Below are 61025 nucleotides of genomic sequence, written 5' to 3' on the forward strand. Positions count from 1 at the left end.
GTTCACGATCTTAAGATTGCAGCTGATGGTGATTTTCAGGCCGAGTTTCTGAAACGTTGCCGTCATGCTCTTCCTAATGCGGTCAGCCTCACTGCCGGAGATATTTTTGAAGACTGCCAAACCATCATCTCTGTAGAGGCCAATATTCCCTCGGCCGTACTCATTGGACAGACTGTTGAGGATGTATAGGCCCACAAGCTCACAGACTTCAGCTCCGTCAAAGCTCCCCGGAATCCAAATGCATTTCTGGGATGTATTTAATCATTGCCTGATGATTGCCCCTAAATGAAGGTGGCATGAAACTCCTATATATATATATATATATATATATATATAAACGAGAGTAAGGAAGAGGCGGTAGACGTTGCTTTTGAATCCTCACAATTTGATTTTATACTTCGAGCTTTCTGGCTCTGCCCTTTATCAAGACTGAGGACAAATCGGACAAAATACAAAACATGGTTATCATATACAAAAAATAATGATGATCAAGGTGAAAATAGTGAAAATAATAACGACAATGATAGAGGTAGAGAAATAAATACACTAATGGGAGTGTATAATATGCTTCAATCATATACATAATATAACATGTACATACAATCACAAACAAGCATACATAAAGCACTTACAAATGCGTATGACTAAACATCTGCGCACACACATGTACATAATAGATACGAATATGTACGCACAAACACACTTGTAAATCTTCTTTTATATGTCAAGACAGGCAACAATATAAACAATAACGGCGATTAATGGTATCATAATGGTAATTAAATCAAGGAGTGTAGGTGTAAATAAGCGGAACATAGGCACAAAAAAAGAAGAACAGAGCACATCATAAGTTCTTAACCAGAAATAAGTGTACAGGAAGGGAAGAACAAAATCTATAAATACGTACGATGTGAGATGCACAGTTCACATTTGGCCTGGTTTCATGCCGGCAGTCAATTGGCAGCCGGTTGTGGGGAACCGAAACATTCTGGTGGTATTGGAGAAGATAAAAACGGGGGTTTTTATCTTCTCTTATGAAAATCCACATTTACGTAAACCTTGTTTGTTTTTATTTATTATTTCCGAATCATATAAAACACAATCATGCAAAAATAGTCAAAATATCAGGATGGTCCAATTTCAGTGACATTATTAGAATACCACTGTTCTTCCTTGGGGTCCTTCGATAAGTTCATTTTAACAATAACAAAAATACACACTCCTACTTTAGCAGAAAACAGAAAGCAGAAGGAGAAACATGAACAGAAACAAAAACAACAAATAAAAAACGAATTAAAATAGACAATATTCCAAAGATATATTCATGGGTTGAATGCAATCATATTCACAGTGAATGGCAAGACAATTTATTCATGGGTATATTCGTTCAAAATGATAATTAAGTAATATTCTAAAGGATCTTAAAGTCATAACATTTCGTATTTTGAGAGGTAATTTATAATAACATAAAACAGCCCTGTAAAAACAAAATGCTCTTTTACAGCTATTTGTTTTTGGTCTTAAATAGGCAGATTCAAGTTTTGATTAGAACGTGGTGTATAATCGGATGTTTTGAACGTGATGTTTCCAGTCAAATAATTTGGAGTAAGATTATTCAATATTTTGCATACCATAGTCCATAAATGTTTTCTATAGCAGCATTCAAAAGATTTCCACATCATTTTTTTTGGTGAAAATGTTGATTGGAAACATGAGGAAATGGACTAAACTTCTAATTCTGCCACCTCTATTTTTTGAGGTTTGCAAGGAAACAACACAACTTTCGGAAGCTGACTGCCATACAACATCACCGTAATCAAAATGAGGGAGGATGACAGTTTTATAAATCGTAATAAAAAAAAAATCGATACATATAAAACGTGTAATTGTCCGAGAAACCCGATAAGCCCACTCATTTTCTGACACATATTTTCCATGTGAGCATCCCATGTCAATTCATTATCTATGTCGATTCCAAAATAAATTGTATTTTTACTTTTTTTATTCTGATATCACTTAATTGAAGGTTAAGAGCGTCATATTTTGATAACATGATGTCGTGTGGCAAAGAGCATACTACTTACGGTCTTGATAATTGAAAAATAACTCGTTTTGAGGCATCCATTTATCTAAAGCTTGTAATTTAGTGTTCAAAACTGATTCAAAAACATTTTCATCTTTATCAGAGTAATATGTTAGTGTGCCATCTGCATAGAGATGCACTTGACACTAGATAAATCATTCATGAATGTAACGAACAACAATGAGCTACCAATATTTGATTATGATAAAACAGTAACACGGCAGAAAATGTTGAATCTGCAAAGCATATAAAATTGTCAAAGAAGGACACCATTATGTAAACCTAGAAACAAACCGACAAAATCAACCTGCTTTAAGTATTTTTTTTTTTTTGTAGTGGCGGTGATAGAGAGTAGTAGTCCCTTTCTTTTTTTTGTGGAGAAAAAAGTAGAATATGATGTTTCTGTCATTTATATTGTAGGTCAACAAAGGCGTTGCTCGTGTGACAAATACTACTACTTCCTCGTATGAGATTATTCTGAGGAATAAATCCTTCGTGGTTGGCGACAGAATTCGAGTCGTCATCACGGCCAGGGATGAAAAGGGGCGATCACGGCAGGTAGGGGGCGACTTCTTTCGCGCCAAGATCGTCTCCAAAGAAGTCAAGGCATCTTCGCGAACGGACGGCGAGATCGTGGATCTCGGCAACGGGACATACCACGCCGACTTCACGCTGCGGTGGCCGGGGAGGGTAGACGTCTACGTAATGCTGGTCCTAGGTGGACATGCCGCGTTCATAATGGACAGAATGCAGGCTGAATTTCCCTCACGAGCTCGATATCTGGCTAAATTCAAGAAAGGGGAAGTCCTCGAGGTCACCGGTTGCGATATTGACCACGTGACAAATAAGGTAATCATTCAGAAAAGGGATATACTCATTGCCTTATAAACTACGTCCGGTCACTCTGCTTTTATGTCTTTTTAACTTTGATGAAAAAGGGCTTCAAACTCGGGAGTGTTAAATCGAAATTTTTCAAAGCATTATGTTCAGACATGTTCATTACATGCATGTTCGTAGAAATATCGCCGCATTTCATCTATTATACGTAATCATGTAACCAACCATGAACTGTAACTGTTCACCTGTACCTCGGTGAGAAATATTTTGTCATGCCTTACTGGTCAGGGTTTCAGGTGAACTAACTTTGTGTAAGCCTTTAGTGAAAGCAGACAGACCTCTCCTTTCCCTTTCCCCTTTCTACTATCCTATATATCTCTAGGCAAGTCATCCCTCCCTTCTATTTTGTCTATGTGTATTATGCACGAGGGCTGCACGCAAATCAAGCCCTACTGTATTATTCATTGTACGGTTGTATTGCTGATACGTTTCTGCTGTACATTGTGTAAAGGCAATGAAGAAAAAAAAATATTTTGTTAACAACTGATGTTTATGTATATGTATGGCTCCAACAATGTATGTATATATACATGTACATGTACGTTCATGTAAAATGATAAAACAGGAATCAATAAATCAAATCAAAAATCAAAATATTCGTTCAGTGGCACCAAGCCAGAGGAACCGTATTGACCATTGTTATCATGAGCAACTGCTCCGGCACAGAATTATGTGTCCCAGATTTATATATATTATTTTACATTATTACCTATATGAGGTAGTTTTGCGAGGCAATTGCAGTTGGTATTTTGCAGGGTCAAAAGGTCAGCAGTCAATATTCATTGGTATTTTGCTTCTTCCGGGTTTCGCCATTCACTTTACACAGGGAGGTGGGAAGAGAAGGAGTGGAATCTCTCTTCCCACCTCCCTGCTTTACATGTAAACATTCCGATCGACCACGAAGAGAACACATTCAAGGAGGTCGCTGCGTGTCGATTACACGCACCGCAGAAGAACGCCGATAAATCAACTCATGAGGTCGACCACTTCCAGCAGCACTACGCGTCAAACAATGACTAGTCCATTTGTGCTCAATAACTGCACAGTGACTATCACTTATTGCAACTCTCCAAATTGAAACAGAAGCAAAAATAAAGTGTAAAAGCGTTCAGATGTTTGAAGTTCGCCTGTTACAACTACATATGTATCTTTGAAGTTGGAGTTGAATGATATACATTGATGAACAATTTTTCAATTATTCGACATGTTGGTGATGATCTACAAGTAGTCAAATGTGGCTTGTTCTATATCATAGTGTATAGCCGTATTCACATATTTTCCTAATTTACCTAGGGGATAGGTAATAATTATGATATTGACTGGCCTTGAGGGAGATACCAGACAAATATTGCCCGCACTGAAAGAATATTTCTGGTATCTCCCTCGAGGCCAGTCAATATCATATAAATATATATAATGATATATATAATAACATATATCTCTTTAATATCATTTGGCCATCTCTCAGGGACAATATGCATGTTTCGTCTTCATTGAATTATTCCTTTTCTTCGCAGCCACTGTATTCCTCCGAGACAGTATTGTCCATTAACATTTTGCTCCCTCGAAATGCCTATGTTGTTTTATCGAGGTAGTCAAAGGCAGCAGAGGTTTACCATCACATCAAATAAGACCTTTGGTACTGATCTCTAAAAATTTACCTGCGGTAACTTCAGAAACTTTTAAAGAGATATATACCGAAAATTGATTTTCGTCATTAAAAAAAAATTAAAGATGCATGTCAGTCCTGAAGGTTTGTAGATTGCACTTAATCAATGCATTTGATAGGATGATGCCAATTGAATTTCTGGGATCACCCATGCATGTCCTTTAAAGTAAAACCCAATTTCGTTTTGATAGCAGAGAAGTATTTATCTCATAATCTGCAATTTGAAACGGCACACAGATTTGGGATTCACTGTACACGCTATCAACTATCAACTCTAGTAATATGATATATATTTTATGGAAAACAATTATTTAAGTGACGTCAATTATGTATGACACGTTTAAAATGGGCCTCATATAATGTTATCTTTCGGTAGACATTACTTCAGAACACATTACGCACCCTAAATCTGTAGCTGCAAAAGGATGTTCATTCATTTGAAAACTGAGAAGAAAAAAAAAACAGGAAAAAGCCCAACAATTCTAGTTTTTCTCTTTGAGGAAAAAGAAATCTGACAAACTTAGGGCAGAATCTCGAGCTCCATCGGACCTGATATTTTTATCCATGAACGTGTAGTTTAATTGAAGAAAGTTTCATGCTTTTCCCAGCAAATGACGGAATTTGAGTAACTTTTGCTTCCAATTCTCTGCCTCACACGTTGTCATGTCACAATGGCTTATGATTTCGTGTTCAAAATATGTCATGACTTTTCTTTTTCCCTCTGGTGTTTTCCATACATTGTGATGCCACGTTTTGTGGGGGTCAAACAAAAGGTATATAATCATATGAAATTATTGATGACACAAACTGACCACACACTGTCCATTAAAATGAATTGAATTGAATTGAATTGATTGCTTTATTGTCCACAATGCGAAAGTGGAAATGCGCCTTCCACCAGCGTTACACACAAGAGATACAAACAGATAACAATTGTTCATTGAACACGTACGTCACAGATTACTAATAAGATAAACCATAAATGTTTTGCATTACTTGTTGCAGAAAAATAAAATAATAACCATTATATTCATAGTACATATTACATATATCTCATTCAATTCATTCATTTAAATAAATTCTATAATTATTATACTTATTATCAAAAATTCAACTTTCAACAAATCTTTCACTTCTCATCAATTTTTTTTTTCACATATGCCTCAAAACCATAATACCTACCAAATATAATTTCAATTACTTCAAAACTGAGAAAAAATCTAACATAACTACACCTATAAATCATCATAAATACCAATTTCAATAATTACTGAAATACTATAAAAATTATTCAATCCACAAAATTATGATGAAATTATGATTACCATGGCAATGCTTTATCCGACAAACACCCGGCAAAAATGATGTGGTCCATATCTATACCTCAAAACCATAATGCCTACCAAACTTAATTTCAATTGCTTCAAAACTGTGGAAGTTGTTCACTCCACAAAATGCGGTTACCATGGCAACGCTTTGGCAAATACAAACACAAAGAGTGTCTTACATGACTACACCTATGAATCATCATAAATACCAATTTTAAAAATTAATTACTTAAATACTATGAGAGTTATTCAATCCACGAACGAAAAACAAACGAACAAACCTGGAATATTCATTCATGAACGGAATTCCCTGATGGCATGGCGATTAAACGTGTGTATGGAATTTGGCACGAATGACTGGCGAGAACGTGCACGATTGGTGCGAGGCACGCGCAGTCTGATTCCGGAGCGATTGTACACATAGTGCACATTGAGAGGGTGCGTTTTGTCCCCAACGATCTTTTTGATTTTTGACAAAAGCCTTTGTTCAAAAATGTCTTTCATTGCAGGCAGTTCCCTGCCTATTACCCTTTGTGCCACCCGTCTTATGCGATCAATGCGATTCTGGTTCTTTTGTGTTGTGTTTCCATAGTAACAGATCAAATTGTAAATAAGTACACTCTGGATGAGGGCCTGGTAAAATGATTTCAGGATTGATCGGTCAACATGCAGATTATTTAACATTCTCAGAAAGTAAAGCCTCTGATTTCCCTTTTTACACGATGTTGTGACATTATCAGACCAATCAAGGGTGCCCGTGAGTTTTGTTCCTAAGTATGTGTATTCCTCCACTTGTTCAATCTCCCTACCATTTATAACGAGAGGCGTATGTTGTCCCCTTTTCTTTCGAAAGTCGAACACCACTTCCTTGGTTTTTGACGTGTTTAGACGTAGGAAGTGTGAGTCGCACCATTCAGAGAAAACCCTGACGGCTGACACGTACTCATGGGAGTTCTCATCTGTCAAAAATCCTGTGATTGCAGTATCATCAGCATATTTGATTATGGTACAGTTTTCATTGTTGCTTACACATTTGCTAATGTACAAAGAAAACAATGCGGGGGATAACACACACCCTTGTGGTGCGCCTGTGCTACTTATTCTCGTGCTTGACTCAGTGACTCCCATCTTGACGGACTGTGGTCTGTTTAACAAAAAGTTATGCGTCCACAGCACAATTTGTGGGGGTACATTCATTTCTACGAGTTGAGTTGCAAGGAGGTGCGGTTTGATTGTATCAAATGCGCTTGAAAAATCTACAAACAGAGTTCTCACAAAATTCTTATTAATGTCCAGATGCTGATATATACCATGAAGAAAAACTAAAACGGCATCATCTACTCCTCTGTTTTGGCGGTAGGCAAATTGCAGATTATCAAGATGACTGCCAGCGTGGTTCATGAGGAGTTTTAACATGAGTCTTTCTAGACATTTCATAACACTGCATGTAAGGGATATCGGCCTGTAATCCATGAACTCAGCATGTTTGCTACTTTTAGGAATAGGCACAATTGTGGAGGTTTTCCACAGGGTTGGCACCGACACCTGGTCAACAGAATTTTGGAATAGTTTTGTATAAACGTATGAGAGCTGGTCCTTATAACATTTCAACACTTTGTTACACACTCTGTCCGGGCCTGGGGCTTTATGTGGTGATAAGCTACCGAACAATCTCCTCACTTCATGTTCTTCGATAGTCAGTTTTGACACACCTCGAGAATCATGTAACATGGTTTGTATCATGTCTACGGCTTTCTCATTCTCATAACTGAAGTCATCATCAAACCTGCAATAATACTCATTGAGACCTTCCACAAATTCACTTGTTTGGTCATGTATTGGCGTTTTCCTATGGTTTCTGTACCCAGTCAAATCTTGCAATGTTTTCCAGGCTAACTTTGGATCATTGTTTTGGAAACCCTTTTCAATTCTTAATCTTTGATCTTTTTTGCATTCTACAATTTTCTTATCAATCTGCTTTTGCAACTTTTCTTTTGCAATTTCGTTGCCTTGAACCACTGCGATTTTCTTTTGATTAATAAGATTCTTCAACTCTATCGTGAACCAGGGTTTATTGTTGGGAAACACTCTCAGTGCTCTCCGTGGGATATTCAATTCAACACAAAAATTTATGTACTCTGATATAACATCTGCTTGCTCATCTAGTGACAGTCCGTTGTCCAGAAATAGATTCCAATCTGTACAATCGAGACACGCGCGCAACTTCTCTGTGTTGTCATTCGTCCAAGCGTAGCGTTCTTTAATGACAGGCTTGCTTCGTTTTAGCTTCTGCCTATATTTCGGGATGAGGTGAACATTCTTGTGATCCGATTTACCAAGCTGATAACAGGTTTTACTGACGTAGGCATTGTGAATGTTCCCGTAACACAAGTCCAAGGTTGAATGACCCCTTGTTGATACGTCAATGTATTGTTCATAGTTAGGTAATTCCTCATTCAGCCGGCATTGATTGAAGTCCCCCATTATGAAGATCGGAGCATCTGGTGAGGAGTTCTCAATAGCGTGTACATGGTTGGCAAGGTGACGACTCGCCGTTGTTACGTCGGCTGTCGGATGAATGTAGCACACTGTGATGAATATTTGCGGAAACTCACGAGGAAGGTAAAATGGCCGCAAACCTACGGTTATGTATTCCACATCCGGCAGACACGTTACATCTTTCACGGACCAGTTATTACACCATTTCCTATTGATGTAAAGACACACTCCACCTCCTCTTGATTTGCCTGAATTCGATGTGCGATCTCCTCTAACAACATCAAAATTAGGGATTTCTATCACATCATCTGAAATGTTTTGATTTAACCAAGTTTCGGTGAATCCCATCACACAAGCATCTCTGTACTCATTCATGTAGCGGGTCAGTGTATGCAATTCATCAATCTTATTTGGCAGTGATCTCACATTTCCCAAAATGGCGGTTGGTAGAGGTGGTTTAGTACCTCTTCTTCTGGCACGAACTTTGACACCTCCCCTCTTACCTCGTTTCCGCGGCTTTACGTCGCTAGGGAAGTTATCATACCCTTCTGGTTTTACCGACGGGGTGCAGTGGCGTAGGGCATGGAGATCGACAGAGGTGTAGACAAGGCTACTTGAGTTGCCTTCACTTTCCAGTGCGAAAGTTGCAGAAAATGTAGTCCAAACCGTCACAAGCAACAACAACATGATAGTTGCAGTGGTTTTCTTGGTCATGATGAACATAGTCAAATAAAATCCACTGCCACTTGAAGAAATTTCAACAAAAATACCACAAAAGTGAAGAGACGAAAAAGCTGGTGGTGGTCGCCCGCTGAGCAGCGCCCTCAAATTGTGTATTTACAGCATTTGCTGGGGTGTTATCCAACGCTTCCTTCCATAAATCAATGCCATTTCCATATATATGTTACACCTTCATTAGTACATTTCATGTGGTACTATTTTCGGTACAATACATGTACATACTAAACATTAGGTATCAATTTGAATAAATAAATGAATAAATATGAATAAGAGAAAAGAGAAATGCGTAGGGAAAACTGACAGAAAAGGAAAAACTAAGAACGAGCATGTTAAAAATAAAACAAATGTTTGTGCTTCGATTTCAAAAGCGATTGGTATTCTTAGTAGGTTGGAACGCATTTTCACATAGAACGAAGAACGTTCTTTTAATCTTGTATGATTCTTTGGTTTTACCACAGTCATATTATCAATTAATGTAATATTGTATGGGGTAACTGTAATAAATCCAAAATTAATTCATTATTCATTTGCAGAATAAAGCCATCCGAATTTGCACACATTCAGCTTAATAGTCCATACCAATCATTTAAACAACTGAAAATATTAAAAGTATATTATTGTCATACCTATCAATCCGCTATTTTTATGTTCAAATCCATCAACAAATTACTACTGCTATGACACTGTACGTATGTTACTTGTATGTATCTGTATGTATGTTACTTGTCGCCCATAGATCTATCTGAAACCATGACCTTAGACTGGGTATGGAATTCTCTGCCGGAACGAATTAAATCATGTATATCACTTTTTTTCTTTCAAAGAAAACATGAAAAAGCATATCATATCAAATTATGGGGATTACTCTATATCTAACTATTGTAAACCAAAAAGGGCTACAAGACCCCCACCACCATTGATGACCACCACAACGAAAATTCCAAAGTTACCCGTCGGCATTTGAGTTAACTTAATTAAGGCATATTATTATAAACTTTCAATGGCACCATAAACTATTATCACATGCAAATCCACACAAAACATGAAATGATATTGTGTGTCATTAGTTGGAAGAAACACAAGCATTCTCTGAAAAAATGATAAGTAAATAAAAAAAACTCGCATTATAGATGTATAGCTTTCCATGTAGGGTAATTTCAGTTTGCAATCAGCCTTGTAATGCACACAAAAACATGACAGCCTTGGGTTGGTTTGTATACACACGTCATAGACGAAATATGTCTCTACTTCAGCAGGTCAAAAGTCATCGAGTGTGTTTCCTCCGTTGATAAACGAAAGAATGATAGTCAAGACATAATAACATATTTCACGGTATCCATAATAATAATAATAATAATAATAACTATTTCTTATTGAGCGCTTTTACAGGACCTGATCAAAGCGCTGTACATACATCAACAAACAACATTCACAAAGCATAGGAACATACTTAGTAGTTACAATTGAAATAGTTCAGTCTTGAGTTTCCTTCTAAACATTTCCTCTGAATCACATAGACGGAGTTGTTTTGGTAGAGTGTTCCAGACAACAGATCCAGCATGTGAAAATGTACGTTCGAAAGCGTTGGTTTTTGCTTGTGGGATTTGTGGGACTGTCTTATCATTTTGTGACCGGAGTTGATATCTGGTGGCTGTAGGGGTGGTTAGTAGGTTGGATAGGTATTGAGGAGCGGTATTCATCATGCATTTATAGACAAGGAGGGCTAGTTTGAAATCGATACGCTCTTTGATGGGGAGCCAGTGTAACTGCTTCAGTAAAGGAGCACTCGGGGATCTTCTCGGCGAGCCGCTCGATTTTGGACTTTTTGGAGTCTTTTCACATCACTGACATTCATATTTGCCAGCAGAGAATTTCCATAATCAAGCCTGCTCAGAACTAGAGAGCGCACTGCATGGTTACATGCATCTTCTGTAAGATACTTTCGAACATGAGATATGTTTCTCAGATGGAGGTTTGCTGTCTGGCACACTCTACTGACATGATCTGTCATCGACAGTATCTGGTCAAAATGAACACCTAGATTTTTTACAGTGTGTGATACATTGACAGTAGTGTTTCCAAGCCGAATGCTTGTATCTCCCGTAGGGCGTAGTCTACTAGATGAGAGAACAATGCTTTGAGTTTTGTCCTCATTTAACTTCAACATATTACTCGCCATCCAGTGCCTTAACTCATGGATGCATTCCTCCAGTTTAATCCGGGCTTCGTTCAGACTGGCAGGATTGCGTGGATCGAAAGTACAGTAAATTTGTGTATCGTCAGCGTACAGATGATATCGTAGGCCATGTCGTCTGATGATATCAGCGACAGGTCTGATGTACATTGTGAAGAGTTGAGGCCCAAGCACCGAGCCTGAGGGACTCCGTATCTTACAGTATGAGGCTCAGAGAACTTTCCCTAGTGACGACACGTAGAGAGCGTCCTGTAAGGTACGATGTAAACCATTGTAGTGTTCTACTAATATTGTTGCATTCTCTCAATCCTTATGTTTATGAAGGTGAACTTGTCCTTTAAGAACAATACACTTGACACCCTCCATTACCTTCCATTGGTGATATTGATCTGGAATGATCTTCCTTGCATGGGAGTTACTCGGACCATGCATGAGGTTGCATTGCGACATGAGTTTGAGGAAGTAACCCTCCGTTCAATTTTCGTGATCTTTTGATAGCAATGGCAATTTCGAAGGAACTCGTAGCATTGAAAACATTACTTACGACATGCTCCACTGCCTCAACGTGAGACGCTTTCAGTGTTTTCAAAGCATTTGTTGAATATATTCTGACAAAGCACACTCCATTCTCACACATCCGTCTCAAGAATCTTATTGCATGAGTGGAAGAACCGTGAGAGAGTGGATAAGGCTATAGTTCAGTTCATCTGCTCAAGAGGGGCCATGTTAATAAGACTAGGTCTATGCCATTCCCAGGTCGAAAAACCAGCACAAAGCAGTAGAAACCAGTAACCGTTTTTGACTAGTCTCTACTGGTTTTCAACTGGCCTGAACTGGCCTTGAAACTAGAAGGCAACTCCAACTTTCCAGTAAAGAAATAAACACTTCTCATTGAAACCAGTTGATATCAGTTGAAGTCACACTTGTACCAGCTTATATCTGTTGAAGTCACCTTGGTTACCAGTTGATACCAGTAAAAGTATACTGGTACCAGTTTATACCAGTAAAAGTCTACTGGTACCAGTTGATACCAGTAAAAGTCTACTGGTACCAGTTGATACTAGTTCAAGTAAGTCTATTGGTACCAGTTGATACTAGTTCAAGTTAAGTCTGATTGAAGTATTACTGGTACCAGTTAACAACAGTTCAAGTCTGACTGTGTACCACTTGATACCAGTTGAATTCTACTGGTATAAGTTGATATCAGTTGAAGTCACACTTGTACCAGCTTATATCTGTTGAAGTCACCTTGGTTACCAGTTGATACCAGTAAAAGTCTACTGGTACCAGTTGATGGCAGTAAAAGTCTACTGGTACGAGTTGATACTAGTTCAAGTTAAGTCTGACTGTGCAATAGTTGCTAACAATTAATGCCAGTTGAAGTATTACTGGTACCAGTTAACAACAGTTCAAGTCTGACTGTGTACCACTTGATACCAGTTGAATTCTACTGGTATAAGATGATATTAGTTGAAGTTTTACTGGTTTCCCAGTTGAAACCAGTTCAAGTCTCACTGGTACCAGTTAATACCAATTGCAGTCTACTGGTATAAGTTGACATCAGTTGCAGGCTTACTGGTACCAGTTAATAAAGTCAAAATCTTACTGTCTACCAGTTGATACCAGTTGAGGTCTTAGCATGGTACCAGCTGATGCCAGTTCCAATTGATCCCAGTTGAATTCTACTTTTTGAATTCAGTTGACTAAACTGGTGTATTATTTGCCAGTTTCCCTCTAGTTGACTCAAGTTGAAACAAGTGGAATAAACCGGCACGCTGCCCTAAAAACATACCACACTGTAATTGACTCCAGTTGAAACAATTTGGAACAAGCTGGACCAAGCTGGACCAAGCTTGGTCAAAAACACAAAACAAGTGGATTCAACTGGCACCAATTGAAGTCAGTTGACATTTCAACTGGCAAACTGCATGTAGACCATTGTGTGTGTGTGTGTGTGTGTGTGTGTGTGCAGTGTGTGGGTGTGTGTGTGGGGGGGGGTGTTTATGTGTAAATAGTGAGTTGACACTTGAATACCTGACTGGACTTGCTTATCAGTTCATCCACGATCAAGACCCATTAACCAGCATTGAAATTTTGATACCAGTTGATTCCAGTTGATTTCTATTGGTTTTACTGGTTCTACTGGGCATGGATATTCATATAAAGCTATTTAAATTCTATTCGTGGAAATAGATAAAAACCGGTAACATTTAATGTTTTTTATACACTTTGAGCTGTATTAGAAAATCTATCTAATTTCATTCACAATTTCAACTTGTGTTATAAAGAGATAATTTCATTGTTTTATGATAAAAGTGTAGTCTACTTGGTTACCATACCTTAAAGCATTACAACTAAATGCCCCTATAGGGCTTTTTACACTTGTGTTTCTTAACCCCGGACTTTCTCTGACCCAGGACTATCGTTAGTCCCGTACCAATTTTTTCAGCTTTTTACACTGGCCAATTAGTCCCGTACTATCTCTTGTCCGGGGCTAAGGAGAAAACTGACCTTTTTACACTCGTATTTCTTAGCCCCGGACTTTCCAAACCACATGAATATTCATGATTACGCTGTGTACTGTACACGTAAACGCACGCATCGGCAGCACTTAATTGCCTCGTTTCTGATTGGTCAGTGAGGGTCGGACTTCGTCTCCGTCGCTTAGCCCAGGATTATTTTTTCGTTCTGTTTATACTCACTTGCTTGGCACCGCAATTGCGGTGCTAACCCCTGCTATTTTGCAGGGCCAGATAGTACCATACTATCGGTGGGGCTAGCCCACTTTGGCAAAAACGAGTGTAAACAGAAAGTGGGCTAAGGATAGTCCCGTACCAACGGTGGGGCTAAGGCCCCCCCCCCCCCTTAGCCCCACCGTTGGTCCGGGGCTAAGCAAAAATTTACAAGTGTAAAAAGCCCTTATGTAAATAAATGTAATATTCCTGGTACTAGCTAGGTAGAGGGTGTAGCTGTACCTTTATGTATAGGTTTTAACGCTAGCTGATTCATTTGTTCTGGTAAACACCAATACCTCAAAAATAACTCAACACATAATCAAATTTGTCAACTGGATGCCAGTTGCTTCCAGTTGCCTCCAGTTGATACCAGTTGATTCCAGTTGAATGGATACCAGTTGATACCAATTGATTATATTAACAATTTCCACATCCAACCGGTACCATTTGGCTGAACGGGCAGCCAACTGGATTTTCGACTCAAGGGCTTTTTACACTTGCAAATTTTTGGTTAGTCCCGTACCAACGGTGGGGCTGGGGGGGGGGGGGCTTAGCCCCACCGTTGGTACCGCACTTTCCTTAGCCCACTTTCTGTTTACACTTGTTTTTGCCAAAGTGGGCTAGCCCCACCAATAATCCCGTACTATCTGGCCCTGCAAAATAGCAGGGTTAGCACCGCAATTGCGGTGCCAAGCAAGCGAGTGTAAACAGAACGAAAAATAATCCGGGGCTAAGCGACGGAGACGAAGTCCGACCCCCACTGACCAATCAGAAACGAGGTAATCAAGTGCTGCCGGTGCGTGCGTGTACTTGTACAGTGCACAGCGTAATCATGAATATTCATGTGGTTTGGAAAGTACGGGACTAAGAAATACGAGTGTAAAAAGGTCAATTTTCTCCTTAGCCCAGGACATGAGCTTAGTACGGGATTTATTGGCAAGTGTAAAAAGCTGAAAAAAATTGGTACGGGACTAACGATAGTCCTAGGTCAGAGAAAGTACGGGGTTAAGAAACACAAGTGTAAAAAGGGCTTCAGTGAAATATGAGAATAAACGGAAGCTCACTGAACTAACAACTAAAATGCTTCATTGTCATTCAGATTTCATAATACCGACTATTTGTCATCTTTTGACTTCTTCTGAGGGTGTTCGAGACCTCGAGGTCACTCTCGACAATATAGGATACGTGACTCTCAATCATCAGATTACAAATGTGCTGTCGATCTGCCTCATACGGTGTTTGTAAAATTGGAAAGATAAGGTGATGTTATTATCTCGATAAGTCATCTACCGACCGATTAGTGCATGTATTTACCTCTTCACACTTGGATTACTGCAATGGTCTTCTTGCTGGTCTCCCGAACTCCCACATAGCACCCCTTCACTGAATACAAAACACTGCAGCTGGACTTATCACGCGAACTAAAAAGTCGGATCATCGTTATCATCCCAATCTTACGGTTCCTTCACTGGCTTCAGATCCAAGACAGAATCATCTTCAAAATTCTCCTTCTCATCTTCAAAATCAATCACAACCTTGCTCCATCCTATCTTCAAGATTTCGTTTCTCTGCGCTCTTCATCATCGTCCTCCACAACCAGACGTCTTCTTTCCACCACCACTGCCAATCTCCAATTATCCCCCGGACCTTGTACCAGTATAAACACTTTATGGGGATCGTGTTTTTTTCCTATCTTGCCACTTCACTATGGAACAATCTCCCTATCAGTATCCAAGAGACCAATACCTTAGAATCATTTAAGTCACTCCCTGAAGAGTGTCTTTTCAGGCAGTCTTTAAAATGCTTGCAGTAGTAGTAGTAGTAGTTGTAAGTTTTGTCGATATATATTGTCTCATGTAGTTATATGCAAATGTATTTGAAGAGTTTGGTTCCAAAAGGTGCTGAATCCATCATTTTTCAATTGATTTAGCGCCTTTTGGTTAAAAGGTCTTCATTTGTTAATTTCATTTTCTACTTCCCTTGTTTTTTCTCTGTTTTCACTTTCATAGCGCTTAAAATACGATGTTAAGCGCTTAATGATATACAATGTATACTATTACTTTTATTATCATCTATAAACATAAGGTTTGGGTTCAAATCTTGCCTGGTGTATTCATCCGTGATCGAGGTGTATTGTCCGCAATGTCCCTCTTGACCCAGGCGTATAAATTAATGGGTACTTGACAATACTGGGGTTTATTTCAAGATGACAGGGCCTGTGGTAGAGCTGTATTAGCTCCGAAGAGGCTAGCCGTGTAGCATTCAAGACCATCAGATCAGGGTGCGGTAAGCGGGCTAAAATCAACCTGCATCATCATGATCATGTGGGTCATAAGGTATCTCTCGAGGATCTTCTTCAAGTGCCTATTCTGCTGGGATGAGAGCTGTCAGGCAGTTGGAGGATGCTTCATTATCACGTCAGGCTAGATGTAGGCAGCGGAAGGATCATCTTGCAAGAGGCTGTACGAAATCAAGTTGCATCCTGCAACAGATCGGACTACCTGGGCAGCTATGAGATCTCCCAGCATTACATCGGGCTTTTCGGAGCTGGATTACATCCTGCACGAGATTATTCTGTTGAGTAGCTGAAGACTCTTTCAGAATTGCCAGACCAAGGCAGCTGGAGGTTTGTCCTTCAATAGATGAAGTATAGCTAGTCAGCTGGAGGATCATCCTGCGTCAGGCTCTAAAGGCCCCGTCACACTACAGCGAATGCCCAACGAATTCGAAAAATTGGAAGATGACGTTCTTTGTATTCATTGGCTATGGGATTCGGAGAGATACGCTGGAGATTTTTCACACGTTAAAAAAAAAAATGGCTCCAGCGTAAAATAGTGGAGGACTATACTGAAGTGGTGGATACTTGGAAGGTGCATGGCGTTGGTGCACGGCGTCAAACGTGCGTCTTCATACCCCAAAATTTCATAATATCAACAATAATGAAAGACTCAAGGCCCTCTTGTTGCCTTGACCATTACTTCTGTGACGATGACAATTGTAATGTTAATAATGGGTTGTTTATCTTAATCATCAGTGTATATTTATTGTATAACATTGTATCTATATTGTATCATTGTATTGTAGTTATTGTAATATTGTATGGGGAACTTGCGGCTCTACAAAATAAATTCTATTTTCAAATTATAAAAGAAAGTCATACGTATTTGTACTGGATCGCATTTCTTGGCTTATACTGATTCTTTATTTCATGAACTTAAAACATTAAAGGTTTTTGATTTGAATATTATTCAAGTAGCAGTAATTATGTTTAAATATATTCATGATCAACTTCCATCATCGTTCAATGACATGTTTAGGTTTAATACTTCTGTCCATTCGTACCCTACTCGTATATGTAGAAATTTCCATCTTTTGAATCCTAAATTATTAGTGACACACAAATCTATCAGACATTCGGGTCCGGACATTTGGAATAATCTCCCGGACAACATAAAGTCTTGCTCAAGTATTTATTCTTTGAAAGCTTCACTAAAGCGGTATTTGACACAATCATATTCTCCCACTCATTACGTTATTGAATTAAATCAAGTTAGTAGCATGAAATTTCTAGGGCTTTTTATTGATAGTGATTTATCTTGGAAATCCCACGTCAGTTATTTAAGTAATATTATTTCTAAAACACGGGTGTTCTTAATAAACTGAAGAGTGTTTTTCCAAGTCAAATTCTGCTTAATCTTTATTCTACTTTGATTACTCCGTAACTGTGTGGGGGAATGCACCTAGAAATCTGTTTGATATACTGTTCCGTATTCAAAAACGCGCCATCAGAAATATCAACCATAATGTCGGATATTTGTCCCACACGAATGATCTATTTTTCAAAAATAAGATACTGAAAACATCAGATTTATTCAGTTACAACGTCGGCATATTTATGTATAAATTTTGTGCCAAGGAGTTACGGATGTTTTTACTCGCATGTTCAGGAAAAACTATTTGATTCATAATTATCCTACCCGCCAAAGTGACGCATTTCATCTTCCACGTACTCGAACAATTTTCGCTAAAAAAACCGATAATGTATACGGGCCCTAGACACTGGAATGACCTCTCCCCAGAAATAACAAGCTGCTCGTCTTTATATTCTTTTAAACGCAAATTAAAAGAGTCTTTATTGAGTGTATATCTTGCAGAAAACTGAATAATTGCAATGTCTTATGTAATATTGTGGTATGTTATTGTCCGATCAAACATTCTTGTCAACACGCTGCAGATTCCATTTTGGGTCTTGCCGTCAGGCTCTCCGAATTCATCATTAGCAATTCCACATTCTACTTCGTTTCCCTCTCTTCCTCTTTCCCTCTGCCTCTCTCTAACTTTCTATTCAGAGCTTGAAGGCAGGCGCCAAATGACTTAATAGCTGTACATGTTACTTTTTGTGTCTTGCTGATCATATCCTTGCGATAGTTTTAACGCAACAACAGTTTATAGTGTTCTATACCAAAGTAGGCTTTATAATTACGCAAATCATGTTGTACTCCGGAAACCAATGATAGCTCGGTCACAGTAATGGTTCACATTTTAGTATATTTTTTTTTCTTCTTCTTTTTTATCACATAGGCATACCCCGCTTTTTTTTACTTGGCACCATTACATCATCTGGTCTTATCTTCTATCCGTTCTCCGTTTCTTTTTCACAAACACTGATTACTCGGGGCTTACAGCCAAACAAGCTTGCTTTCATTTAGGTCCCTTCATACTTCTCTTTGATCAACCCCATTTCGATTTCGTTTTTGACCAGTTATCATTACATGTAATTACTGTGTTATCACCATATATATCGTTTGTTTTCTGCACATTGTTTACAAGGTAAAAAGAACTTGTTTTGATTTCTGTTTTAAAGTTCATAAATGAGAAGTATGAAAAATAAATGAATTGAATTGAATTGAATCCGCTATTTTTATGTTCAAATCCATCGACAAATTACTACTTCTATGTCGCTGTATGTATGTTACTTGTATGTATCTGTATGTATGTTACTTGTCGCCCATAGATCTATATGCGACACCATGACCATGGACTGGGTATGGAATTCTCTGCCCGAACGACTTAAATCATGTATATCACTTTTTTCTTTCAAAGAAAACATGAAAAAGTACATTATATCAAATTATGGGGGTTACTCTATATCTAACTGTTGTAACCATAAAGTGGTCTATTTTCTTTTTGTTTATGCCCCCCCCCCCAAGTCTCTCTACATCAAACTATTTAATAAACGCAATTAAGTTTTAATTATTGTAAATGGCACCTCGTATCGCGTGCCTGCTGGGCATATTCACTTACACCAGCACTCACCACACTCACCTTACTCTCTAGTATCTATACAATTTTTGTTGACACTGCAATGTGGTGACAGAATACCTGACATTCTGGCGTTTTCCCCTTATTTTCTTCTGTTTCGATAAGTATAGGACCTACATATTGAATGTTTTGCCCGTTTTTCTTCTCTTTCAAGGCTGTCGTATCTTCAAGCTTGTCGTATCGTCAAGCTATATGATTATTTGACGACAGTCTTCTGCATTCACATTCCCAATACATATACCATAATTCAGTCAGATAACTGGTATCACTATCCTGAGTAGACCCTAATTGACTTGTTTTCTTATTCTTTCCTTCAATCTGCTACCAGCCCAGTGTACGCGTAAATTTCAATTGGATACGTTTTTGACGTACACACTGGATGCCTCATTGTGTTGAAAAAAAAATGAATGTATTTCATTTGTGATATGTATTCAATGCTGAAAATTCCGAGAAAAAAGATTTAATTTGAATTTAAAAAAAGTTGAAAAAAGGATATAGAAAGACAAAAAGGATATAAAAAGAAATGTACATAAGATATTACAAAATCGCACAATACTAAATACCTCATTCAAAACAATAACAAAGGCGCAACATGATATCACATTCTACACAATAATTAATCCGTCCATGTTCCTCTGGTTAACATGCCGACTATTCGTGAGGTCTAGGAGGGAAAGGGGGCATACAAGACCCCCACCACACCACAAAAATCCCAAAAGTTACCCCTCGCCGTTTAAGTTTAACTTAATTAAGGATTATAAACTTTCGATGGCACCATAAACTATTATCACATTGCAAATCCCCACAAAACATGAAATAATATTGTGTGTCATTAGTTGGAAGAAACACAAGCATTCTTTGAAATAATGATAAGTAAAAAAAAAACACAAAAAACTCGCACTATATATGCATAGCTTTCCATGTAGGGTAATTTCAGTTTGCAATCAGCCTTGTAATGCACACAAAAACATGACAGCCTTGTGTTTGTTTGTATACGCATGTCATAGACGAAATGTGTCTCTACTTCAGGTCAAAGGTCATCGAGTGTGTTTCCTCCGTTGCAAACAAGAGAATGATAGCCAAGACGTAATAACATATTTCATGGTCACCATAACAACAGAGTGGGTGTTTTTCATGTATAATTTTGGTCAACCGATGTGTTTACATAACCGCCTCTGTATTTGCAGAAGAGAGTCCACTGTTCGAGAAGTTATGGTGTCCTTTGTGATCTGCTTTTTTAATAATATAATATGGTTAGCTCAAGTAGACATACTTCCTTTTGTAATAGTTAAGAACAACACACTTGACACCCTCCATTACCTTCCATTGTTGAAATTGATCTGGAATGATCCATCACGCGTGGGAGTTACTTGGACCATGCATGAGGTTGCATTGCGACTTGAGTTTGAGGAAGTAACCTTCCGTTCAATTTTCGTGATCTTTTGATAGCAATGGCAATTTTGAAGGAACTCGTGGCATTGAAAACATGACTTACGACATGCTACACTGCCTCAACGTGAGACGCTGTCAGCTTTTCAAAGCATTTGTTGAATACATTCTGACAAAGCACACTCCATTCTCACACATCCGTCTCGAGAATCTTCTTGCATCAGTGGGAGAACCGTGAGAGAGTGGATAAGGCTATGGTTCAGCTCATCTGATCAAGAGGGGCCATGTTAATAAGACTAGGTCTATGCCATTCCCAGGTCGAAAAACCAGCACAAAGCAGTAGAAACCAGTAACCGTTTTTGACTAGTCTCTACTGGTTTTTAACTGGCCTGAAATGGCCTTGAAACTAGAAGGCAACTCCAACTTTCCAGTAAAGAAATAAACACTTCTCATTGAAACCAGTTGATATCAGTTGAAGCCACACCTGTACCAGCTTATATCTGTTGAAGTCACCTTGGTTACCAGTTGATACCAGTAAAAGTCCACTGGTATCAGTTGATGGCAGTAAAAGTCTACTGGTACGAGTTGATACTAGTTCAAGTTAAGTCTGACTGTGCAATAGTTGCTAACAATTAATGCCAATTGAAGTATTACTGGTACCAGTTAACAACAGTTCAAGTCTGACTGTGTACCACTTGATACCAGTTGAATTCTACTGGTATAAGTTGATATCAGTTGAAGTCACACTTGTACCAGCTTATATCTGTTGAAGTCACCTTGGTTACCAGTTGATACCAGTAAAAGTCTACTGGTACCAGTTGATGGCAGTAAAAGTCTACTGGTACGAGTTGATACTAGTTCAAGTTAAGTCTGACTGTGCAATAGTTGCTAACAATTAATGCCAGTTGAAGTATTACTGGTACCAGTTAACAACAGTTCAAGTCTGACTGTGTACCACTTGATACCAGTTGCAGTCTACTGGTATAAGTTGACATCAGTTGCAGGCTTACTGGTACCAGTTAATAAAGTCAAAATCTTACTGTCTACCAGTTGATACCAGTTGAGGTCTTAGCATGGTACCAGCTGATGCCAGTTCCAATTGATCCCAGTTGAATTCTACTTTTTGAATTCAGTTGACTAAACTGGTGTATTATTTGCCAGTTTCCCTCTAGTTGACTCAAGTTGAAACAAGTGGAATAAACCGGCACGCTGCCCTAAAAACATACCACACTGTAATTGACTCCAGTTGAAACAATTTGGAACAAGCTGGACCAAGCTGGACCAAGCTTGGTCAAAAAACAAAACAAGTGGATTCAACTGGTACCAATTGAAGTCAGTTGACATTTCAACTGGCAAACTGCATGTAGACCATTGTGTGTGTGTGTGTGTGCAGTGTGTGTGTGTGTGTGGGGGGGGGGTGTTTATGTGTAAATAGTGAGTTGACACTTGAATACCTGACTGGACTTGCTTATCAGTTCATCCACGATCAAGACCCATTAACCAGCATTGAAATTTTGATACCAGTTGATTCCAGTTGATTTCTATTGGTTTTACTGGTTCTACTGGGCATGGATATTCATATAAAGCTATTCAAATTCTATTCGTGGAAATAGATAAAAACCGGTTACATTTAATGTTTTTATACACTTTGAGCTGTATTAGAAAATCTATCTAATTTCATTCACAATTTCAACTTGTGTTATAAAGAGATAATTTCATTGTTTTGTGATAAAAGTGTAGTCTACTTGGTTACCATACCTTAAAGGGAACATAAACCCTAAGAGAAATGTGGATTGAGTGAAAGCAGCAACATTAGTAGAACATATCAGTGAAAGTTTGAGGAAAATCGGACAATCGATGCAAAAGTTATGAATTTTTTAAGTTTTGGTGTTGGAACCACTGGATGAGGAGACTACTAGAGGTTATGACGTATGAGTGGACAATAATATAAAGAAAATATAAAGGGAATTCCACAAAAACTCACTTTTCTAGCAAAATGAAAGAGTACTTGACTAACCGCTTTCAGAAAGTAGGGGAATAATTGCTACCCCTAACATATGTCAGTATCAAGTTGATGGAATGTGTAATTTTCATGAAAAATGAATTTTTATTGAATTGCCTTTATATTTTCTTTATATTGTTGTACTCTCATACGTTGTTGTTATTTTGATTTTTTGGCGTGTATCATTCATTTATGAATATTTACGTGTGAGCAGTCTCCTTACCCAGCAGTTCCAACACCAAAACTTTAAAAATTCATAACTTTTGCATCGATTGTCCGATTTTCCTCAAACTTTCACTAATGTGTTCGACTGATGTTACTGCTTTCACTCGATCCACATTGCTTTTGGGGTTTGTGTTCCCTTTAAAGCATTACAACTAAATGCCCCTATGTAAATAAATGTAATATTCCTGGTACTAGCTAGGTAGAGGGTGTAGCTGTACCTTTATGTATAGGCTTTAACACTAGCTGATTCATTTGTTCTGGTAAACACCAATACCTCAAAAATAACTCAACACATAATCAAATTTGTCAACTGGATGCCAGTTGCTTCCAGTTGCCTCCAGTTGATACCAGTTGATTCCAGTTGAATGGATACCAGTTGATACCAATTGATTATATTAACAATTTCCACATCCAACCGGTACCATTTGGCTGAACGGGTAGCCAACTGGATTTTCGACTCAAGGGCTTTTTACACTTGCAAATTTTTGCTTAGTCCCGTACCAACGGTGGGGCTAGGGGGGGGGGGGGGCTTAGCCCCACCGTTGGTACCGGACTTTCCTTAGCCCACTTTCTGTTTACACTTGTTTTTGGCCAAAGTGGGCTAGCCCCACCGATAATCCCGTACTATCTGGCCCTGCAAAATAGCAGGGTTAGCACCGCAATTGCGGTGCCAAGCAAGCGAGTGTAAACAGAACGAAAAATAATCCGGGGCTAAGCGACGGAGACGAAGTCCGACCCCCACTGACCAATCAGAAACGAGGTAATCAAGTGCTGCCGGTGCGTGCGTGTACTTGTACAGTGCACAGCGTAATCATGAATATTCATGTGGTTTGGAAAGTACGGGACTAAGAAATACGAGTGTAAAAAGGTCAATTTTCTCCTTAGCCCAGGACAAGAGCTTAGTACGGGATTTATTGGCAAGTGTAAAAAGCTGAAAAAAATTGGTACGGGACTAACGATAGTCCTAGGTCAGAGAAAGTACGGGGTTAAGAAACACAAGTGTAAAAAGGCTTCAGTGAAATATGAGAATAAACGGAAGCTCACTGAACTAACAACTAAAATGCTTCATTGTCATTCAGATTTCATAATACCGACTATTTGTCATCTTTTGACTTCTTCTGAGGGTGTTCGAGACCTCGAGGTCACTCTCGACAATATAGGATACGTGACTCTCAATCATCAGATTACAAATGTGCTGTCGATCTGCCTCATACGGTGTTTGTAAAATTGGAAAGATAAGGTGATGTTATTATCTCGATAAGTCATCTACCGACCGATTAGTGCATGTATTTACCTCTTCACACTTGGATTACTGCAATGGTCTTCTTGCTGGTCTCCCGAACTCCCACATAGCACCCCTTCACTGAATACAAAACACTGCAGCTGGACTTATCACGCGAACTAAAAAGTCGGATCATCGTTATCATCCCAATCTTACGGTTCCTTCACTGGCTTCAGATCCAAGACAGAATCATCTTCAAAATTCTCCTTCTCATCTTCAAAATCAATCACAACCTTGCTCCATCCTATCTTCAAGATTTCGTTTCTCTGCGCTCTTCATCATCGTCCTCCACAACCAGACGTCTTCTTTCCACCACCACTGCCAATCTCCAATTATCCCCCGGACCTTGTACCAGTATAAACACTTTATGGGGATCGTGTTTTTTTCCTATCTTGCCACTTCACTATGGAACAATCTCCCTATCAGTATCCAAGAGACCAATACCTTAGAATCATTTAAGTCACTCCCTGAAGAGTGTCTTTTCAGGCAGTCTTTAAAATGCTTGCGGTAGTAGTAGTAGTAGTTGTAAGTTTTGTCGATATATATTGTCTCATGTAGTTATATGCAAATGTATTTGAAGAGTTTGGTTCCAAAAGGTGCTGAATCCATCATTTTTCAATTGATTTAGCGCCTTTTGGTTAAAAGGTCTTCATTTGTTAATTTCATTTTCTACTTCCCTTGTTTTTTCTCTGTTTTCACTTTCATAGCGCTTAAAATACGATGTTAAGCGCTTAATGATATACAATGTATACTATTACTTTTATTATCATCTATAAACATAAGGTTTGGGTTCAAATCTTGCCTGGTGTATTCATCCGTGATCGAGGTGTATTGTCCGCAATGTCCCTCTTGACCCAGGCGTATAAATTAATGGGTACTTGACAATACTGGGGTTTATTTCAAGATGACAGGGCCTGTGGTAGAGCTGTATTAGCTCCGAAGAGGCTAGCCGTGTAGCATTCAAGACCATCAGATCAGGGTGCGGTAAGCGGGCTAAAATCAACCTGCATCATCATGATCATGTGGGTCATAAGGTATCTCTCGAGGATCTTCTTCAAGTGCCTATTCTGCTGGGATGAGAGCTGTCAGGCAGTTGGAGGATGCTTCATTATCACGTCAGGCTAGATGTAGGCAGCGGAAGGATCATCTTGCAAGAGGCTGTACGAAATCAAGTTGCATCCTGCAACAGATCGGACTACCTGGGCAGCTATGAGATCTCCCAGCATTACATCGGGCTTTTCGGAGCTGGATTACATCCTGCACGAGATTATTCTGTTGAGTAGCTGAAGACTCTTTCAGAATTGCCAGACCAAGGCAGCTGGAGGTTTGTCCTTCAATAGATGAAGTATAGCTAGTCAGCTGGAGGATCATCCTTCGTCAGGCTCTAATGGCCCCATCACACTAGAGCGAATGCCCAACGAATTCGAAAATTGGAAGATGACGTTCTTTGTATTCATTGGCTATGGGATTCGGAGAGATACGCTGGAGATTTTTCACACGTAAAAAAAAAAAAAAAATGGCTCCAGCGTAAATAGTGGAGGACTATACTGAAGTGGTGGATACTTGGAAGGTGCATGGCGTTGGTGCACGGCGTCAAACGTGCGTCTTCATACCCCAAAATTTCAAAATATCAACAATAATGAAAGACTCAAGGCCCTCTTGTTGCCTTGACCATTACTTCTGTGACGATGACAATTGTAATGTTAATAATGGGTTGTTTATCTTAATCATCAGTGTATATTTATTGTATCATTGTATTTATATTGTATCATTGTATTGTAGTTATTGTAATATTGTATGGGGAACTTGCGGCTCTACAAAATAAATTCTATTTTCAAATTATAAAAGAAAGTCATACGTATTTGTACTGGATCGCATTTCCTGGCTTATACTGATTCTTTATTTCATGAACTTAAAACATTAAAGGTTTTTGATTTGAACATTATTCAAGTAGCAGTAATTAGGTTTAAATATATTCATGATCAACTTCCATCATCGTTCAATGACATGTTTAGGTTTAATACTTCTGTCCATTCGTACCCTACTCGTATATGTAGAAATTTCCATCTTTTGAATCCTAAATTATTAGTGACACACAAATCTATCAGACATTCGGGTCCGGACATTTGGAATAATCTCCCGGACAACATAAAGTCTTGCTCAAGTATTTATTCTTTGAAAGCTTCACTAAAGCGGTATTTGACACAATCATTACGTTAAGATAACAAATACTTATGGTGAAATATTGGGGTTTTTTTTCTATCTTTATTTTCTTCCTTCAACTGCATCTTGCATTCACACCTGCAACTGCACTGCACCCATCACCTGATCACTTTCCTCCAAGAGAGTTGTGTCGTTGGATAGTTATGAGGCCCCCATCCATTTCAAGCTTAATCGCTTACGATGGCGGTCTCCTGCATTCAATTATCTCTGTTATTTACTGAAAAGTACTGTATATTTCAATTTATGTTTCTGGGTATGTATACTGCTCAATGCAATCACTCATGAGTATCTATTTGTGTACTGTTATCGATTTATTTCACTGCACTTGCTATTCTTTGTCTTTGTGCTTTTGAAATTTGTATTCAATCTGTATTTGATTGAATGCGGAAATAAGTCAAATCAAATCAAATCAAATCAAATCAAATCAAATCAAATCAAATCATTATCGTCACCATCATCATAGCTATAATTATCATCAATACCATTCCTGTCATTATCATTATTTTCATTATCAAGTATTATTTTCATTGTCATTGTTGCAATTACTACTGTCAGTATCATCATGACTATTGCTGATGTTGCTGTTCTTATTCTTTTATTGTTTAGAGCAATGAATGCGACTTCACGGATAAGGGATCCGTGGTGCCGTGGTTCTGTGAAAAGCCGAAACACCCAAACCTAACCTGTGAGGACTGGTATTGGCATAACTCGAATAACAGGCTCAGCTCGAAATTGCCATACACATTTTTGAGTCCGGAGGAATATGTGTTTTTCCAAGAGTGAGTTGTTGTTGTTGCTGTTGTTGTTGTTGTGCCTTATTATGACTAGGTGTAATTATCACAAATTATCCATTCTCTTTCCTTAAAGAAGCCACTTGTGTGTGTGTAAATGATAACTGGATCAGTTAATATGATTTTAATGAATAATGATTAAGAGTTTTAAAGAAGGGTTCCGGAAAAACGGTTATTATACATGCATGCATGCATACTGATATCTACTTATGATATATATATATATACATATATATATATATATATATATATATATATATATATATTATATAAGATCCTTTGTGATATTTTTTCCATTTAAATGTATGTATATATGTATGTATATATATATATATATATATATATATATATATATATATATCAGGGCTCAACACTAGCTGTTCGGGGCCCTAAAATTGACATCTGAAAGTTTGTTGGCCCGAAATAAAAGCATAAATAATGTAACAGTTCATTTTGAATCTTAATTGCCCGATCGGACCACCAAAAGATAAATTTTATGACCCGACACCAACTTTATAGTGGCCCGCCGGCTACCACTAATGTCGAGCCCTGTCATATTGATCTTAATTCCACTCCATGGAGTCCACAAGGCTCGTTATGTAGACATCTGTCTTAGTAGGGCATCTGATATACAGTCAAATCTGTCTGTAGCGGCCCCAAGGGAGAGTGGCCGTTATAGACAGGTTCTCCGACATTCCATACGTGAAAAATCGGATAAGAAATAAGGAAGATATGACATTTGAAATTTCACATCATTTTCTTATGAATATTCAAATGAGCGATTTGATGATGTCATACCCTTACAGCTCTTCATGTATCTAATATATGAAATTCGGAAAAAAATTTATTTTTAGCTTATACAAGTAAAAGCATGTTTCCATATCAAGATATATCAGAGTTGAAATTTCTTCTTTTTTATTTTGGGTGGTTTCAAGGCAAGTCTTACATTTATACAGCTGAAGTATGAGATTTTTGTCATTTCTGTATATGAAATGAATAAGAAATTGTGAGAACATGACATCATCATCATCTTGCTTATATTCATAAGGACTGGTCAAGATATGTTTTTCGGAAAAAAAGGGAAATTTTGTAATGTCATATCTTCCTTATTTCTTATCCGATTTTTGTCATTTGTCATTCTGATAGGGAATATTCTTCTCTTTCTTTTGACATTTATTTATTTTGGGGTGGATTTCCTCTTTAAGTACTTGCATTTATTGTATATGTATAGTATTTATTTGTGTAATCAGGGCTCTAGATCAGCGATGGTCCGGGACCACTAAGAATTGGTGTCGGGCCACCAAATGTATCTTTTGGTTGCCCAATCGGGCAACTAAGATTCAAATGGACTGTTACTCTTGATTTTATTTCTGACCACTACAGTCATATCTCTTCCGGGCCACCAGAATTTCAGACTGAAAGATTTTAGTGGCCCGAATGAGCCACCAGACTAAAAAAAGATACTGTCTAGCCCTGAATATGGTGTAATATACTTTTTTTTCTTTATCTTTGACAGGTATAAACGCTTCTTGACCTGTGAGGACTGCTATGTTGACGTCAAAGAAAGAAATCCTTCTGCAATGACCAGTGAGATGTCTATGGCGACAACACCCGTTAGAGGTGATTTTTCGTTTGTTCTAAAGACAGTGCTTAACATTTTGGTGGCTCGGTTTAAAAAATAATTCAGTTCAGATCAATTTCATTTTTTGCATTCCATTTTCAATATAATTCAACAAAATTTGATAAGTTTTCGGCATAATTAAGGTAGGCCATATATATAAATGATTCCTATGCATAAACATCTAATAAACATGCAGGCCTGGTACAATCGTAGGAGAAACGTAGAAAATAATGACATAAAACAATGTCAAATTGAAGGTTTGTACACTATATAGCAGAGGGAATACTTCGAAATTCAGTTTATAGGAAAATTATCTGAAATGAAGGAGACCATCTTCATAGACACAGCTTGACGAAGAATATAAATGGCCACAGGTGAAGTTCTAATGGAAAGGTAAACTATCATAAAGTACCGTATACTCTAAATGTTGCCATTCACTTACTAGTTGAACAGCAGTATTGAGGATGTGCGGTGCTGTGAGGTGTGGGTTGTGCTCAAGCTGTGATGAAAGAAAGGTCCCCCGGAAGGTCCTTCTCTTATAGGTCCATGATTATATAACACATTATGCATGGCCTGTGTAGTCCATGCATTATAAATTATGAGCTAGCTCTTTCTGGAACACCTTTTTTCTATTTTGTTGTAACTATACTTTGAATCTGTATCAATTGTTCTGATTCTAGTAGTAATATAAACGAGAAGAATCAGTCGTTCCAGGGGCGGATCTAGCTTTTTATAAAGGGGGGGGGGGGGTTGGGGCGGTATGCGAGGGAGCGTAGCGACCGAGCCCGAGCGAGCGGAGCGAGCGAGGGGGGGGGGGGGGGGGAGGGTGTGGGGAGAATTTTTGTAAATCTGTGTGTGAAAATGGCGTTTTCTTGCATCTAAAACACCACTATTTTTGGTATAGAGGTCATTGCCAAATTAAAAATTACAAGTTTAAAAAAAAAGATAAGATTTAAAGAAAAAAAATTGTCCCCGGAGGTTTTTTTGTTTTTTTTTGTTTTTTTTTTTTTTTGGGGGGGGGGGTTGCAACCCCCAACCCCCCCTCTAGATCCGCTTATGCGGTCATATCGCGTTGTTAATTTCAATGAAAAATCTTGAGAAATGTCTATTAAGGTGGTGTGAAAATGTCTTTTAACCTTCGCTATAAGTGATCATTTTGCAATAGTTTTTTTTTTATTTTAGCCCATATGACTTTTTAAATTTGGCATTACAGTAAAGGTGAACATTTTCTATTCTCTTTGAAAATAATGAATTTTTGATACCGCATGGCATATCTTCATTTGGCTGTGAAAGCTTGTGATTGGTCTATGTGAATTATGTCAGCTGGCCTGCTATGAAGGTCACGCTCCGAATCTAAAGCACACGTGAGCTGAGCTTATTCAGCCAACCAACCAATCAGAAGACTCGATTTCTAGTTTTAAAAAATTAGTAAATCTCGTCTGTTCTTTGCTTGAGAAGAGCGTGTTACTGACATGATTAGAAACGTGCACCACATTAATAATTATATTTATGTATATATAAAAACAAACAAACAGAGACTTTCAGCTTTTTTGAGATGTAATTCCTACATTTGAGTTCACAATACACCATGATCAAGAGAAGCCAAAAAAGAAAATATTTTTGCTATTTCAAGCCATCTTTTTTCTCCTAAAATTCCACTTAATACAATTCTTCCAAATTTGATGTTAAATATAAGGGTTGGTTCTAAAAGTAAAACTTTTCATCTTTCTAGAAATTTGATATTCAAGTAATGTACTTGATGATTTTAAAGTATTTTGATATTTGCAATACTGTATTTATTGTGAGTCGACTTTGTGAGTATATCATTATGCCCATAATCTACTTTGTCTACGGACATGATGTTGACTGTTTGTCTATTTAAATATTTTACGGCAAGGACCCCTCTGCAAATCAGCCCATCAGCCCAAAATCATATTATGAATAAATAAATGAATAGATAAATAGTTAGATATATAAATAAATAGATAAACAAGTAATCAAATAAATGAATAAACAAATAGATAAATGAATTGATTAATGAATAGATATCTAAATGAATATAATATGTATAAATGAATAATAAGTAAACGGTGCATTTTTGCCACAAAGAAAATTTTATGAATCATGAGATTTCACTCGATCAAAGATTTAACTTCGGCAGGACTCATATAAAAAACGGCTATTTTTTAATAATAAGGATTATACAGACCTGCCGACTAACTGTGACGTGGGAAGGAGGTTGTATTTAAATATCATGTCCTTAAAGGTAAGGTGTAGTTTTGGTTGAGATGGGGGATTCAAATTTTAACTTTTTGCGAGATGATTAGAAACCACCTATATAAAATATTAAGGAGCATACAATACATAAACTACGAGGAGGAATTAAAAGTTTATTTGATGAAAATCGGTTTTGAAATGGCCGAGATATCCAAAAACAAAGTAAAACAGAGTGGTCCTAATAATTTTTTTTCTTGATATCTCAGCCATTTCGGAGCCACTTTTCATCAAATCAACTTTAAATTATTCTTAAAGTTGTTTGCTCTTTCATATTTCATAAGAGGTTTCTCATTATCTCACAACAAAATTGGAAACCAAAGCCCATCTCAACCAAAACTATACAACCCCTTTAAACTCGATGTTCAATGCTGATGTTCATTATATACAACCACAAAACACTCGAACGTACACACGGATTAAACAGCATGCTGTCACTAACAAAATATCTATAACAATGAACAAAATGCAATATCACTTGCTCATGAACCGTTTATAGAACGGATTATACTTATATTGCTATCTCTATTGAAAAAAAAAATGAAAGTGTTTTTGGCTGTTTGGAAGCATTCAACGATGTAATTTTACCAGCAGTAAAAGGGTGGAATTGTATTGCATTAATTCTGCCTTATCATCATGCATGGAGCCGGTGCCGTGGCTGTAGCAAGGTGCGCACCATTTTTTATTGTTATGCTAATTTATGCTGCGTGATTGCACAGTTGGTGCATCATAATAGAAAGAAGATTAATTTCCTTTTAGGGGAGCCGCGTGGATGAAAAGAATGTGAATGTTGGAACTTTAGATAAACCAAAAATATCGGATAAATATGTTGATCAAACAATTCCCTGAATTTGTGTCGAGAAGGCCTTGACGACCATGGGGACATCACACGGAACGAAATTTCACAAGACTGGAATAGGCCGGTTCTGGTGATGTATTCAAATTTTATGCATGCTTTGTTCACAAAAGTTGCCCTAAACAACAACAAAGCTTGTCGGAATCTTGCCCTACTTCGCAACAACTATACGATTCCTGCCTATGGAACTTCTTGGGAGGGAGGTGAATGCAATGCTTCGTTACTAGGTTGGAGGAAAAGGAACATCCATAAATTGTAATACATTATTGCAGAAACTGTCTACTGGATGTCAGGGGGTGTATAATTCATTTCATTTATTTTCACTTAATAAAACATGCTAACATAAACATGTAACAATAGTATGACAAGTATAACATAACAATGTGATAAAACAAACAAGCAAACAAAGGACCAAAGTTATAAAGTGAAGAGGTTAATGAGAAGGCAATGGGCCTTATTTAAAAGTAACCCCGGGAAAGTAAATACAACGTTGTGCCTCTTTTTTCTATAAACTACAACTGACAAAAACGTCGGCACACGCACGCACACACACATGCATACACAGACAAAACATACACCAGCACATTAGCAATACAGAAGATGCCATTTTAGTCTGGGTGCCAAAGCCACTTTTTGGGCCTAACCTTGTTTTACCGTCCACCCAATGTTTTTTGAAGGTTTTACCCTATTTCGGGGGTGCTGAATCCGAATCTGGATGATGCAACTCTTGCATCCTTGAGGGTTTTGAGATATTCAAGATGGCCGCCAAATGGCCGCCAAAACCGGAAATTCCCACGTATTTCCTTCTTAATGGTGAGATATTGAAAAAAATTGATGGATTTACCCTATTTCGAGGGTGCTGAATCCGAATCTGGATGATGCAACTCTTGCATCCTTGAGGGTTTTGAGATATTCAAGATGGCCGCCAAAATGGCCGCCAAAAACCGGAAATTCCCACGTATTTCCTTCTAAAAGGTGAGATATTGAAAACAATTGATGGTTTTACCCTATTTCGAGGGTGCTGAATCCGAATCTGGATGATGCAACTCTTGCATCCTTGAGGATTTTGAGATATTCAAGATGGCCGCCAAAATGGCCACCAAAACCGAAAATTCCCACGTATTTCCTTCTAAATGGTGTGAAATTGGAAATAATTGATGATCCTCCCTATTTGGAAGGTGCTGAATCCGAATCTGGATGATGCAACTCATGCATCCATGAAGTTTTTGAGATATTCAAAATGGCTGTCAAAATGGCCGCCAATTAAAACCGGAAATTCCCATGTATTTCCTTCTGAATGGTGAGAAATTGAAAACAATTGATGGATCTACCCTATTTCTATGGTGTTAAATCCGAGTCTGGATGATGCAAACCTCGCATCCTTGAGGGTATTGAGATATTCAAGATGGCCGCCAAAATGGCCGCCAAAATGGCCGCCAATCAAAACCGGAAATATCTATGTATTAGCTTTTAAATGGTGAGAAATAGAAAACAGTTGATGGTTTTACTCTATTTCGAGGGTGCTGAATCCGAATCTGGATGATGCACCTCGAGATAGTCAAAATGGTCGCCAAAATGGCCGCCGAAATGGAAACTCCAATGTATTTCCTTCTTATAAATGGTGAGAAATTGATAACAATTGGTTTTCGTCAATGGCACAGTTTGAACTTGCTGTATATACAGTGAAACCAGCTCTACTGGATATCTTTGAGTTGGTACGATACAAGTGTGCCAGCAATAATTAACCCTTCAAGACTACAGATGCGGTTGAATAATTGCAAGATTACACTGTTTCCTCTACATATAATGGATAAGTTTTGAACACTAACAATTAATGGACAAGACATGTTCATCTAAATCATATTGTGATAGTGATGTAGAGAAGTGTACTGAAATTACCCAACATTACCTGCCTTAATCCATGAGCAGTTTTAATCTCTTTATCCATGAACACTCAAATTGGTTATTTGGTTTATATTGGTGGTCTTGATGACATTGTTGAAGACACGAGTGGGACATTTTTATTGTTATGCTTCAATTTTTTCTTCAATATGATGTAACATTATGTATGTATATATGTATATATAATCTATTACAAACACACACGAGGGGACGGACAAATCACAGGTAACGCGCCTTGGAAAAAAAAAGCTAGATAAAAATCAAACGACCACATGGAAGGTAATAGTTGATAATCCAGTACTTACGAATATCATAATCGCGCAGAGTGCTTTTGAAATTACCCTTATTGATATCTACTATAGTGGTCATGGATGCAACCATTTCCAATGACCTAATCAGAATATGCGACAAGTTTCACAAGAATACGAGGCGAGACTCGTCAGAATACAAGACAAGTTTCAACACCAAATACCAACATGCCATAATTTGATTTTACTCTATTGATAGCCGAAAAGGATTAACTTTACATCTATGGAGCCATATTATTGGAGACCACAAGCATTATTTCATAACAAGTATGCATAAAGACATTTTCAATCGTATCTTTCTTTGCGTTTGTACGTTTCAGTATGATGTCATTATCACTTCTTCTTTTTTTCCAGTACGTGTTAAAGTTCCGTTTGAGACATATCGGAATATCTCAGTATATTACAATACCATTGTGACTGTCATTTTGACTTTCAATAAATTTTGGCTGATTTGACAAATTCGCTCAACTGAGTTGAATTCAAGAATACGAATTATTGCTTTTCACCCTGCATGGGTTTAATCTCCCGCTTCGCGTTGGAGCACAATACTTCACCATTTCAGTATAAGAACATGTTAAGGAGTTTCCGTTCATACAGGACATTAGTTGTCCGAAAACCTTCAAAGACCTTCAGCACCCTCGAAATAGGGTAAGACCATCAATTTATTTTAAAAATTTTACCATTAAGAAAAAATATATTGACATTGGAATTTCTGCCACTTATTTTGGCTGTCATCTTGGACGTCTAAAAACCCTAAAGAATGGACGAATTTCAACAACCAAGTTTCGAGGGTGCTGAATAGGGCCTAAAATTTACCAATTTTTGACAGTTATTTTGGCGGTCATCTTGGACATCTCAAAACCCTTAAAAAAGAACACGAAAGTTGCATCAACCAGGTTCGGATTCAGCACCCTCGAAATAGAGTGAAACCGCCACTTGTTTTCAATTTCACACCAATTAGAAGGTAATATAGGGCTCACATGGAAATTTTCGTTTTTGACGGCCATTTAGGGGCCATTCTGGCGGCCATCTTTATTATCTCAAAACCCTCAAGGAAGTAAGAGCTGTATACTGGAGCTTCAAATTCAGCAAACTCAAAATAGTGTAAAACCACCAACTGTTTTATATTTTACACAATTTAGAAGGAAATAGGGGGTCTACATATGAATTTCCGTTTTTCGCGGTCATTTTTGGCGACCACCTTTATCATCTCAAAACCCTTAAGGATGCAAGAGTTGTATCCTGAGCTTCGGATTCAGCACACTCAAAATAAGATAAAAACCACCAATTGCTTTCAAATTGTCACCATTTAGAAGGAAATACATGGGAACTTCCGTTTTGGGCGGCCATTTTAACGGCCATATTGACTATCTCAAAATCTTCAACAATGCAGGAGTTGCACCATCTAGATTCTGATTCAGCACCCTCGAAATAGGGTAAAAAAAAATCAATTGTTTTCAATTTCTCACCATTTAGAAGGAAATACGTGGGAATTTTCGGTTTTGGTGGCCATTTTGGCGGCCATCTTGAATATCTCTAAAACTTCATGGATGCAAGAGTTGCATCATCCAGATTCGGATTCAGCACCCTCGAAATAGGGTAAAACCATCAATTATTTTTAATTTCTCAACATTTAGAAGGAAATACGAGGGAATTTCCGGTTTTAATTGGCGGCCATTTTGGCGGCCATCTTGAATATCTCTAAAACTTCATGGATGCAAGAGTTGCATCATCCAGATTCGGATTCAGCACCCTCGAAATAGGGCAAAACCATCAATTGTTTTTAATTTCTCAACATTTAGAAGGAAATACATGGGAATTTCCGGTTTTAATTGGCGGCCATTTTGGCGGCCATCTTGAATATCTCAAAAACTCCATGGATGCAAGAGTTGCATCATCCAGATTCGGATTCAGCACCTTCCAAATAGGGAGAATCATCAATTCTTTTCAATTTCACACCATTTAGAAAGAAATACGTGGGAATTTTCGGTTTTGGCGGCCATCTTGGCGGCCATCTTGAATATCTCAAAACCCTCAAGGATGCAAGAGTTGCATCATCCGGATTCGGATTCAGCACCCTCGAAATAGGGTAAAACCATCACTTGTTTTCAATATCTCACCATTTAGAAGGAAATACGTGGGAATTTCCGGTTTTGGCGGCCATCTTGGCGGCCATCTTGAATATCTCAAAAACCCTCAAGGATGCAAGAGTTGCATCATCCGGATTCGGATTCAGCACCCCCGAAATAGGGTAAAACCATCAAAAAACATTGGGTGGACGGTAAAACAAGGTTCAGCCTCTGGCACCCAGACTATTTTCACAAACGCACCCCTATCATGCTAATCTCTTATCAATTCAGAGTGATAATAGTTACGTTCAGACGGGAGCCCTTAACCTCGAAGTTAGGAAACTTCGAGGTTAGAGCTTGTAGTTAGGGACCGTGAAGACGCACTCGTAGTTAGCAAACCTCGAGGTTTGCTCGATGTTTCGAGCCACGAGAAATCTTATGGTTAGCGCTCTAACCACGAGCCGCGGGGGGTCCCCACTCGTAGTTAAGCACCGTGTGGACACAAAAAAACAACGAACTCGAAGTTAAAAGTGACCTCGCCGTAAACTCCAGCCCCCACAATTTCCCTCTGCTTCCGGGTCAACCTCCCAAACGTACACCACAAATACACTACACGTGAAAAACCTATGACGCACGACACAACAACATCATCTTTTCTTCCCATGCGCTTGATCTCTGAAACTGAACACGTCGAACTCGCTACTGTATTTTATATTCTTCTCCGACGCTAAAAAAAATGTTTTCGACGAATATCTTCATAAAGGCATAAAGTCATCAGTGCAGTGCTATCTCTGCATACCATGACAGAGAACAAGAGCACCTGTAAGCGAGTCCGACAGGGTTGGACTAAAGAATAAATAGACGTCTTGTTAGCAGTGTGCGCTGAAACTTCCGGTTTTGTGGTTTTAACATCGAGTGGGACCCACTCGTAGTTACGGGGGGCAGAAGCTTTACCTCGAGGTTTCGTAACCTCGAGGTTAAGATTCGTCGTGTGGACACACGTCGTAGTTAGGGGGCAAGAGCTAAACCTCGAGGTTTCCTAACCTCGAGGTTAGGGCCTGCCGTCTCAACGTAACTAATGATTACTTCCAGAATGCCTTTCAAGTAAAATACGCTTGAAAGCTTTCTTAAAACTTTTTACCGTCTTCTTACATTTCATAACAGTTCTATTTACTACATTTAAGATGAATGGCCTGTGAACTGTTGTCGCTGCTCATACACACACATAGTCCCTTGCGAAATAATGTGCATGGCCATTAAAATCATTATACAGTGTACCATGAACGCGCCGTGCTCGCCCATGCTCATTCTTTAGGTGGATAATGATTACGTAGGTCCAATCACACGGAAACATTCTCCCCCCCCCCCCCCCCATACACACATATTCACAAAGAGTTTTGTAATAAACGTGTATACTGATCTACGAAGGCTTTGTTGATGTGATATATCAATATGCTTTGTGGTCGCACTTTTGTCTAAAATATCCTTCAAAATTTCAATCAATGAAATGATGGCTATTCTTGTTCCTTGGTGGTGCAAGGTTCCATGAGCTTTTCGGCTGCTCGGGAAAACCTTTGTCATGTTTGTTCTCGCGTTGTTCACAAAATGTACAAACATATACAGAACATTTCTTTTATCATGTACGTGTGTTGAGACAAGGATTGTCGCCCCCGGCTCGGGGCGACAATCCTTGACGGAGTTGGCGTCAAGGATTGTCGCCCCGTCACAGATTGTCGTCTGGCGACAATCTGTGACGCTTGTGCAGTTTCCAATTTTTGACCTCGATGGCGACAATCTATGATGGCAAAAAAATTGTTGCGTGTGTGGTGGTTGTATAGTGGTAGTGGTTTGTTTGTCTGTGTGTATACGTGTGCCTGTATGCCTACGTGTTCATGTCTGTTTGTGTTTTGATGTTTGTGCGAACGAACTTTTTTGAGCAGCAGGCACTACTGTGGCAATGAAAATGCCTTCAACGTGTATGAGCACGTATTATAGAGTTCACAGCAGCGTTGATTTCAAAATAGTATGGGTGTGTCAATTTCAGCGGTGAGGCGGGCTAGGAGAGAGAGACCGAGAGAAAAGGCATACGAGGGAGGTACCCTCCAAATGTTATCTGTCCTTGTTAATTTTTTCACTGTAGTCATATTCTTCCATCAGTCTTAACTATAACTTCCATATCACTATTCTTTGTCATATGCATTGTAAACAAACACCAACAAACACTCAAATCCTCATAATGCAAATAAACCACCTCAACATTTTTTTTTGTTTTTCCTTGATATTAATTGATTTCATTCAAATCATTCATAAATCGACCCATTCTGAGTACCATGTAACATGAACAAAAACGTTACAAATGGCAATTCGAATCACAAACAAATCCATTTGTCAATTTATACTACAAATAATCTCACTTCAACATAGATAACTCGATTATAGACCAACCCTACTAACAATTTCTTCACGAGAAAGTTTTGACATGTAGGGCCCTACCAAACCTATATCCCTTGAATATATTGGTTTGGATCATGTAACACCTTCTTACTTGCAAGGGCATATACATAAAAAAACCCACACAAATCACATTATACGAATCTAAAATGAAATCAGTCATAAAAAACCCGACCAACCCCCCCCCCAACCGAAACAAATCTACATCTATCCTAAATATTAAATCCTACCGAATGTCATACCATTTATAACTATCCTTCTTCAAATCAAATCCCAAACCCACCAACCCCCGATTAACCAAAACCTGAATCATCCCACACCCACATTCACCAACCTACACACATACACACACGCAGGTGCTGTTCGTTATTCCGAAGGTTCGTTTTTCCAAAGGTTCATTTATCCGAAACACACAATTCCCTATACCTAGAGGTTCGTTAATCCGAAAATGAAAAAGGGTTCGTTAATCCGAACATTTGTGGCGTTATTCCGAAGGTTCGTTGATCCGAAAATGAAATTCGGAATAACGAACCTTCGGAATAACGAACCTTCGGACTAAAGAGCCTTCAGAATAACGAACCGTCGCTATAACGAAATGTAACCCCCCCCCCCGACACACAAACCCGAACCGATACCACCTTCCTTCCTGATGAAACTACTGCCCAATGTTGATACATAAGACATAATGGACCGTATGCATAAAAGCAGCATCCGCCCGCACGCAAGCACCACTCCAAATTCATACAAATCCGTCAAACTCATCCAAGTCAAAGCTGCTGATAAAATCAATATAACGCGTATACCCATGCCAGCAACAGCTTACTAGGTATCCCTCCCCACGCGCAGCCAAAACACAAACGCTGACATAATAAACACATTCTTCCATCATAGTTATACACTACACACACACACACACACACACACACACACACACACACACACACACACACACGCACACACACACACACAAACGGACACTAAATTATCATGTGCGCGCCCACATACTTCCTTGAAACCTCACCATGACTTTTTACATGGCATGTTTGCATGCATGGATGTAGCCATGTAAGTTATGTGTTGGTATTTCAATGACTATGTCAAGAACGATATAATAATACCCAGCAAAATGTGCTTCGAGGGCGGGCGACAATCCTTGCCGCCAGCCCTCGTCACAGATTGTCGCCAGACGACAATCTTTGACGGGGCGACAATCCTTCACGCCAACTCCGTCAAGGATTGTCGCCCCCGAGCCGGGGGCGACAATCCTTGTCGCAACATATGTGTTTTTATTTCAATTATTCTAGCTGTTGGTGAAATGCCGATACTCCCCTACTTTTGTTCCTTTATTAAAGAAAATTGCGGTTTATACACGAAGAAAAGGACAAAGAAGGCCCTATCAACCTTCCAACTTTTTGCTTACGCTATCCTAATTTTCCTCACGTTAACGTTATGTAAACAATTGTAGTTTAACATTCTCTTCAGAGTTGTTCTATGTATTTACTTGCTTTTCGTCTTTATGATGGTCGACAACTCCTCCAAACGACACATCCTAATTCTCTTGATCTGTTCCTTTCTTATTCGCTTTCATTTCATTCGCAGCAAACCCTCATGCTGGCGCTCTCAAAAACAACTACCTCTAATTTTTTTGTTTGTTTGTTGTTGTTGTTGTTGTTGTTTTCAGCTGCCTAATGTTCCCGTTCAGAGCGCGACTAAAAACGGATAGTCATTCTGCGGCGTCGGTAGCGACATAATCCCTCTTCTCCGTAAAATATAAATTTCCCTGTGCCCTTGGCTCTTGTTGTCATGGAAGCGGGGGGGGGGGGGGAGGAAATGTGTGTGTGTGTGTGTGTGTATGTGTGTTTGTGTATGTGTGCATGTGTGTGTGTATGTGTGTGAGTGTGTGTGTGTGTGTGTGTGTGTGTGTGTGTGTGTGCGTGTTGAGAGGGAGGGAGAAGATGTTTATTGAGGGAATGATATTGCTCGGGGAAGATGACTGCGTTGAAGCATATAGCTTCCGTTATCAGTGATTATCATTTCATACAATTAGGATGGGCTGGAGCGACGCGACGGTCCGCAGCGATTTCTGTCGTTAACACAATGTATTGAATGGTGTATCATCTAGAAGTGTGATAAGAACTATATTTGTAATATCGACCATAGATGTAACATACTGTATTTGCATCCTAATTGTAATATCAACCCTCAATGTAGTATATTTTAACCCCATGTGTATAATAAATCGTGTCAACCCTTTAATGTATATATCCAGACCCCTATAATACATTTTAACCCTAAATCAACAGGAGACAATCATACAGTATTATGTAATACATTTTGAACCCTAAATATAAAACCCTTTAGGCTATGGGCTGTAGTAGGAGTGGTGATGTAGACTGGTTACACTTTTTGTGATGGTACAGTTTCGGTTGAGATGGGGCTGGATGTTTTTAACGTCTTTTGATGATGATTTTTTTAAGGTATTGAGAAACCTCTTACGAAACATATAGGAGCATGATGTAATTCTAAGAGGATTTCAAGTTTATTTGATGAAAATCGGTTTTGAAATGGCTCAGATAAACAGAACTTAAGCGATCCTAATCGTCATCATGCTAATAAAAGATTTACTTTGTTTTTGGTTATCTCAGCAATATTTCAAAACCGATTTTCATCAAATAAACGTTGAATTTCTCTTGAACTATTGTATGTTTGTTAACATTTCATAAAGTGTTTTTGAAGTATCTTTGCAAAAAGTTAGAAGCTGAATCTTCACCTCAACTAGTACTATACCACCAACTTTATCAAGCAATGGCAGGAAAATTTAAAATCAGTCCTCGGTTTTCTCATGCAGCTTGTTCGGCTGTCCAATGTGAAAACCAATACATGTTGTTGATTCACATTACATGTATCTTGTTCCACATAACATCGAGACAAAAATTCAGACTTCGCTCAAAGTAAGTTTGGCTAATTTATATTCATATCTTGTTCGAGACTCATTATATGAATGGCGATAGGAAGAAAGAAAGATACCACTAAATAGATAGATAGACAGATAGGTTGATAAATAGATAGAAAGATAAATAAATAAATAGATAGATAGATAGATAGAAAGATGGATAAATAGATAGATAGATAAATAGATAGATTAGAAGATAGATAGATGAATAGATAGCTTAGGTAGATATATAGACAGATAAATAAATAGATAGATAGATAGACAGACAGAGCCGAGACAAAGACAAGCAAAGAGAAAAAAAATAGGGTCGATATTACACGAAGGGGTGGATATAACATTTAGGGTTAAAATGTATCACAAAGTATATTTTAGGCTGATATTACATTATGGTTTATATCACATTTAGGGTAGATATTCAGGGTTGAGTTGTATTACATTCAGGGTCGATATGACATTCAGGGATGTCTTCGGTTATTACACTGGAAGGTTAGAATGCATGACATTTGGTGTCGATGAATTAATCGCTGAATCAATGTTGCCTATATTATCATGCAAATTGTGTATGATTATAGAAGAAAACTATTATTTCAGAGTTCAGCAACCACGCAGGTCTGCAGCCAGTGACATGTTCACACTGTCATCATTCAAATTGATAATCATATTTGATTTCCTGCAATTCGTGGCTCTGGTATTTCTTTTTTTAACCTCTGACATTGTGACTTCTAGTATTTGTACCTTTGGTATCTTACCCTTTTGCATCAACAATAAAAAAATGTGAAATTTTAACATATGGGAATTCTCCGAGAATTTTTACCTGTAGTATTTTACCTCTGGATTCAATTTTTTTTTCAAGAGCAAGGCTTTTGTCAGTCATCAGACATGAGAATTGTAAATAATATATTCACTCAAAGTTGTGTTGTCAGCGAAGCATTGTTTGACGAACTTTGATTTAAAAAAAAGAACAACAAATTTGAATTGAATTGAATTGCAATTTTATGTGAAAGACTTTGGGAAGTGGGTCTGACATAGACCCGAGGCTAGATATCGAATCGATGGGTTACTAAAAACACTATTCAATCAATTCAATTCAATCAATCATAGTTCATTTCCAATCAACGAATGTCAAAACATAGTACAAAGTATACATGTCATGAAATAATATTGTTCAAACATTTGCATGACTGGTAGATTCATGTAGTATTCGAGATGAATTATATAACAACATATATATATATATATATATATATATATATATATATATATATATATACATATATACATACATACAATAATTAGGAGGAACAATGCATATATATGCTTCGTGCGGAAAATAAATTCGATTTTCGACTATGTCCCAATCGAGTTTACATTTCTCTTTCACAGCACTCAATACAGATCACGGACGGTTTCCATGGCAGCAACCATGGAGCAGTCTCTCGCCATGTGAACCTACTGGCATCCGGATATACGAGTCGGTTTCTTCCGGATATTTCTACAGCAACTCCTGGTTCTCCAACCAGTGCCGAAATCGTAGGTTCAATTTTACAACCGCTAGTGACTGCGTTAAGAATAAAACCATTCTGATAGTGGGCGATTCCACGTCACATCAGATATATCGCTACATGACAGCCGTTTTGAAGCCCCAAGTTCTTTCCCCTTATCGATGTCGCTATCATGGAACAAGGCCGGACATCGACTTCAATTTGTATTTCAAATTTCACGGTCTTCCAACGCGAGGGACTTCTGGAGGCCCAAGTGAGTGTAGTAACTGGAATACGGTGGAAGTTTTAGACGAGTTAGAATTCGTACCGGATGTGTTGGTGTTAGGTTTACACCATCATTTCAGCGTGATCTCCCTAGACCTCTATAGAGAGAGACTACGCAAAGTGCGGGCTGCTGTGAAAAGGCTCTTAGAAAAAAATCCTCGGCTTCTTCTCATTCTCAGAAGCGCCAACACGAGGTCGTTTAGATCACTTGCAAGTATTCTCTCTGACAACGAGTGGTACATTTACCAACTGGACAGAATCTTTAGCGAGATGTTTGCGGATTTCCCGAGGGTGTGTCGAGTTGATTTGTGGAGTATGACAGTGGCACAGTTTGATAGGGATACTATTCACGCCAGGTCAACAGTTATTTCAAACGCAGTCCATATGATGTTTTCCCACATTTGTCCAGTTTGACGCCTATGATTGCAGCGTTGTAATGACGTAAGGATATTGAAGGTGTACAAACCAGTGGCTGGAGAGTTTTGAAGTGATGACGTCATCAAGTGGCCTAATTTGCATATACGTTATACGATCACTGTTCACTTCTTAATTTGTATATCGTTTTGCTATCAAAATAATTACTGTCTGTTCATTGGTAGTAAAAAAAAAAACACGTTAATAAAGTAGTTCTTTCAACAGTTTCGATTTTCGATCTCAATGGGACATACAACTTTTTTTTTTTAAATACAAGTAGGTCCATATGTGTAGCTGAATTATCAATAATGTAAGGAAAACAATGCGGTCTTGCAATTCATCGGCCGCGAAACATTACATTTTTTAGATGCCCGGCTGCCCCAGGACCTCATTAACGGTACAATATACGGTCCTTGGCTCCATCCTACACCCCTCCACAGACACACACACAAACAGACACACAGATGCACAGACACACAGATTATCCAGTACTTTTTCATTCCATTCCGCATGACTATATATCAATATACAAAACAAATTTACAAAACTTAATATCTAATGTCAAGAATAAATCAAGTGGATCTGAAAGAAGTCCTATATACAGTGGCGTATCTAGGGGGGGGGGGGGCAAGGGGGGCACGTGCCCCGGGCGCCACTCCTTGGGGGCGCAAAAAACGAAAAAAAAAGCGAAGAAAAGAAGGAAAAAAAACGAAGAAGAAGAAGAAGAAAAGAAAAAAGAAGAAGAAAAAAAAAACTCGCCCGGAAAAGGTGGGGGGAGGGAGAATGGTGGGGGGGGGGGGGGGCAGAAAACCAAATCAAACAAGATAAAAACAAAACATGATGATGACGCGGACAAAATGACAATGTTTATTGTGTTCACACAAGAATTCCATGTTCCGTAAGCTGAAATACAACAATTTTCGGCGCGCTCGCTGCGCTCGCTCGCCAAATATATATAAAAAAGAAGGTAAGAACAAAACTTGATGATGACGCGGACAAAATGACAATGTCTATTGTGTTCACACATGTCATTTGATATTTAGCAGGCAAAATGTTTCACTGAGCAGCGGTTGCAATTCGTCGACGACCATCCGAACCGTCGTATATGTCAAAATTCGGTAAATTTTTCGAATTTCAGATTTTGCCGTTTTAAGAAAGCCCAGCACACACTCTTTCTACTCACAAAATTTTGGAACCGGATTTTGTGTTTTTAACAGAGAAATTTGATATACGTCATTTTGCCTGAACGCGAATTGGCTGAAGGCGTTCATCCGAACCGACGTATCGCTATACGTCGGTTCGGGTGGACGCGAAACTTCGAGTCGCGTTCAGAGAAGGTGTCGTATCGCCCCGGATCAGCCAGAACTGGCAGAAGCAGACGATGGAGCGTCAACTGGACCCTCCCCAGGACCGGTGAGTTTTATTGTGAGTAGCTATGAAATCATGCGATTTCAATTAAAATGAACAGACCCAAGCAAGTTCTATCCATAAGATTGTCACTTGTCAAGATAAATACGCAGATTGTCGTGGGTTTCCCCAAATATTTCGTCGTGTTGTTAGGTGTAGTCCTGTGTATAGATAAATATGTGGGTACAAAGGGATACTATAGTAGAGTTTAAAATCATAGACCCTTACTAGTCTAGAAGAAAACAACGTTCACAATGATCTCATTGAGTTGGCTTTATGTGCTTATGGTCCATATATGGACCTCATACGTAGTGGGTGTGGGCAATGCCAAACTGTTAACACTTCAGGGTGAGTTGTTTTGGAATTACCACAAAAAGTACGAGATTACTAGACGAGTCTAACAATTAAGTTACGTAGTCACAGCCAACAATTTAGAGCCGCTAATCGCTGGTTCATCATTGAGTGTAGGACCCTAGAGTTCTGATGATAGGTTCTACTTACTTATATTTTTATGGCCGATTGAGCCCCAAGCTTGCAAGCACACACAAAGAAAAACACCCAAATCTGAGTGTAATGACAATGTATCTCATGTGAATTTGCCAATGTAAGCCAGGGATCTAGTAGTAGAAGGGCCTAGCATAGGCTATACTGGCTATAGTAAAATGAACGATTATAAATTACCAACGTCTGTAAATTCACCTGATACTAGGATTCCTAGGACTCTAGGAGTAGGATTAAATTATGCTGGCCCATAAATACATGTGTGTTGTTCAGAGATCTAGCCAACTGCAAATGCTTTGTACCGGTACGGTACCGGTACTGATCATGAGTATGAATTTTTATGCATTTTTATGTCGCTGTGAGTGCCAAGTCTCCATAATATTGAAATCACTGCAATGAAGGCTTTAGTGTGTTAACATGCCGGAGGGCAGTACTTGAGTAAGCCCCTCCTGTGATATCTTATAGTAATACGTTGATGTTTTACAAGTAAAATATATAAATTGAGGTCTTAACGCAATGTTCCAATTGTCAGATCTAGCCTAGCTAGGCTATAGGTGCCCACACATTCTAGAGAGTAGTTTTGCAGTACCATAAGCACAGGGGATCTTCGCCCTCTATCCGTTTTATAATATGAGTTGAATTGTGCTTTTGCATTTTTATGATCAATGTAAAAATAGACCACTAGATAGGCTTGAGGTAAAACATTTCTGCTAAAATTAAAAAATATATTTTTAATACACTTGTAGTGAATGTTTTTGTTTTTGTTTGTTACAGCTCTTTGTCCTCAGGGAAACCAACAGATGTTGAAGTCCTTTGGGACAAAGATGGTACAAGGAATACCGTAGCTGTTGATCAACTGAAATTCAGGAAGGGCATGCTTCCCACGACTTGGAGTTCGTGTGTCAATGCGATGGCACAGGAAACTGTGGAAAGGCACAGTTACTGCTGTGTATGGGGGAAAGAATTCTGAAAGCAGTAGCGATGATGGAAACACAAGCACCGCAGACAGCAGTGACTAAGATGATACTTCTGATGATGACGATGATGACAACATTTACCTGGCGAACTTAGGTAAGATTGTGCGCACACAAACGAATACATACTTGTAGTAAAAAGTATGGACAGTATATAGTGTGTGTGTGTTTATTCAATGCCTCTAATAACTTCATAACTGTGCTGCAATGTTAGAAGTAGCTTACTCCATACTGTATGAATGCAATGAAGTAGTGCCTGGTATATAAGGTTTTCATGGTGTCAACTCATAGACAGCACAACCTGGTATACCAAGTTTTCACAATGAAGACATGAGCGTGTACTTGTGTAGCCTTAATTTATGTTTATTTGTGTTATGCCTAAAAAATAAAAAAAAAACTTTAATGAACAGATTAGACCTTCTATCAGTTTCTTTTCTTTTTCTGTGTCACATCTGCTTGTATTTTGTGTTGGTTACTTTTTCCAATTTCATAATGCCTTGTTTTGCTGCAAAACTGAAAATCTATGTGTGTAGCCAGCAAGGCTGAGTTTAAAGAATTTTGGCTTACTGACCCCATTCGGGTGCCCTGTACGTAACAAAAGAGTTTGTAAGCCTATCAGCAAATGCTATTTTTGTGCCTCACTTCCAATGTTTTTGTATTCTTCATAATCACATGCAATTGACTGTGGAAAGAAGATGCATGTACCGCTTGACTGCTTTTGCATTTAATGCAGATCACCACAGTCTGTCAGATCTCTGCTGATGGGCAAAATTAAAACTCTTGTTTGTGGACATTTACATAGGGCTATCTGAAAATGTGGTATTAAAAGGTTAATCTTAATTTTTTTTTAAAAATCATCTTTAAAAAAAAATAGGATAGTAACAGTGTAAAATGTATGCACTATGTATATTTTGTTTTCCTCATTTACAGTTGGCATCAAAAAGGACATCAGCTGCATTCTAGAGATACCAATGCTAGTATTGAACAGTGAAGGAGAACCGTTAGATCCATCCCAGCAGAATGTCAGCTCTGACCAACTTCTCAATGGTGAGTGTTTGTAAAGCCTTAATCTTGTTCAGAAACCCAAGCAGATATGGTTGAATCAATCTTGTTGGAATATCAATTAGTAATCCGCGTTAAATTATGCTATTGCTGTCATATAATAGCAAATAAAAAGAATGACATCAACTATACACAAGCAAAGACTGTAGCATCCTGGCTACCATGTACCAGTATTTGTTGCAGTTGTCTGGGGTGGGTCAAGGAATTCTGTAAATTGGTGGGGGGGGGGGGGGGGGAACACATGCACATCCTCCAGTTTTTCTCTGTTTATTTTTTGTTTAAAAAAAGGGCATCATAAACCCCATGTGTCCCTGTGCGGATCCACCATGGGTTGTAATCTGGATGACAAAGAAATGATAAAGCCAATCTTTCAATAAATATGATTTTTTAAAAATGCAATATTTATGCACCATGTGTATTTTCTTTTTCTTTTTGTTTTCTTCATTTCCAGTTGGCATCACCAAGGACATGGACTGCATTCACGAGATACCAATACCAGAATTGAACAACGAAGCACCAGGAGATCCATCCCAGCAAAATGTCAGCTATGACCAACTTCTCACTGGTGAGTGTTTGTAAAGCCTTAATCTTGTTGGGAAACCCAACCAGATATTGCTGCATTAATCTTGTTGGAATATCCATAATAGTGATTAAGATTAAATGATGCTATTGCTGTCTTATACACTTTAATAGCAATAAAAAAGGATGACATAAACTACACACAAGCAAAGAATGTAGTATCCTGGCTACGATGTGCCAGTGTTTTTTGCAGTTGTCAGGGGTGGGTCCAGGAATTCTGTGAAGTTGGGGGGGGGGGGGGGACCACACGCATGTCCTCCAGTTTTTCTGTTCATTTCTTTTGTTTAAAACAAAGACAAAAATAAAGGGTATCTTACACCTGATGTGCCCCACATGAATCAACCACTGGTTGCAATCTGGATGACATGTTATCCTTCTTGTCATATTTTAGCAAATGGCTAACACACAACTGGAGAATGTAGCTTGTCTGCAAATTGTACCTGGACCTTCCAAGCAGAGTGATAATTAATCTATGAGCAATTCTCAAATGAGGATGCATGTACCGTTTGACTACTTTTGCATTAATGCCGATCAGCAGTCTGTCCGATCTCCGCTGATGGGCAAAAAAACCCCTCTTGTTTGTGGACATTTAAATAGGGCTTTCTGAAAATTGTGGTATTAAAAGGTTAATCTTAATATAAAAAAGATAAATTCAATCTTTAAAAAAAACCTGATAGAAACAATAAAATAAACATAGGCTATGTATATTTTGTTTTCCTCATTTACAGTTGGCATAAAAAAAGACATCAGCTGCCTTCCTGAGATACCAATGCTAGTATTGAACAATGAAGGAGCACCGTCAGATTCACCCCAGCAGAATGTCAGCTCTGACCAACTTCTCAATGGTGAGTGTTAGTACAGCCTCGACCTTGTTGGGAAACCCAACCAGATATTGCGGAATCAATCCTGTTGGAATATCCCTTAGTAATCCAGATTAAATGACGCTATTGTTGCCATATAATAGCAAATAAAAAGAATGACATCAACTATACACAAGCATAGAATGTAGCATCCTGGCTCCCATGTACCAGTATTTTTTGCAGTTTTCAGGGGTGGGTCCAGGAATTCTGCAAATTGGGGGGGGGGGGGGGGACCACACGCATGTCCTCCAGTTTTTCTCTGTTAATTTTTTTGTTAAAAAAAGGGGGGGCATCTTAAACCCTATGTGTCCCCGCATGGATCCACCATGGGTTGTAATCTGGATGACATTTTGTCCTTTGAAAGAAATGATAAAGTCAATCTTTCAATAAATATGATTTTAAAAAAAAATGTAATAGTTATGCACCATGTGTATTTTCTTTTTCTTTTTGTTTTCTCCATTCCCAGTTGGCATCACCAAGGACATGGACTGCATTCACAAGATACCAATACCAGAATTGAACAACGAAGCAATGTCAGCTCTGACCAACTTCTCACTGGTGAGTATTTGTAAAGCCTTAATCTTGTTGGGAAACCCAGCCAGATATTGCTGCATTAATCTTGTTGGAATATCCATCAGTAATTAAGATTAAATGATGCTATTGCTGTCTTATACACTTTAATAGCAATTAAAAAGGATGACATAAACTACACACAAGCAAAGAATGTAGCATCCTGGCTACCATGTACCAGTGTTTGTGTTGTCAGGGGTGGGTCCAGGAATTCTGTGAAAGTTGGGGGGGGGGGGGGGGGGGGACCACACGCACGTCCTCCAGTTTTTCTGTTTATTTCTTTTGTTTAAAAAAAGACAAAAATAAAGGGCATCTTACACCTGATGTGCCCCACATGAATTAACCACTGGTTGCAATCTGGATGACATGTTATCCTTCTTGTCATATTGTAGCAAATGGCTAACACACAACTGGAGAATGTAGCTTGTCTGCCATTTGTACCTGGACCTTCCAAGCTGAGTGATAATCTATGAGCAATTTTCAAATGAGGATGCATGTACCGTTTGACTGCTTTTGCATTGATGCAGATCACCAATCTGTCCGATCTCTGCTGGGCAAAGAAAAATTCTTGTTTGTGGACATTTACAAAGGGCTACCTGAAAATTGTGCTATTAAAAGGTTAATCTTAGTAAAAGAAATTATAAAGTCAATCTTTCAATAAATATGATGGAAACAAATAAAATGTTTGTGCACCATATGCATTTGTTTTTCTTTTTGTTTCTTCATTTCCAGTTGGCATCACCAAGGACATGGACTGCATTCAAGAGATACCAATGCTAGTATTGAACAATGAAGCACCGTCAGATCCATCCCGCAGAATGTCATCTCTGACCTGCAACTTCTCACTGGTGAGTGTTTGTAAAGCACTTAATCTAATCGGGAAACCCAACCAGATATTGCTGACTCAATCTTGTTGGAATAACCATTAGTAATCCGGAATAAATGATGCTATTGCTGTCATATAATAACAAATAAAAAGAATGACATCAACTATACACAAGCATAGAATGTAGCATCCTGGCTAATATGTACCATTTTTTTTTTTTTTTGCAGTTGTCAGTGGTGGGTCCAGGAATTCTGTAAAGTGTGTGTCTGGGGGGGGGGGGGGACCACACGCACGTCCTCCAGTTTTCTCTGTTGATATTTTGTTCAAAAAAACAAAAACAATAAGGGCATCTTACACCCCATATGTCCACGCATTGATCCACCATGAGTTGTAAAATGGATGACATCTTGTCCTTTCAAAGAAATGATAAATTCAGTCTTTTGATAATATGATAAAACAAATGTAATATTTATGCACCATATGTATCTTGTTTTCCTTTTTGTTTTCTTCATTTCCAGTTGGCATCACCAAGGACATGGACTGCATTCAAGAGATACCAATACACACTTTGTACCAGAATTGAACAATGAAGCACCATCAGATCCATCCCAGCAAAATGTCAGCTCTGACCAACTTCTCACTAATTATTGCTTGCCTATGGTGCCTACAGTTGTTTGTGCATGCAAAAGCAATTTAGTCTATGTATTCAAATTTTTGATAATTTATCACTCCGCACTATCTCCCCACCACAATTTGCCATGTTATGATTTGTCTATTCTATAGCTATTAAATATTCTATGATATCATAATAAGCTTTGATATTTCTTTAACAATAATTGTCATATTTTTTCCTGTGAAAGATGTACATGTAACAGCTTTATTCCTCCTTCCAAATGTGATTTGATTTCTGTAGGACCGTTGCGTAGATATTACCGTTATATCGAAATGAAAGTACAATCACAAACATGCACATTTTGTAATAACAACTCAAATCATACAATGTACTTTTTTTTTAGCCCTAAGACCTGAGTTATTAGAGATTCACTAATATTAGGAGGAAGTTGGCCTTCTGCTTTAAGCCATTTCCATCTGATGAATGTTTCAGAATGTTTTTCAATATAAACTGCATTGTGTACAATTTTCTCATGTTAAAATCGGTTTAACAATTGATTTAGATCAATATCTATGTAACCAAAGACATTTTGATTTGCACATTTAAAAATGTTCGAGGAAATGTAACCATTGTATTAAAGGACATGTTCATTATCAATGAATTTAAATCAATATCTATTTTACCACAGACATCTTGATCATTCTGTAAATTCAAAAATTTTTAATGAAATTTTACCATTGTATTTAAGGACATGTTCATTCCTTTTCTTTTCTTTTTGGATGGGATATATGGATTGATTTTGAAATAAATATTGCTGCATTTTAATACAGCCTTGTCTCAAGACTCACTTTCTTTGTTTTGTTTTGTTTTTCTCTTCTATGTACTGTGACCTCATATCGTGAGGAAATCATAATATTATGCACACTAAAATGTCAGCATATATAATTGGAAGTGAAATGATATTCATAGTACTACTTGAATATCATTTAAGTCTGTAGGACAATACACCTTTTATTATTTGTGTGAACAAGTACAATCCATGTTTGTGTGTGTGGATGTTTCTGCGTAGAAAATTAATTTGCATCTGTTTCAGAGTCCTGAACGTATATACATGTATAAATATAAAAAAACAATAATGTGAGACAGACGTGTGGCTAAGTAAATTTTTTGCATGTTATTTCTGATGAGCAAGCTGATAATTGAGTTTTACCCAACTGAATGATCATGAATTATGTCTGCCATGCATGTAAGCTATAAAAGAAAATCTTTATTCATGGGTTAAAATGTACAGTATTCATCATGGCAGCTTAGAAAGAATGAAAGTTAGGTCATTGCAGTCATGATTGCGGCATGAATTATCACAAAGAATAGCAAGGCTTGGATGTGTGATTTTGGTTTTTGTTTACAGTATTGGAGAGTGGGAGAGAGGGTTAAAGCGTTGGAAGGGAAAGAGAAGAGGTGGAGGAGAGCAGTGAGAAGATGAAATGAGAGGAAAAAGAAGAGGCAGGCTGCAATGGAAAAGCAATAATTTCATTGGCCCCACCTCTTTCACAATACATGTATAACCACTTTTTGCGTGATACAAATTAGATACAAACTGATCAAAGATAATGTGTCCTAAACATAGAGTGGGTTTTTTGATTGTTTGTTTGTCTGTTTCTTTGTTTGTTTTTTACATCAAAGGAACTCTCGTCTGATGCCTGAAGCGTAATTCATGTCAAAAAAACAAAACAAAACAAACAAACAAAAAATCTGCAGAGGAATCTCCCCCTCCCCTACCAGTGTTTCATCATGCATGCCAAAACTAGTCCTTGGACATATTTGTACTACATCTTATGAAATTATGACACAGAATAGTTGCATTCACACAAAAATATGCACGAAATCACTCGTTTTACAGATAAATACCACGTAACCATGCATATCGCATAGACGCGCGTGTTATAAGAATAGGATACGTCGGTTCGGAGATCGCACTTTCGGTACGCGCGTTCAGCAAACTGACGTATCACCCCGATACGTCAGTTCGGATGACCGCGCGTACTGAGAGTGCGATCTCCGAACCGTCGTATACCTGTTTTTCGACTCTTCCTGTGCGGAGGCCTTTCTTTTTGTGAACGTAGCATTAGTTTTATTCATACATGATTTTAAATACATATATTATACGAATCGTCTGGAATTTGCCTTTCTTTTCATATAAAAAGATCGGGAATAAAAGCAAGAAATTTCTTTACACTAGACTTCAAAGGACCACCAAACTTCAAACGCGTTTTTCTCGAAAACGTGTTCTCGCACGCCGCTGACAGATACGACGGTTCGGATGGTCGCCGACGAATTTCTTCGTTCTGAAGCGATCGCCAATTGGATCAAAAGGCGCCAACGGTTTCGAACATACGGGGGGGGGGGGGGGCTCAAAAAACCCCAAATCAAACAAGATAAGAACAAAACGCAATGATGATGCGGAAATATACAAATTTCGGCTCTCTCGCTCGTACTAATTTAGAGTATTTTTTCAAGTCCTCAGTTTGGTGGTATAAATCGTTATCTATAAGGCCGTCACTGTATCTTGATTAGAATTGTAAGATTTAATAAGCAAAAAATGACAAGAGTTCCATGTTTAGTATGCTGAAATATAAAAATTTTCGGCTCACTCGCTGCGCTCACTCGCCAAAATTTATCACAAAAAGGAAGAAGAAGAGAAGACCAAAACGTGACGACGCGGTCAAAATGACAATGTCTATTGTGTTCACACATGTCATTTAATATTTAGCAGGCAAAATGTTTCACTGAGCAGCGGCTGCAATTTCTTTCGATCTGAAGGCGATCGCCGATTGGATCAAAAGAGGACGCCAACGGTTTCGAACATACGGGGAGGGGGGGGCGCAAAAAATCAAAAAAGATAAGAACAAAACGTAATGATGACGCGGAAATATACAAATTTCGGCTTCAGTTTGTTGGTATAAATCGTTATCTATAAGGTCGTCACTATATCTTGATTAGAATTGTAAGATTTAATAAGCAAAAAATGACAAAAATTCCATGTTTTGTAAGCTAAAATACAAAAATTTTCGGCTCGCTCGCTGCGCTCGCTCGCCAAAATTTATATATATATGTATATAAAAAAAGAGAGATAAGAACAAAACGTGATGATGACGCAGAAATATACAAATTTCGGCTCACTCGCGCGCACTAATTTAAAGTATTTTTTTAAAGTTCTCAGTTTGTTGGTATAAATCGTTATCTATAAGGCCGTCACTATATCTTGATTAGAATTGTAAGATTTAATAAGCAAAAAATGACAAATATTCCATGTTTTGTAAGCTGAAATACAAAAATTTTCGGCTCGCTCGCCAAAATTTATATATATATATATATATATATATATATATATATGTATATATAAAAGAGAGATGAGAACAAAACGTGATGATGACGCAGAAATATACAAATTTCGGCCCACTCGCGCGCACTAATTTAGAGTATTTTTTTTAAGTCCTCAGTTTGTTGGTACAAATCGTTATCTATAAGGCCGTCACTATATCTTGATTAGAATTGTAAGATTTGATAAGCAAAAAATGGCAAGAATTCCATGTTTTGTAAGCTGAAATAAAAAAAATTTTCGGCTCGCTCGCCAAAATTTATCAAAATTCGCTACGTTTAAATCACCCTCAAAAGACCCCTTTTAAGTGCTTGAAAAAAGCATTTCATGTAGACTTTTTTTAAAGTCCCTACCGGGATGGGGTTGGGGTTGAACACTTTTTCAGAAATTAGGGGCGCAATTTTCGCGCTTGCCCCGGGCGCCGTTTCCCCTAGATACGCCACTGCCTATATATTACAAGATATGTTATCATTTGACGTTTGTATTGCCTATATGTATATTGCTTGGAAATGAAAATAAAACATGAATGAATTAATGAACATGAATGAATGAATGAATGAATATATATATATATATATATATATATATATATATATATATACAACTCCGTTCTCCTCCTACGAATTGTACATAACACTTCTTAATTTGTATATCACTTTGCTATCAAAATAATTACTGTCTGTTCATTGGTAGTAAAAAGAAAGACACGTTAATGAAGTATTTCTTTTCAAACAGTATGTAATCAGTAACCAAAATTAAACTGTAAATCACAAAACAAACGAGAATCGATTTCCTTATTAAAGAGAATATCATTAATTCCTATCACTAAACTTCATATAGGCCCTCCTCCCTAATCATATTAATCTCCTAAAATTGTTCTCTTACCCACGAACACACACACACACACACACACACACACTTTTTTGCACAATATGAAATCATATTCACAAAGAAACATACATTGTAATACACAAAATGGCAGGTAGTACATTGCATAACACTCACTTATGCTACTCAATCATATAAATTAGTAGATGCAAAGAAAAAAATATACAAATCCCATCCCTACCCCCTACCCCCCCCCCCCTTAGAAAAAAAGAGTTACATGAATACTTGCAGCTATAACTTTGACGAAAATTCACCCATCCACACAGTCACACAACACATTTTCCGTGATTTTTATTGATTTATTTCAAATCACAGGCCTACATGAAATTGAATTTACATCATTTTCAGCTGCGAAAATGTTTCGTTTAATAATCACCGACGATGAAACTACAGATTAACCCAAAAGAGTTACATAAATACCCAAAACACCCCACTTTTTGATGTAATCCTAACCTATTTCTTTTTAGAGCAATTTCTTTTTCTTCATCCCGATATATCCCATTATCTTCTTACAAATTTCCTCAGGCGTAGGAATTACATCCTCTGACCCAGATCGAAAAATGATATACCGGCATTTCAAGATGAAAATTATTGTATTACAACATTTTGTTTTTTTATTGGATCCCTTCCCATCCATAATCCCAATATAGATATCTTTCTGCATTTCGAATATATGTCAACTCGAACCTGTCTATCACTGTCACAAAGGCCTAATAATAATAATAATAATAATGATAATAATAATAATAATAATAATAATGATAATGATAATAATAATAATGATAATAATAATAATAATGATAATAATTACATTGTCATTGCGCCATTTCCATTAATGAATGCTCAAGGCGCACTAGTAGACGAGAGCATGAAGAGAAGATGAAAAAAAAACAAGAGAAAAGTTCAAATACACACACACACACACATACACGCACACACATACACACAATTAGAAATAAATATCATTATGTTTCTACCGTTTGTCCAAAAGATGCTATCAAAAAAAGAATTCCATCCCATTTTCTTCTCATCATAAAAAAAAAAAAAAAATCGCTGGAAACCCAGCTAAAAACACCAACAACACATGCACCCGATTACATTCCGATGGTCATTAAGGGCTTGTTCCTATTAGTAACTTCAACGTACAAGGGCCTCAGAAGAAAAGAAAAATAATCATTGTCCTCATTAGTATTACATTTTTAATCCTCAAGTGTAATGAGTACACTATACACGAATATACGTAACTTCATCAGAAATCAAGCTGACACGAGTCTCTTGTAGCGCAGTAGAGTATAATATATATAGCAGCTGCGCTATTAGAAATGACATTATTATTGTTATCATTATCGCCCTCACCATCATTATTATCATTATTGTTATCATTATTGTTATTATATTATTATTATTATTATTATCATCATCATCATCATCATCATTTTTATCTTCATCATTATTACTATCATCCTTTTCCAAAAACAAAACGCAAACACACAACAACAAAACAGGCCGGACGTCAGAACTGAAAAAAAAAAGAAGAGAGAGAGAGAGAGAGAGAGAGAGATCCATTTTAGGCTCTCGAACTAATATGTAACTCTCCTTACCAAACTCGGAAAAAGAAAAATGTCTCAAAATTACCAAATATTTACACCGTTCCCATTTCTTCATGCAATGTGACCCAAGCTTGCATGTTTTTATTACTATTTCCTCCCTCCTCCAGATGAACTTTAAAAAAAAAAGTCCGCATCTTTTCCCGCAAAGGAAAATCATTTTCTGCTCTTACATTTTTAAACCAAAAGTATCAAATCATTCACGCACTTAAAACTATAGAAAAGTAATCCCAAATAGATATCCGTGCAGTCCATATCTTTTACCTTGACAATATAAACCTCAATAACAAAATGCCATGATATCGGCTTGCTCTGACATTATAAGGTACAGGTGTAGGGATAAGTGTGAATAAGTTTCCGTTTACAGTTGACAAAACGAACACAGATAATTTGCAAAATCAGCATTCAAAAACTGTTCCTTAGCGTATATCACCCCATATAATAATATGAACTGAAAATCACCATGTTTCGTAAAGTAATATCGTGCTTTTTGGTCTCGTATAAACATCAATTTCTTTATATAGGTAAAATCAAAATTACTCTCACTATCTTTAATTTGTAAACTGTAGACCTTTAACGAAATGTTCATTAATTACCTTCGACTGCATGGGTATTTTGACAATTTGTTGTCTGATCAGAAATACTCAAATATCACAAGGGGAAATATCAATCTGTTGCTATTTTATGCTACCTGCTGGCTCATTCCAACTTGTTAGAGTGTCATTGCAGACATCGCTTACTGCGTTTGAAGTAAACCAATTCCCTTCATGTACTAAGGCATGCCAAGGTTTTGAAAAGAAGCAACGAGCTTGACACGACCTCTTTCGAGGATGTGTACGTGGCAAATTCTTCAGTAGTCTTACCCTCTGTAAAAAATATTCCTATTGTTTTATGTCATTGTTTTTTCCGCTCAATGCTCACAGTTCCTAGCCTTCTGCATTTCCTTCCATACCTTCACAACTTCTGAATTAATTTAAAAAAAAAGTGGGATTGGGTTATTTTGACAGCGGCAATCTCAATCACTCGAAGTCACATCTGGACCAAAAAAAAAAAAAAAATAGTTGAAATATCATAATCTATATGGCACGTATTTAGATATTTAGTTGGCCATATTGAGTGAGAATCAGTGTATAATGAATCTATTCACGTTATAGTTCCTTTAACCAGAAACATTGGTTTGAGACCATAAACGTGTCTCATCCGTTACTATGGTAGCATCTCGGGGTTTTTTCAGTTTTCACAACGTACAGTGTATAGCGTGCTGCACTACCGTTTTCATAATCCCAGTTTTCTATGTTGCCTTTCAGCGACTAGTATGATCATCGATAAGGTATTTTGTTTTGGATAAAATACGTTTCATCTGCATGTATTGTTACATATATCTTTATGTTGCAAAGGAATTACTAGTTAACCATACACATTCGAATTTGACCATAACTACACGTGTCGCACCTGTTGCTATAATTATGGTTGCATTATCTTTTTCATATTCAAAATTTTCTATGTTAATTATAGTCTTTCAGCCACTAGTCAACATGCGTTGGCATTATATAGGTCCTTCAACCAGATACAGATATTGGAAGTATATTGTAACATCGTTTTTTCCGTTTTCACAACGTATAATATTATGCTGAATTATCAGTTTCATATCTACATTTTTTTAAATCTTTAGTCTTTCAGCCACTGGTATGATGAGGCCTTTTGTTTTGGATGAAATAAGTTTCATCTATATTGTTATATTGTATGTTTATGTTTGCAGAGGGATTTCTAGTTAAGCAGACACATTGGAATTATACCACGACTGTTATGTCTCACCTTTTGGTAAAATTTTATTGTACATGTACCATCTCGTGCCTATTGTAGTAGTCAAGTCAGCTTTCAATTTTTCACAACGTAGCATGCTGAATTATCGCTTTCATATCCACAATTCTCTGTGTTCTCTTCAGTATGTAGATAAAACTTGTTCATGGATTGAATGAAATACGTTTCATCTAGTAATTATATGTTTATATTTGCAGAGGGATTTCTAGTTGATAAGCAGACACGTTGGAATTAAACCATGACCGTGTCCCACAGCTTGCTATATAATGTAGCATATCATGCATGCTTTTCAACAGCTCGTATACATACAATTATTGAGGAGGCTTTTTATTTCAGATGAAATATCTTCATACACATTAATGTACTTTATTTGTGCAGAGGCTTTTCTCACATTGATATTAGACCAAGGCCGTGTATCACCTGCCAGTGCCTGTTGCCATGGTATACAATGTATACGCATTTTGTTCGGCGGTTTTTTTTTTTCAGTTTTCATATTCACAATGCAATTGCGATTGTTACCTTTATTTTTTTCAACAACTAGTATGATTATTGATGAGGCTTTTGTTGTTAATAAATGTCATTTCATCTATATTCACTTTTTTCATTTCGTCTATGCATAATATGATGATTAAAAATATCACACACACACACCACACACACACACACACACGCACACACACACACACACACACACACACACACACACACACACACGACTATAGACATGCAACAAGACACACTGAATATTCCAGTATCGAGGACATTACACTCGAGGTGAATTCTCTTGAAGTATAACAAAATTAGGGACTGGAAAATACCAGAGGAGCTGGAAAGGGGGAAATACGTAATAGCAGATACGAGTGTGCAAATTTAGCGGTCAATTTAATCTAACTAAACAATTAGAATCAAACAAACCCCAATACAAACAGATAAATAAGCAGAAATTTGAAGCAAAAGAGCTATTAATGACCCATTCGACACATTGTGTCAGTCCAATTAACTTGTGAGAAAATAATGACATCCTGCCAATTCAGAACAAAAAGAATTGCGTCTATAACTTGTATCGTCCATCCTTCATGAATGCAACATTCAACATAATGGGCAGGACGGGTGATTAACAGCCATCGGCAGCTTGCTCCCTATAGGACCAAGTACCATATACCATGGTGTGGAATACCATATGGTGTGGGAAGGCTGGCTCGACTGCTATATTTGAGAATCCACGTAACGAACTGGGTACAGATTTATCACTGATCTCTCTCTATTAAAGGGATAGTACAGTATTGGTGGAGATGAGAATTGGGCTTTTAACTTTTTGCGAGATACCAAGAAAACACTAATAATATAGTACAGAGCATACCATTTTAAGAGGAATTCAAAGATTATTTGATGAAAATCGGGTTTGGAATGACTGTAACATCCAAAAACAAAGTGAAACAAAGCAATCGCAATAAAGTGTGGGTCTCACACTTTATTACAATCACTCTTTTTTGGATATCTCAGCCATTTCAAAACCAATTTTCATCAAATAAACGTTGAATTCCTCATAGAATTACATGCTCTTTCAATTTTTCATAAGAGGCTTCTCATTATCTCACCAAAAGATGTTAGAAACCTGAAATTAGGTCTCAACCAAAACTATACAATCCCTTTAAAGTACACACACACAGCCGAAGATTCTCGACTGGAGTCGACCGTTTCCGATGAGCGCAAGCTTTGATGCAAATATTCTATTCGCTGATGGACACTGTTTGCGATGTTTTCGAAAGTGCCTTGGTGGGCAGTGAATGAAGCTCGAATCCATATAGTCATCAAGGAATCCCCAACGCTACCAGGTCTAAGCTTGCTCTTATAATAAAGTGATTCCTTATCTCGCTTTTACACCATGTTCCCGGCCACAGTAGTCACGTTTCAGGCCATCGTGGACAAAACGTGATGGACGTA

The 61025-nt window shown here is 37.9% G+C and overlaps 2 protein-coding genes across 2 annotated transcripts in view; both read left to right on the top strand.

The window, feature by feature from the left end:
- The first annotated feature begins 520 nt into the window (after positions 1 to 520).
- Positions 521 to 29506, top strand: LOC139737231 (NXPE family member 3-like). Its single transcript, XM_071647906.1, has 5 exons — positions 521 to 529; positions 2504 to 2932; positions 27196 to 27284; positions 28897 to 28993; positions 29447 to 29506. Exons 1-5 carry the CDS (start codon positions 521 to 523, stop codon positions 29504 to 29506), a joined length of 684 nt encoding a protein of 227 aa, XP_071504007.1.
- Positions 29507 to 46606: 17100 nt separating this feature from the next.
- The window catches only part of LOC139737232 (uncharacterized), a 15242-nt gene continuing 823 nt past the window's right edge, over positions 46607 to 61025 (top strand). Inside the window, exons 1-5 of the mRNA XM_071647907.1 lie at positions 46607 to 46973; positions 47807 to 47923; positions 48390 to 48503; positions 49246 to 49362; positions 49844 to 49935. Coding sequence (XP_071504008.1) covers positions 47848 to 47923; positions 48390 to 48503; positions 49246 to 49362; positions 49844 to 49935 — 399 coding nt within the window. The 5' untranslated portion in view covers positions 46607 to 46973; positions 47807 to 47847. The remainder of the gene's footprint in view (positions 46974 to 47806; positions 47924 to 48389; positions 48504 to 49245; positions 49363 to 49843; positions 49936 to 61025) is intronic.

The sequence above is a fragment of the Diadema antillarum genome, unplaced genomic scaffold (assembly GCF_040938485.1).
Source record: "Diadema antillarum isolate AM-2024a unplaced genomic scaffold, OU_Dant_1.0 seq00000687_RagTag, whole genome shotgun sequence".
Taxonomy (NCBI): domain Eukaryota; kingdom Metazoa; phylum Echinodermata; class Echinoidea; order Diadematoida; family Diadematidae; genus Diadema; species Diadema antillarum.

Coding starts and splice junctions, on each gene's coding strand:
- LOC139737231 (XM_071647906.1), top strand. Junction 2,933..27,195: donor TTGACCACGTGACAAATAAG/GTAATCATTCAG, acceptor TTTATTGTTTAG/AGCAATGAATGCGACTTCAC. Junction 27,285..28,896: donor AACCTAACCTGTGAGGACTG/GTATTGGCATAA, acceptor TATCTTTGACAG/GTATAAACGCTTCTTGACCT.